The sequence below is a fragment of the Citrus sinensis genome, chromosome 1 (genome assembly GCF_022201045.2).
Source record: "Citrus sinensis cultivar Valencia sweet orange chromosome 1, DVS_A1.0, whole genome shotgun sequence".
NCBI lineage: Eukaryota > Viridiplantae > Streptophyta > Magnoliopsida > Sapindales > Rutaceae > Citrus > Citrus sinensis.
In genome coordinates, this window is record NC_068556.1 from 22,502,754 (window position 1) to 22,565,588 (window position 62,835).

The 62,835-nt window shown below is 34.9% G+C and overlaps 9 protein-coding genes across 20 annotated transcripts; 4 read left to right on the forward strand and 5 right to left on the reverse strand.

Moving 5' to 3' along the window:
• Nucleotides 1–4,639: 4,639 nt before the first annotated feature.
• On the reverse strand, nucleotides 4,640–9,691 carry LOC102624256 (LEC14B homolog). 3 transcript variants are annotated; one of them, XM_025092128.2, is made up of 10 exons: nucleotides 9,452–9,691; nucleotides 8,861–9,294; nucleotides 8,659–8,778; nucleotides 8,471–8,548; nucleotides 7,617–7,787; nucleotides 7,154–7,231; nucleotides 6,778–6,953; nucleotides 5,908–6,066; nucleotides 5,325–5,385; nucleotides 4,640–5,069 (listed from the first exon to the last, which is right to left on the reverse strand). In XM_025092128.2, the coding sequence occupies exons 2-10, from the start codon at nucleotides 9,239–9,241 to the stop codon at nucleotides 4,866–4,868; spliced, it is 1,428 nt and encodes a 475-aa protein (XP_024947896.1). In that variant the 5' UTR covers nucleotides 9,242–9,294; nucleotides 9,452–9,691; the 3' UTR covers nucleotides 4,640–4,865. The 3 variants fall into 3 exon arrangements, with proteins under 3 accessions (XP_024947896.1, XP_006489200.1, XP_006489199.1); XM_006489137.4 differs by having other exon boundaries at nucleotides 7,617–7,790; nucleotides 9,468–9,690; XM_006489136.4 differs by having other exon boundaries at nucleotides 7,617–7,790; nucleotides 9,452–9,690.
• Nucleotides 9,692–10,697: 1,006 nt separating this feature from the next.
• LOC102623977 (sugar transporter ERD6-like 16) lies at nucleotides 10,698–14,303 on the reverse strand. Its single transcript, XM_006489135.4, has 16 exons — nucleotides 13,981–14,303; nucleotides 13,587–13,649; nucleotides 13,404–13,493; nucleotides 13,170–13,295; nucleotides 12,949–13,090; nucleotides 12,781–12,845; nucleotides 12,609–12,701; nucleotides 12,447–12,527; nucleotides 12,256–12,340; nucleotides 12,116–12,162; nucleotides 11,967–12,029; nucleotides 11,810–11,869; nucleotides 11,667–11,720; nucleotides 11,487–11,546; nucleotides 11,279–11,393; nucleotides 10,698–11,180 (listed from the first exon to the last, which is right to left on the reverse strand). The coding sequence occupies exons 1-16, from the start codon at nucleotides 14,188–14,190 to the stop codon at nucleotides 11,062–11,064; spliced, it is 1,473 nt and encodes a 490-aa protein (XP_006489198.1). The 5' UTR covers nucleotides 14,191–14,303; the 3' UTR covers nucleotides 10,698–11,061.
• Nucleotides 14,304–15,584: 1,281 nt separating this feature from the next.
• Nucleotides 15,585–17,214, forward strand: LOC102623783 (3-ketoacyl CoA thiolase 1, peroxisomal-like). Of its 2 annotated transcripts, XR_008054734.1 has the most exons (4): nucleotides 15,585–15,914; nucleotides 16,198–16,321; nucleotides 16,422–16,498; nucleotides 16,592–17,214. XR_008054734.1 is itself a non-coding variant. In XM_025102817.2 (3 exons), the coding sequence occupies exons 1-3, from the start codon at nucleotides 16,235–16,237 to the stop codon at nucleotides 16,731–16,733; spliced, it is 306 nt and encodes a 101-aa protein (XP_024958585.2). In that variant the 5' UTR covers nucleotides 15,941–16,234; the 3' UTR covers nucleotides 16,734–17,209. The 2 variants fall into 2 exon arrangements, 1 of the variants encoding a protein (XP_024958585.2); XM_025102817.2 differs by lacking the exon at nucleotides 15,585–15,914 and having other exon boundaries at nucleotides 15,941–16,321; nucleotides 16,592–17,209.
• Nucleotides 17,215–18,474: 1,260 nt separating this feature from the next.
• LOC102623493 (squamosa promoter-binding-like protein 7) lies at nucleotides 18,475–26,055 on the reverse strand. Its single transcript, XM_006489134.3, has 10 exons — nucleotides 25,334–26,055; nucleotides 24,442–24,614; nucleotides 24,069–24,295; nucleotides 23,910–23,984; nucleotides 23,699–23,806; nucleotides 23,195–23,315; nucleotides 22,775–22,910; nucleotides 21,577–21,736; nucleotides 20,283–20,855; nucleotides 18,475–19,266 (listed from the first exon to the last, which is right to left on the reverse strand). Exons 1-10 carry the CDS (start codon nucleotides 25,861–25,863, stop codon nucleotides 18,973–18,975), a joined length of 2,397 nt encoding a protein of 798 aa, XP_006489197.1. The 5' UTR covers nucleotides 25,864–26,055; the 3' UTR covers nucleotides 18,475–18,972.
• A 3,306-nt stretch (nucleotides 26,056–29,361) lies between these two features.
• LOC127903733 (uncharacterized) lies at nucleotides 29,362–29,533 on the reverse strand. Its single transcript, XM_052444400.1, is given in 3 exon segments — nucleotides 29,362–29,394; nucleotides 29,396–29,459; nucleotides 29,514–29,533. Coding segments are annotated over 3 exon segments (117 nt in total).
• Nucleotides 29,534–30,275: 742 nt separating this feature from the next.
• On the forward strand, nucleotides 30,276–34,408 carry LOC102622414 (serine/arginine-rich SC35-like splicing factor SCL28). 2 transcript variants are annotated; one of them, XR_008053100.1, is made up of 8 exons: nucleotides 30,276–30,688; nucleotides 30,957–31,034; nucleotides 31,131–31,295; nucleotides 31,432–31,493; nucleotides 31,665–31,701; nucleotides 33,172–33,399; nucleotides 33,560–33,862; nucleotides 34,199–34,408. XR_008053100.1 is itself a non-coding variant. In XM_015533541.3 (7 exons), exons 1-7 carry the CDS (start codon nucleotides 30,525–30,527, stop codon nucleotides 34,206–34,208), a joined length of 744 nt encoding a protein of 247 aa, XP_015389027.1. In that variant the 5' UTR covers nucleotides 30,282–30,524; the 3' UTR covers nucleotides 34,209–34,408. The 2 variants fall into 2 exon arrangements, 1 of the variants encoding a protein (XP_015389027.1); XM_015533541.3 differs by lacking the exon at nucleotides 33,560–33,862 and having other exon boundaries at nucleotides 30,282–30,688.
• An 871-nt stretch (nucleotides 34,409–35,279) lies between these two features.
• Nucleotides 35,280–37,294, reverse strand: LOC102621912 (NADH dehydrogenase [ubiquinone] 1 alpha subcomplex subunit 8-B). Of its 2 annotated transcripts, none has more exons than XM_006489130.4 (3): nucleotides 37,137–37,294; nucleotides 36,696–36,897; nucleotides 35,280–35,620 (listed from the first exon to the last, which is right to left on the reverse strand). In XM_006489130.4, exons 2-3 carry the CDS (start codon nucleotides 36,881–36,883, stop codon nucleotides 35,488–35,490), a joined length of 321 nt encoding a protein of 106 aa, XP_006489193.1. In that variant the 5' UTR covers nucleotides 36,884–36,897; nucleotides 37,137–37,294; the 3' UTR covers nucleotides 35,280–35,487. The 2 variants fall into 2 exon arrangements, with proteins under 2 accessions (XP_006489193.1, XP_006489192.1); XM_006489129.4 differs by having other exon boundaries at nucleotides 37,125–37,294.
• Nucleotides 37,295–38,507: 1,213 nt separating this feature from the next.
• Nucleotides 38,508–53,897, forward strand: LOC102621239 (uncharacterized). 5 transcript variants are annotated; one of them, XM_025092388.2, is made up of 4 exons: nucleotides 38,508–38,667; nucleotides 39,326–39,423; nucleotides 53,070–53,162; nucleotides 53,552–53,897. In XM_025092388.2, the coding sequence occupies exon 4, from the start codon at nucleotides 53,604–53,606 to the stop codon at nucleotides 53,775–53,777; it is 174 nt and encodes a 57-aa protein (XP_024948156.1). In that variant the 5' UTR covers nucleotides 38,508–38,667; nucleotides 39,326–39,423; nucleotides 53,070–53,162; nucleotides 53,552–53,603; the 3' UTR covers nucleotides 53,778–53,897. The 5 variants fall into 5 exon arrangements, with proteins under 5 accessions (XP_024948156.1, XP_052297991.1, XP_024948157.1 ...); XM_025092389.2 differs by having other exon boundaries at nucleotides 38,509–38,667; nucleotides 53,555–53,897; XM_025092387.2 differs by having other exon boundaries at nucleotides 38,510–38,667; nucleotides 53,603–53,897.
• Nucleotides 53,898–56,307: 2,410 nt separating this feature from the next.
• On the forward strand, nucleotides 56,308–60,621 carry LOC102620503 (probable 1-deoxy-D-xylulose-5-phosphate synthase, chloroplastic). 3 transcript variants are annotated; one of them, XM_025092138.2, is made up of 11 exons: nucleotides 56,308–56,571; nucleotides 56,691–56,836; nucleotides 57,076–57,204; nucleotides 57,309–57,473; nucleotides 57,601–57,751; nucleotides 58,225–58,496; nucleotides 58,594–58,867; nucleotides 58,967–59,274; nucleotides 59,393–59,674; nucleotides 59,776–60,060; nucleotides 60,259–60,621. In XM_025092138.2, exons 2-11 carry the CDS (start codon nucleotides 56,696–56,698, stop codon nucleotides 60,415–60,417), a joined length of 2,166 nt encoding a protein of 721 aa, XP_024947906.1. In that variant the 5' UTR covers nucleotides 56,308–56,571; nucleotides 56,691–56,695; the 3' UTR covers nucleotides 60,418–60,621. The 3 variants fall into 3 exon arrangements, with proteins under 3 accessions (XP_024947906.1, XP_006489186.1, XP_006489187.1); XM_006489124.4 differs by having other exon boundaries at nucleotides 56,310–56,571; nucleotides 57,070–57,204; XM_006489123.4 differs by having other exon boundaries at nucleotides 56,309–56,836; nucleotides 57,070–57,204.
• Nucleotides 60,622–62,835: the final 2,214 nt, after the last annotated feature.

Here is a 62,835-nt window from a genome sequence, read left to right on the forward strand (position 1 = left end):
CACCACCACTTGTCGATGGAGGTGTCCAGCCTCTGCCGGCTTTCCCTCATCCCACTGGTGACCTTTCTCTGGCCAGACAACCATCATCTCAGCCACATGCACATTCGAACCGTAAGCCATGCACGCGATCTAGATGTAAAATCTAGCCCTTGGACCCATCGGCGGCGGTTGGTGGTGATTTACCACCGCGGACACCTCCCTTTCATGAAAGCAATCATTTCCCTATCCGGCAGCCACTAACATAGCCACAACAACCCCATAACAACAATCCTTTTTCATGTTTTTTTGCCATCCAACAATCCCTCCGCCACATTTAGACGCCACAAGTACCTTTTCCCTACCACAACCTCCACACTTGACTAACCCCGACACAGACCAGCTATCAATGACGTCCCTACTACTGCAAAACACATACCACTCCCTCGTTGCCCAATTTTTAGCCACTGCTAGTGGCGTCATGACCATCATAACCATTTCCCATCAACCACCTTTGCACCATTACAATACCTCCTAGCTGCCTTCATTGCCTACTCTGCCTCCCCCTCAGCCTCCATCGTCTATAACGGTTCAAACCACAGCTGCTACTGTACAACTTCAAATCCATTCACTAAAGCACCCTAGTCACAACGCCCGAAACCCTAGTCCAAATCCACCATCTTGTAAACCTATAACCTTAACACCACTCTTCAAGCCCAAAGCCAAATCCCACAAGAAAATCAAATACAAGCATAAAATCGATCCCTCCATGGAACCCAAATACAACATTAGGCTCAGCCTCGTGATTTTAACCCACCTCTTCAATTCCAAAGTAATCAAATACAAGCCCAAACCGGTGACTCTCTCCAAAACCAAGGCCATGCCCACCAATTTGCTAAAGCCTCCTATGCCTGTGTTATTAATCATGCAGTTATCCTCAATCCCAATGCTGCCTTACGGCCTCCTAAGTCATTTGTTGATGCTTTTTCTAGCCCTCAAACCTCTTTAATTTCGGTGAAGCCAGTTTCATTGTTTCGAGGTGAACTTGTTGTTTATTTTTCCGCTGCAGAAATCCAGACCATGGCTGAGCCTTTCGAATTATCGCTTATCAGTAAGTTTTCATTTGGCCGTCCATCTATGGATGTGATTCTAAAAATTTTCATTTCTTTGGGTTTGAAAGGTTGTGCGCAGATTTCTTTACTAGATAATTGACATGTGTTGATCAAGCTTCAGCTTAAAGAAGATTACTCACGTATTTGGATTAGCCAGAGTTGATATGTTAGTGGCAAGTCTATGCGCATTTTCAAGCGGTCTACTTTTTTTCAGTACTCTGAAAATCTCCTGTTGTTCCTGTCTGGGTTTTTTTGCCTTATTTACCAGTGTATTTTATTCATTGCAAAGATGCCTTATTTTATATTGTTAATGCCATTAGTAAACCTTTACAGGTTGACCATGCTACTACTGCTGTTAATAGGCCCTTAGTCGCTAGAGTTTTGATTGAGTATGATGTTTTGCAACCAGTATTGCGCAGACTGTGGATTGGTGAGGGTGATGATGGTTTTTGGCAGGATGTCGTTTTTCAGCGTGTTTGTTTATATTGTGCTTCTTGTTAGCATCTTGTGCACTCTGTTGAAGCTTGTTTTGTTACCAATCTTGGGCTCCAAAAGCCCCAACAGCAGGCTGTCCAAGTGCATGGTACAATTGCTCGTGATAAAGGCAAAACGCCTATATCTGCTGTTGCTATGCACCCAAGGGTGCATTGTGAGAAGGTTTGACCTTTGAGGCACGGTGGTAGTGAGGGTGCAGATGCTCGGCCACCTGTTTCTCAGGAATCTGTGGAAGATGGCTCTGAATGTCTGATCTAGTTCCTGAGTAGCGAGCCAATGCTACTGCTTTGAGAGATAATATGAGATGCACTGAAGTAGCTAACCCTCCTTCTATTCGGGATGATCTGGGTGTTCAGAGGGCTTCCACCGATACTACTTTTTTTCAAACTACAGTGGTGGATATTCGATCTATGACTGTGAGATTTAATTCCCATTCTACAGATCTCCCTTTTCAGTCGGATGAAGAGTTTAGCTCTGATGGGAATTCTATAGCTAATGATTATTTTGGGACTGACCTTGAGGGTTCTAGAGGGTGTGATCTTGATCCTGATTTCAGTGTTGTTGGTCCACATTCCTTTAGTTTGAGGAAAAATTTCATATTAGTTACTGGTCACAAGTATCGTAGGCAGTTCTTTAAGCGTTTGCATTAATTAATTATCTTTATTTTCTTATTTATTCTCATAATGTTTTGCTATTTTTTTTCATTTATTGATTATGTTTGTTCCTTTACTTAGAGGTTTTGGTCTGTCTCCCTCCACATGTATTTTCCTTTTCTTCAATAATCTTTAGGTAAGGCGGTCCCACCTTACCCCCCACCATAAGGTGGTTTTAATAAAAAAAATTAATAATAATAAAAAAAACATTGTTTCTATTGTTATAACTTACAATTAATTATTTTAACATTACATATAGTTCTCTCTACTTTTTTATTTTTCCTTTTTTATGGGATACAATTGATACTATATTTATAATTAGAACTTAATTCAATATCATTAATGTTCATACATTTCTTAGAAATTTGAAAGAATGGTACGTAGCTTCACCCACAAACTAGTGGGACAGAAGACAACTCCCAGTCTCCCATCCAAATATATAAGGAATTGGGAATATATATTTAGAAGGAGAAAAGAATCCACTAGGGAATAAATTAATTTTTACTTTACTCTCACTAATAGGTGTTGATTAATAAATTATTTTTTTAATGATCCATTAAGAAGTTAATTATTGTGCAAGTAAACCAAGAGAATATTTTAGGGTAAATCGAGAAAGGAAATCTTAGTCACACATAATAGTTAGTAAAATTTGACATAATTTGTCTACGACACGAATAAATAATTTTGAATTATCAAATGGATCGTATTATTATCAAATTTGATGTAAGTATTAAATGGATTGTGTTGTTATCAACACATTTTTGTTAATTAGTTGTCACATAATTCACATAATTCAAAGTCTCAATGTACTGCCTAATGCATGTGAAAGAACTATCACTGGAGGCATTTCCGAGTTCAAAGGTCGTCCTTAGGAATTGCCTATTCTTCTTTATCATATGCATACAATATACATACATTCATAATATATGATGAACACAACGTGACAAAATGCTTTTGCAAGCAATGGCGTTCTTTAATTACAGTTAACAATTTCCCTACCCAATTTGGTTTTATCTTCTAACTAATTGTCTTTTAATTTGTTTTGCTCTTCAATTATCTTTCTCAGGATCATTTTTAATTGAATCTTTCGAGAAGTTTCCTCTCCCTCACATCTTGTGACCTTTTTTTTCCCCCAAATATTTAAACCATCATTTGTGACAGTTGGAAAAAAAAATACTCATGGGATTGTCCTACGAACTCAACATGTTGGACTAATAGTTCAGACTTCAGCGTAATAATGTTCTGTCACATCACAAAGTAATGAATCTCATTGTAAGATTTATTAATTTTTTAACATTAAATTTAATAGACCTCATTGTGAGACCAGTTGTTAATCCCACAATAGAACTCATTATTCTATCGGGTAAAAATTTATTTAGTTCCTATATTTTAAAATTATTATTTTTTTAGTTTTTATATTTCTAAAAATACCTCGAACCATCCATACTATTAAATTATTGACACTCTTACCATTATCTTTTGTTCATTTTAACTTATTTTTACAATATTTTCCTATTATAATAATTTTTTTAGACATTATTGAAAAGAAAAAAAATACCAGTTTAACACCAAAAAATAAAATTAAAATAAAAAAATATATTAATTTTTGTGGAACACTCTCTTGAGTTAAAATATTAATTTTTCTAAAAAAATTGATAATGTAATTTTTTAGACATACGTGAGCTTCCACAAAAATTAATATATACATTTTTTATTTTTATTTTATTTTTGAGTTTAATTTGATAATCTAATTTTTTATTAATATCCAAAAAAGAAACATTATTGTAAGAGTGTAATATTGTAAAAGCAAGTTAAAAAGAAGAAAAAATAATGGCATTAATGTCAATATTTAGCAGCAGGGATGTTTTGAGGTGTTTTTAAAAATATAGGGACTAAATGGACATTAACCTCATAATATAAGGACTAAACAAGCTTTTACCCTTACTCTGCCACATGACAGAACATTATTAAAATTGGTGGGACAACTCCACACAAGTCATTACCAATTCTAGGTTTTTGCAACATCGTAAAATCTCAAATTTAAATGGTCTAAGTCCGAAAAAATTATTAAACTATGTAGTTTAATAATATAATGCAATTATATTATTAAATCATACAGTTTAATTGATTTTACAGTTATTACGTTATTAAACTACACAGTTTAATAACTTTTGGCATGGACTTTAACAAAGTCCGTCTAATGGGCGAGTTATATAGCACAATTATATGAGTTAAAATCTGAAATAAGGAGCTGTGGTGTGAGGCCCGCAACTTAGAAACTGAACTATAGTTGTAAGGTGAGCATCAAGCTAACACAAATTTAACAATAATGTTAGGAATTCTAACATTTGAATCTCAAATTGAGTCTCAATATCACGTGTCACTTATTTATTGAATGATAGATTTCATAACTTATAAAATTGCTTAACCACTTTCTAATAGATGAATGTCGCATATGTTAAGATTCAAATTAAAATTTAGATGTTGGGATGCATAGTATTGCTCCAAAATTAATGGACTATAAAATAGCAATCTGAAACATTTTTGAGTTTTTTTTTTTAAAAAGCTTGATCATACACAGCACTACCCGTCCAAATTATCAAAACCTATGCGTGCATGAAAGCATTATTCACCTCAATGCTCTTCCGAAAAAACGTCTTGCTCTTACTGTTCTCCGCTTTGGTAGTGGAGCCTCACCGATGCCAGGAATTTCCCATCTAACAATGTTGCAATCCCAAGAGGAGCTAATAAGCATAGGATAGATAGGGTGCCAACAACAATCTCTTACGGGAGCATTATGGAAATCAAGTTTTGCAACTTGGGCTCCACTCACCTACAAATTGGAACACGAATTAATTCATTGTACCATAGGGGCATAAAACAAACTAACTGGAGCATAAATTAGTCAGTTTCAATTACTAGAGGACAACGTATAGTGCAAAAACATGTAAAAGTGATTTTTTTTTTTTTTTCCTTTCTCCAAATCAACCAAAAAAAAATCTCCATCTCCATCTTCTGTAATGCATTCCACAAAAAAGAGTGAAATTATGTTAAATCTGGAAAATGAATAACAAATTCGCACACTTACTAGATCATAAATGTAAACAGAGTTATCACTAGATCCGGTGTAGATGTACTTTTGAGCAGTGCTGTGAATTGATCAACAAAGAAAAGTTAAAAATTGATTAGCAATCATCAACATTGAATACTCAATACTCAATAGCCAAAATAATTTGGTCAGAACAGCATTCCTATCCAGAATTTTAATAGACTATAACACAATTAGAGAATTTTAAAAGTGATTGATTCTAAATACCCAAATTAGCTGGAAAACCCTCAAGTTATGTAAATTGTTGCCCAACTATATCCATGGGAAATCTAGCAACTCAAATGCATTCCCCTAAATATACTCATGTCAAGGTTGCAAAACACTGAGCTATTACTTCAGATTTGAAGTCTGAAAGTAGACATTTACAAGTAGTCATGCAATATGGCAAGTTATATTTGAGGTTATAGCTCAGTTAAGCCATCATCATCAGTAGAAAGAATAAACAGATTGTGTTCATAACAGAAATCAAAATCTAAAGATTATGCAAACTTCCCAAAATCTCTGAAAACTCACACAAGAAACACATTACAATACATTATTACTTCAAAAGTTAATGAAATACCTATATTCTGGGGAGAAGTAACAGCGAATGAGAGTACGCAAGACCGAATGTCCTTTATATGTAGCCAATGATTGATCATGGGGATGTTTCAACCTTCTTGCATAAGATGGGTATTCCATCCATCTATAATCCCAGTCATAATCTCTAAGCCTTGAATTACTGCTTGGACAAAGAAATAAACTCTCATTATTTTGGATTTTGACATAATAAAGACTGCATTTTATAACAACCATTAAGTTATCTCCAGTGACTTCGTGCAAATTTTCCCATGATATAACACCTCCAAATTTGAAGAGCACATATACAAGACTCATGGTTCTTGTACGTTTCCTACATGTTTTAGTGAATGATTCAATTGTTCAATTCGTATAAGCATTAAATCCTACATCAATTTTCATGTTCAAGGGACAAGGGAAAAGGATTCCAAGTTCACATGGAAGCAAGAATTCAGAGCAGTGGAGCAAGTTGTATAAGATGATAGGATTCACCGTGGGTGTCTGCCAACCTCATTAACCTGTGCTGCAATAAACTCATATTATATACCAAGTCTGATAGCCAGATACTCATACAGGTTAGGCAACAGTATAAAATTTCAACATACAAGCTACAAGTCCATAGGCTAGTTAAAGCACTTTCAAATGCCACAAATTGAAGTAGGAATGCCGTAATTAAAATACATCGCGCACAATCATCATCAGCAGAAGAGAACATATATTAATTCTAGATAAACAAATGATTACCAAAAATTTAATACTCCAAGCAATTCTTCTTCTTCAGTATTTTTCTAGTGCACATAGAGAGCACAAAATAGGGATAAATTAAGTAAGCAAGCTAACATCAAGAATGACAATAGGGATAGAATAGACATACTCTGTGGTGTTTGAGGACATCTTTCGTATATCCCAAAGTTTAGTAGTTTGATCTTTTCCATTTGAAATAAAGTAACGGCCATCTCTACGACTATCAATGAATGTAATCCCTTCCAGATGTCCCATCAAGACACCATTTGCTCGTCCTTTTGAAATAAAGCAGCGCCTATCCCACACCTAAATGAGCTGATAGATAAGAAACATAATTCCTAAACTGAACAAGCAATTTGAAGATGGAGAAAATACTTCCTTAGCTACTTAACAATCACCAAGGCATTCAAATTACCTGAATAATGGGAAAGGTTTGGTAACCTTTTGAATGGTAATTAATTCTTCTCTTCTAAAAGTACAAAACCTGAATGAATAGATGAAGTTACCTTACAGAGGCTGTCATCACTTCCAGAGAATATGAGATGGCCAGTTTCATCCGCAAAACACACTGTGTTAACATCAGACTGCAAGAGACATAGCAAATCAGATTTCTGTAACTCCAGATATTTCCAATCACATCCAAGCAATTGCCGCAAAATCAGAAAAATAATACACTTCCAACATTTAGAAGATGACTGAAATTCAAAACCAACAACTATTTCATATAATAGTAGTCTCAAATACTGCAAATAGCCATGTCTTCTGCAAAGTACACTGTTCTGCCATGAGGAACGGAAAAAATGTACATGTGAAAAAGATCTAAAATGGTTATGTACCGCACAACTATTCAAGAATTGAAGAATCAACAAAAAGTTTGATACACAACACCAACATTATTCATAATAACATCTCTGGATATTATAGGAAACAAGAATTTTAATTCTTTTTTTTTTCAAAAACTTATGATACCTTATGAGCAGGAATTCGAAGGCTACACTTATTCGCTTGGAGATCATAAACATATATGAAATTATCACTTCCTGCTGCAACAAGCTCCTGCCCATCAGTTGAAAATTTTACAGAAAAGATCCCAAATTCATCCTCATCTCCATCAGCAGAAAAATCTAACCCCTTGTGGATCTCCTACACCAGAAACAGACAAAAAGTAAAAAAGAGAGAATCAAATGTAAAGAAATATTTCACAAATGGGCAAATATCTTTATAGATTCTTCAATAGTTCTTTGGTTTATTAATGAAGACGGTGTCCTGAGCTTTCAGTTTTGTAGGCTACTCTCATGCTCACACAAGCATCAACCATAAAAGTAGCTTAAATAGGATTTCTCTTCATAAGAAACAAGAAAGGAAGTAAGTTAGATTAATAAACATTTCACGCCACAAGAACAAATACGAAATGCACCAAAATCTGAATATAATACACTAATCACTCAAACTGATGACTATTGAATCTGTTAAGGTACCGCTGCTCAAATTGTAGAGATGGTTAGGCAGAGCACCCAATTAATCTTCACTAGGAGACTCTATTCCTCAAATCACAAGTTCAATGGCCCTATTTATTGCAATAATAACTTATTCTTAGTTAGGTTTCTAATCTAGAAGAAAGAGTGTTCAACATCATCCAATCAGTTTAAGGCAGATGTGAGATATAGTGCAATGCCAGACACAAAACTTGTAGACAATCCATCTACGATGAAACTAATGAAATAATTTGGGTACCCGATTCGGCTAATTTATCTGCATAGTTCTATAAAACATCCTATGACTGAATAAACTAAAGATGATCAAGTACAATTAGTAGCACATACCGTAACATTTGCAAGTGACTCTCTAGCACTGGATCCAACATCTACAATATTAACAATGGCACATATACTGGCATAAACCTGCAATATTTACAGTCAAGTTGATTAAAACTGACCGAGAAAAAAAAAAATTACAGTCAAAACACTTAATATGTTTGATTAACGGGTTCCCCGCCACACAACAAACTTACAAGAAAACGTTGATCTGGTGATAGAGATGTATCAGTAATTGTCCATCTCAAGGCTTTGGTTTCAATATCCTTCTGAATTTTCCAATTTTTATCAACATTATATACCTTAATGTTGCTTTCCTGTTTCAAGCAAAATGTAAAACGCTTAGAGATTATGATCATGAAGGCTTCTGATACTAATAACAAGTTGTAAAATCAGCACCTGAGATGCAGCAACAAAAAAGGAACCGTCATTAGAGAATTGCGAAGTGTAGACGCGAGAATTCATCCCATCTACCTTCCAAGGACCATTAACGGGCAAATACCGGCTTAAAACATGACAACTATCCGCTGCCGAGAATCTACCCCTACCCGAATAATTGACTTCCCTACCAACCAACATTTTCACAGTTGAAACTGGCAATCTCAACTTTCCAGGGGCAGTCCTACTTAAGAATTCATGGGGCTGCGACCTAAGCTTTGTGAGTTGAGCAATTTCATGATCAAGATAATCAGGTCGCCCGTTGCCTCCTTGACTCAAAGAACCACTACTAGAGGCATATCCATCGTCACAAGAACTAGCACCCTTGCCAAACCTCCCCATATTGGATATCAGTTATGACGATTCTATGAACATCAACTATAACTTAGCTAACCCTGCAAATAAAAATTCACTAACTTTAACCCATAATCCATAAAAACTATTAATTTTTAAAATCAAAGCTAACAAAACCACTCATACAATTCAGTGACGTAAGAAGTGATCAAACAAAGAGCCAGAAATTAAAGCAATTTAGCAATCGAAATCTCTTACTTGAATCAGAGTTTACCGGAACCTGTGCAGTCAATTGTTTTGTTTAATGCTCGCGCTCATCGAAGAGACAAATTGCTGAATTGCAGTTAACGAGCAGTTTTGTTGGAAGAGCGAGCGACACGTATTGAGGGGGGGGTGAATCAAGTGTAATCACGCGCGGACAGAAGATGTTTCATCCGTCGTGGTGACGCCACGAGTGACTTCTGAGTGACATCCCCCATTTTTAGTAAAAACCAGGATCCGCAGCCCTTAACGGTTAAATAACGTCCCTTTATCATATTTCTTAAAATTTCGCATTAAGGATTTAATATTTGAATTTGTATCACATAGACCCCTAGCCACTAACCAATAACTCTTCGAAGGGTGGTGGATCAATACCACGTCACATAAATGAATGATGGTTAAAGACAATAAACCTGTTAAATTAGAAAATTTTATCATATCTATATCTAATTATTACAAAATTTTGATAAATTCTTTTCATTACTTTTGTTTTTAAACTTATATCAATCAACTACTTTGATATTAAAAATTTATATAAAATAACTATTCAAAATTAAAAAAAATTATTATTACAAAAAAACCTATAAATCTAAATTTAATAAAATAAATAAATCTCAAAACTTAAGATGTTAATTTTAATAATTATAATTTTTAAATGATATTTTTTTTATTATTCAAAATTGGTTTAGACTATTATTATTTTAGTGATTAATTTAAACAATGAAAATTATTTGATAATCGTTATTGTATAATTGATTAAAAGAATATATTTGGGATGAGTATCATAGGTTTTTTTAGGTCAAAAGGATTAAAAAAATCAATAATATTTTTTATCAATTAATTAAATATTAGTTGTAATTAATTTTTAAAAAATTTCATAAGATAAAATATTTTTTAATTCATTTTAAGGATAAAATGATCAGTTTATTTAAGTTTTTAATATAAAAATAATTAGTTGATACAAATTTAAAAATAAAGATAGTACAAAAAATATATCAAAATTTTGGGGTGGTTAATGTATATATAACAAAATAAAAGTGATACCGTTATAATTTTTCAGTAAAAATATCCAATTAGTGATTTTCATTTTATGAGTTAACCCCAATACTTTTGTTATTTACAACTCTCTCAGAAAGCATAGGAAAAATTTTGTCTAGGACTCGGATATTTTATATTTGCCATTCTGATTATTTGTATGAGTGTATTTGCTTCATCAATGAAAGTATTTAATGCAATTTTTAGCTTCTTGACAAAGAAACCCGTGCTTCAACAAGCTTTATTATTTAATGCCTCAGCAGCAACTAAGCTACAATATGAATTGGGTAGAAGACGTTTCCCCTGCTTCCTTTCAACAAGTATTACAAGCTCAATAGCTCATGTATTGATGATGTTGGCACAAGTCAAAGATACTGCTGAATTGCTCCGTCTCTGAGTCTCCAGATAAGTCGGCTGATAATTCAAGTTGTGTGCATCTTCTTGTAGCTGTGTTCTAACTGGAATTGATGTTTAACCGAATTGAGAAAGAAACTTGTGCCAATATCATATCGATTTGCCGAGGATGGTCTACAAATGCTATCTATTCATTCAGCTTTTTAAGGTTTCATTCACTATGATTTGTTGATGCTAGCCTGAATTTGCTCTAGTGTCTTTCCTTTGGTTTCAGGGACAAATTTTGCCACGAATAAGACCGTAATCACAGAGAAGGCAGAGTAGATAAAGAAGGTGCCTGAAACAAAATTGAACATATATGCAGTGATCAGTTTAGAAAAAAGGCGTGCTTCCAATTGACTCTTTGGTGCTAAGTTAAAAAAATTTCGTATTCACCCGAGGAACTCCAGCTCATAAGGAAGTTGAAAGTATACGAAACTGCCCAAGCACCTGACCAGTTCACTAACACCACCAAGCTTCCAGCCACTCCTTTAATGTTTATGGGAAAGATCTGCCGTGAAAAATGGTTTTAAGATTATTATAGGAGAAAAATGGATAGTCCTGGTGTTTCTTTCCCCTGACAGAAATGACTAATGAAGCTTACCTCAGACATTATCACCCAAGGAACAGCTCCAAATCCAATTGAGAAAAATGCTATATAAATCTGATCTCAAGGGGAGATGAAGAAACAAAAGTAAGAAAAAAAGTTCTCCTCCAACTTAAGAGTAGAATAGAATGTATTATATCAAAACCATATCATCAGCTACAATGGCTCATCACGTACCAATATACCACCAACAGCTAATACCGGCACCCAGTCAAGGAACATGTTTTGGCCCTGGTTAAAACAACCATGAAGTAAGTTTAGCGCAAGTGGCAAGAACTAGAGAAAATCGTTTCAGTGATTGTGGATATTTGGTGAATTACCTTGAGAAAAAAAGAAGTTCCAGCTAGGAAGCAACCTAAAAACGTTCCAGCTGCAGAAATCTGAGTATGCAATAGCATGTTTTGTTGTCATTAAAATGCTTTCTTTCTCACTGATTAATTCTTATACTTTGTGAATACTATTAGCGGTAGTAATTACCATAATAAGTGGTCTTCTTCCTGATTTATCCATAAGAAATGCACCTACTACAGTAATCGGAACCTGCAAATTCAATTTCAGATTTATTAAGTTTTAAATTGAGAATCTTATATGATTGGGTTCTTGAGCCAGTGGCAGAGACTAGATACCTGGACACAAGCATAAAGTATAGTTCCGAGTTTGCCAGAAGAAAGACCTGTAATTTACAGAACCAGATTTAAGTTTCAACAAGAAAGATTAGAAATAAATAGCAATCAAAAGTAAGTTAAAAATAAGGGATAGCACTTACCAGCTTGCACAAAGGTTTCACTTGTATAGAATCCAATTCCATTAATTCCAACAAACTGTTGTAATACCATCAATGACACCCCAATCTAAATCACAGAGTATGAAGCATGTCAGGACAAAATGAAAAATTTTGATGGACAAACCATCTTAACCTAACATTAATTTGATCAGTAAGATAATGAATTTACTTACAATCACAGAGCGGATATATTTGCTTTTGAACAGATCCCGGATACTAGCTTTTGGAAGGCTTCGAAGAGTAAGGATATAAACCTGCAGAGAAACATAATCTTGGTTTCTCAAACAAATAAAATTACAGGCTTTTAAGGAAGTTCTGTAGTTTAAGATAAGTACTTGGATTTCAGCTGCTTCGCGAGTAATATCGGCATCTTTGCCACGAAGTTTGCGCAGAGCAACCTGAAATTCTTTGTCAAGTCCAACCTTTGCCTGCATCAACAGTTTTCATTTAGTTTTTCTCATCGAGAACAAAGGGAATAAATCTTCAAAACTATAATCAAAAGCTCACCAGCCATCTAGGGGACTCCGGAACAAAGCACAGACCCACAAGCAGCAAAACGCATGGAACAAGTCCTTCAATTGATCAAAACCAACAGTTACTCCTTTGTACGTTATTATATAGATTACTTTTTAATATAATTCCTTCTTCAACAATTAAATTCAAACATTAGCTTACCAGTCAGAGCCAGAATTCTCCATGGAATGATTGATCCTATTATGTACGCAACTGAAGATCCAGTAACAATAAGGAGCTGATTCAATGTTGTAAGTAGTCCACGGAGATTCCTCGGTGCTATTTCAGCTATAAATATTGGAACCTATATGTCCATTTTTCAAAATTTTCAGAATCCAAAAACAGTATAAAACCAATCTAGGAATAAGTTATCAAACACTTACCACATAAGAGAAAACTCCAATCCCATATCCTGTGAAAAATCTTCCAATGTCAAGTAACAAAGATCCATTTGAGAAGTATACAGCTAGCCACCCAGTGATGCAGAAACAAGCTGAAATTCTCATTGCCTGTAGTCAAGAAGATACCCAAAAAATTTTAAGCATGAATCTAGGAGATAGCTAAGCGTGCAGTTGAAAACTTTTAATCAATGTTCCAAAATGAACAATTGAACATACCCCTTTGCGACCAACAATGTCCGCAATTCTTCCACTTGTTATAGCACCGAGCATTGCACCAATTGTTAAAATTGAACCAAATGTTGAGAACTGTCATTTGATAAAAATTATATTAGTGGCAATTCTAATGAAAGAAATTATGATAAACTATTGGAAAAGGAAGAAGAGAAACAGAAAGCTAACCTCTGCTAAAGACAGATGAAGATCATCCCTGACAGCTGACTGAGTGGGAGCTGAATAGCCCACCTGCCAAAAGAGTTAACTTAAGCTAAAACAAACCTTTTTTTTGGGGGGGGGGGGGGGGAATTTTGGTTCCTAATCAAAGGACAAAACAAAAAAAACAAAGAAAAAACAACCAAAAAAAAAAAGGATTTAGTAACGAGAACCAAGAAATTTGCTCAAACAAGCCAGGAAGGACACTCTGACACTGAACATAAAATAGAAATGAAAACATTAAAAACAGAAAGATTCAAGAGTACTGTTTCTGCTTCTGGAAGCATTTCCTGAGCTGATCAAGCCCTGACACTGATTAAGACTTAACAGACAGAAGCTAAATATAAAAAAGTAAAGTACTTACACAAGAGCCAAATTCAAAAGAGGCACAAACAGCAACAAATGTGCTTAACAAAACCATCCCTACTGATCCCCCATTGTTTTCCTGATCATCATCTTCGTCTTGATAGCTGACAACTTTCCCTTCTTTCTGTATGAATGGCTCCTCCAAATCCTCAAGCCCGTTTATCACAATCTCACCATTTTCAACATCTTTGCAATGCCCGATTGCCATTTTTTTAATTTTATTTTTTATCTAGCTCCAAAAGAATTATCAGTATATGCAGAGAAATAAAAAGAAAGCAAATAAAATGGCCTCAACTCGCTCTGCATGCAGAAGGGTTTTGTGCCGGGGGGTTTATATACTACTCGTAGTCGTAGCAATGAAATTATCTAGCCAAGTGGGAAGATATTTTTGGATTAAACAATTTTTGTCTTTTATAATAATAATAATACAGGATGGGTATAAAACAAAAGATGCACAGTTTGAGAAAGTCTGCGAAGTTTGGAATCCATGTGGGAGGAAAGCTGTCACTGACGTGGTGATTGGAACGCCACAGCAGGGTTCATGAAGGTGCCAGGTCCAGAAGCAAACACTGAATTGTGAATGGCCAGCAGCAAAATTGCTCAATAATTTATTTGCATATTATATCTGCAATTACGTGGATTCGACTCGGACTGATGGGCAAGACGTATTGGAAAGTGCAAAAAAAATCTCATTGCGTGACAGCAATGACTGCAGAATTTTGCCATTTCTGCTGTCGGGAGACGTTTTCGTAAAACTGTTGGAACTGATTTTTAATTTTAATTAAATTTGTTTCTAATTATGGAGGCGGCTTTGCGGTGGTCGTAGACGTGCAGTTTTAGCATTAAGAAGATCAATTACTAGTTTTTACTTCTTCAAAATGATAAGTATACCCGAATCAACAAGACTTTTGCAATACAGATCAGGCCTTAAAATTACATAGTAGTTGAGATTAATATTTTATCAATACCATAAAATATCCGAAATTACGAGAATGTAATGTTTACGTTTTTTTTAAAACATGCGAATGTTTACACTGAAAAAAAAAAAATTTCACACACTTCATATAATATATTATTTGGTGGCAATTAAGATTCAATATTTAAATAATGGAGTGGTTTTTAAGAATGTTTATTTAGTTGGTCACCCGAGTTCAAAAATATTGAGAGAGATAATGAGCTAAAAAATTAATTTAGACTTAGCTCGTTTATTTTTAAAAAACAAAAATAAACCAAATAAATTAAATCGTTGAAGTTCTAAGTTTGTTTGAAAGAAAAAGGTAATTGAACTATATAACACTACATTAAAAAAAATTAGGGTCATCGTGAATCATGTGTACGGTTTATATATTATGTTCAACCGGTTAATTTTATAACAGTGACATTTTTTTTTTAATTTTATTGTTAGACAACGAGATTGAGATAAATAATAATCCTACGATGTGGGTATAATTTTTTTATTTTAAATTGATAGAATTAACCTCTGGAGCTTCCTTTTTCTCCTGTGAAAGTAATCTTTTTGTGTATTCTCAAAAAGAAATAATCTCTAATCACGCTTAAAGGAGATCATTTTGTTTGTTGTTAGTGAAAGATGTGGTGATGTGAGAGCCAGTTGCTTTTAATCGGTGAAACACCAAATCAACCCCACCAAACGAATTTCACCAAAAATGGTGCTCGATTTAGTTAATTACAAAAGATTTTCATCTGAATAAACAAAGTGATCAAAAATTCAAAACCAGCAAATCTCTCCCCTTCATAACGAATTTCATTTCAATCATTTAATTGCTAGTATTGGAATTACGCCTCGCCAGCTTTCTTTTGAAAATTTTCAAGATCTGACAGGTTCAATCATTAATCCTAGCTTTAGCAGATAACGATGTCACCCACTAGTTGATTCGACACCGACGTACATGCATAAAAGGAAATGAAAATGAGGTACGTGAAAATTAAAATTAAACCACTTTATTACTATTGCTGTTATGGAGTTATTATACATCACCGTAAGCCGAAATATTGGAACCCCACCTAAGAATGATTGGAACCGAATAAGGCATATCTACTTTTAAATGATTTGATGAAGTTTTCTCTTAACAATAATACAAAAGACTTGAATTCAAATAGCTCATACTACTGAAATCTCAACTAATGTTAGTTTTTATTTGGGATTAAAATTAAACAGTTGTAGTGTAAAAGTTAAAGTAGTAACATGTTTCATCAGAACTCAAAAGCTTTCCATTGAAACCTGAGAGTGAGAGATGGAGAAAGCTCTTCACAGACAGAGAATTCTGCTTCAACATCTTAAACCTTCTTCTTCCCAAACCAGTGACTCGCCGGCTATTTCTGTAAGTTCACGTCGATCTTATTTTTTTAAATTTTTATTACTCTTTGTATTTATTTATTTATTTGATTTCATTTATTTTTGGTTTTTTATTATCATCAAAGGCTTCGATTTGTTCGGCTGGTGAAGCTGCAGGATACCATAGGAAGCCTGCTTTCGATGATGATGTCGTAATTGTGGCGTAAGTTAAATTGTTGAATTTTTAAGGAAAAATCTTGTAGCTTAATTCAACTTGTTATTTACATATTACTAATAAATGGGGTATTCGAAACAGTGCATACCGTACTGCAATTTGCAAGGCGAAACGTGGAGGCTTCAAGGATAATTTAAAGTTGGGCAGTTGTATCTTAAAAGTTACAGTACTAACGTATTTAGTAAACACTAACTGCTGTAACTTAAAAGTTACGTTACTATAAATTTTCATTTGTATAATAAAAAAATTATTATATCTTTAATAATTTTATAAAAATTATTATTTAAAATTTATATTTACTATATAGTATTAATTTTTATTTTATAACTACAGTTTACTGTACTTTATTAAAATGTATTATATCTTAATCTCAAACAAGACCTTAATTAATTAGGATTATTTAATATTATTATTTTTTCTATCTCTTTAGCTTCCTGTAATACTCGCAGCCATACATGTAAAGTGCGATTAGGTCATGTTTGTTTGCCTTACATTAATTTAGGACCTTACTATTAGGAACTAAAAAAAAACATTATGTTGTCGTGACGCTTTGTTGTTATAAGTAAATGAACAAAGGATGAACAATTAGCTGTAAATGACTCATCACAATATGATCTCCTTACATTGACGATATCATAATGCAAAGTGGCCTAATTATGGCATTAGGAGTTTGTTGGGATCTGTTTTAATGAAATCCAATGCTAAAATTTACTCCAATGGAAAAAAGATGCGTCTATTCCCCAATATGAAAAGTTTTATTCTTACAATACGATGGCTTCCAATCATGAGCGGGCCAGCAAAACAACACAAGTCGGACTGAATTGTCAAGTCTGACTCGGATCCTACGCAAATAAATCCAAATATGGTGAGCCTACTTTTGATATTTAATAATAATATTTATGCATCTCGTGAAACCAATTAGAACATTTTGCAATCATTTTGAATCCAAATATGGTGACCATTGCTTGTCTCCTAGCTTTTGTACTGCACAAGACAACTACCTTCATTTAATAATGTTAATGGACGATATTTTTTTTCAAAAAAAAAAAAAAAAAAGACTATGTAAATAATATACAGATCCTAATGTACCCCTTGAAAGAGAATTTTTCAGAGTGATTTTTAAGTGATTTTCAATTACTTGGCCGCCCTACTACAACAGTTTCAATTGTCCAATTCATCGGACAAAATTCATATCTTACTTTAATTTTTCAATTTTAATAAATAAATAAAAAAGTGGTAACAAAACGAGATATAGAATTTTCCCAAGCATTCATAATACTCACAATTTAATTTTACTGATAATTTTTATGATATTGTGAAAATATATCTTATCTCATGATATTTGCACACACACACACACATATAATTGAGGTAATGATTGTCAAAAGATTTAAGGAAATTAATTATATTAAAGAAGGATTAGATTTTCGAAAGGAAGCAAGTTGCCAGCTTGCCATCCATCAGTGCCAGTTACGATAGTGTTTTTAACGCTGTCAAAACTTATGAATTGATTTATAATATCAAGATAAAGAGCTATTAATAATTTAATATACTCCCAAGAGCCAAATATTTTTTAGCACTTAGATGTGTCCCAGAAAGTAGAAACAAGGGAAGCAGCCAGCCAATTGGAGAAGCCGAAAGCCACCAAAGAGCCGGACACTGACGGAAACGCGAACTTCTTTTCAGACAACAACTAGTTATTTGCTTTTCACAGCAATCCACTAGTTTAATAAGACATGTAACAGGCAAAACAAAAAAATCGTGAATTAAGTATTCTTAAAGCAAATGCGAGAAAACATATCCTTTCGAAGATCAAGGGCAGAAAAGAGTTTTAACCAAACGAATAGTTTGGTTGCTTAGAATTTCGAGGTTTCGTGACTTTTAATCTATAGAGGTTCAATTAGTCAATTACAAGATACTTTAGCTCGAAGATTAAGATAAAGCACAACAATTTCGCGCAGGCATTGAAGAGCGAGAACAAGATAACCTTGAAGCATAGAGTACATAAATATCGTAGAATTAAATGAAATCACCATCAACTACGAGTTAATTTAGCTTGAAGTTAAGCTAAAGCACAACAGCTATGAGCAGGCATTGGAGGAGAGCAAGAACGAGATCAGAACCTGCCAAAATCCTCTCTGATTACCCCACCAATAGAGCCAAACTTACATGCATAAAAGCTCAAATACACCAACAAAATAGCTTTCCACTAAAATCAAGAAACCAATCTTGATCTTCACGTCTCTCAAAAGCACAGTCAGCTATGTCTTGTTATATCCTATATGCAGCAAGCAAGCAGAAGCACTTGCATCGAGTCAATATGGACAAACTACACGAGAAGTACAAGGAGTTACTTGTGCTTCAGGCAACTTGATTTGATATGAGATACAGCGTACAACAGAAGTACATGCAGATATACAGATGACAGCGATTGTTTGGTCCTAAAAACCTCTTTTCAACATCTACAAATTGCCAAACAAGGATCGACGTATGGATGTTGCAAAATGACCAACCTTTTGAGGGTGGAGGACCACCAAGCATACCCCAAAACAAACAGCAGCCATTGCTATTACAGTTACCGTTGGCAGAGAACTCAAGACTCTGCCAGAGAAAATGGGACTACATGATTTTCTTGGCAATTCCTTGATAAGGTTCACATTCATAACAACCTCTCTGTTCAAAAGTGGCACTACTTCGCACCTATCAACAGTTGCTGAACCCATCACTGCACCTATCTTATCGTTTGATCTTAAATCCTGTAAATGACATGACAATAAAATCACTGAAGGGTAGAAATCGATGTCAGTTTATGAAGCTGTACGAGAAGATAAAACTAGTTGATTTCCAAACATGAAAGAAACTAGATTATTAAAGATTTTAACTGCTGAAATGCTACCCCCCCCCCCCCCCCCCCCCCAAAAAAAGGAGAGAGAGAGAAACTTGAAACAACCCAATGTAGTATTTTCACATCACTCATTTCACAAGCAAATGGCATCATTTTATCATCTAGTCCAAAAGTGGGTGTAAAAGTAGCATTTTCGTAAATTGCCTATCCCTAAACAAAACTAAAACAGGGAATCAGGATATTATGAGTAAATAGACAGTGTGTGTAATAATCTCGATGATCTACTATAGTTTTGTGAATGTCCATGTAGCAGGAAGAAAGAAAACCTTCAACAAAATTATACAAGCTTGAATTTTTAAAAAAATTTCCCCTGTTTATGATGGTACATAAACATGAACCAAACCCCCCTAGTCCCCTACTCAACTAAAATGAGCCGGATCTGAATTCCAAACTTCTTGTACAACCCCAAGAGGTCTTAACAATAGAGCCAACTACTATTCCACAAAATTTTACTATTTAATAAGTATAGAAATGAAAAATAAAGAATGAAAATCTGGACAGTAATAACAGCAAGCTTCTTAAAGTGGCACTCCTTTGTTAATCAATGCAAGAATAATTCAATTCCAAAAAGATGAAGAATGACTGCCTACAAAACAGTATTAACACCATCACTAGAATTTACTTTCACACCAGAAGGCAGAAGCTGTTTTAGCAAAACTTCAAGACGCCAACATTAGGAAACATGTTATACAACAATGTACCATTTCCATTGTGTCAGACTAGCAATATCATCACTAGATGGGTTAAGAATGTTCCTGTGTAATATTTATAAGCAAGAAAAAAGAATCCATGGCAGATAAGCAAAAGGTTGCGAATACTTCAAAGTCCATGTCAAGAAAACTGAATTAGGAAAATTTAAGTCCTCACCTGCTTGGTGCTAGGAACAAGTGAGTTGGCTTGCAAGCAGCTTTGAGAGCTGCTTATCATTTTCGGCACAATGTTCCCAGAGTGCTGCATTGGGCCTTCGTCTTTCTTAACTTTTTGACAAAGAATCCCTCTCGCATAATCCATATACTTAAGTAACAGCCCCATGTCAGAGTCACTGATGCCATTAACTGCAGTGTTTGACTCAATGTTATTCATCATAATCTTCATATTTTGCAACATTTTCTCCAAAATGGTGGTTGACTCATTGTATATCAGAAAACGCAATAGTTGATTAAATCTCTGAACTTCAGAAGACGATATAGTTTGTCGAAAACTTTCTGATGCTGGTGCCTTTAGTAGCCATGCTATGTCTACAAGAAGTTCAGTTAATGCTTTTTGTCTCCATGCAGAAACCTCACACAGGTCAGACAGCAAACCACTAGCCATAAACTGAGATCTCTTAGAAAAGAAAGATGCTTCAAATCTTTGCTGTATTATCTTTATTTCAGAACAAGTCCCTTTGTCCCCAATCAGTACAGGTATAAAGTTTGATAAACCAGACTCATTCTCAACCTGTTCAGCGGATTGTTAAGATTAATGAATCAAAAACAACCATTATCACGTTACACTATCATATATCAGTACCAATCCACTGCTTATCATAATATGTTTACATTTCATAGCAGATCATAAAATTCACATGAAGCAATTGTTCAATTAAACTTCTGGCTGCATAATAACAGAACAACTCTAATCAATAGATCAACTAGGTGGACAGGCAACCAAATAACATTAATGCAGAGAGGTATCATGAATTATTTGTATGTGCCTCTTTTTCATACCAGTTTCTCTTTCTTCTATCATATTTATTCAATAAAAAAATAAATAGTACTAGACTGCCATGCATTCAAGAGATTCTGTTACCAAGAGATACTAATTCATGGGTATGTTAAATGGTTTGGCTAGCCATATCATACAGACAAAGCAACAAAAGAATGCAAGATTTATCAAACAGCTCATCAAATTAATCTGGCACCTAAAAAATTATGCAAGGAAAACATAAAAGTTGAAAATTAAAAACGTACAGAAGCAGTATAGATACATATACTGGTATTAGAAAATCATATACAATCTTACGTGCAGTTATATATCTCAGAGTAAATTTCCTAATCAGAAGCTGCAGAACATCACAATTATTACAAACTGAGCCCATCACAGGACCATGCCAACAAGGCAATCACCTCCACAAAAGAATATAAACAGACTTTTGATTACAAATTTTCAAAATACTTACTTCAATAAATGCAGGACCAAAGAGATTTGCTTCAATGTGAGGAACATTTATCTTGTAAAACTGATGTTCAAGAGCAAGTGATTCCCCTTCACTTCCACCAAGTGGAGATACAATACAATAATCATGAGGCAGATACTTTCCAGCAAATGATATAAGAAACCTGTAATCATGGCCATCTTTATAGATCCTCACATTATATAGTTCAAAAATTAGAGCTGGCAAAATTTGACACGACCCGATTACCCGACACGAACACGACATAAAAAAATGGGTATGGGTCGTCAAATTTAACACGATTATTAAATGGGTCGGGTCCGGGTCAACACGATTTTTTTCCGTGTCGGGTTAGGGTTAAAATTCTTGACCCATTTACCCGATCAATGACCCAATTATATTTTCTATTTTAAAATAATTTACATATTCTTATAATTACAACTCAAATATTAGAGATGATTTTCTTTTTTTATTCTTTAAAAGGGTGAATATAAACACTGTGTTTTATTTATAAAATTTTACATACATTTAGAGTTTCACTAGTGTAAATGTGTAAAAATTGATAGACATGTATATTTTATAATATTGATATATAATATTATATATATATATTATTAAAACCTCAATAGTGTAAATGTGTAATATATTGGTAGATATGTATATTTTATAATATCGATAAATTATGTGTAACTATTTTATGTAACTTTTGTTCAATATATAGATATTAAACGGGTTATTGGGTAACCCGATTATTTTCCGTGTCGGGTTTGGGTCTCAATATTTTGACACGATTATTAAATGGGTCGGGTTTGGATCGACCTAAATTTGACACGACACGAAGCTGACACGACACGAACACGACCCGATGACCCGTTTTGCCAGCTCTATAAAAAATACAGCAAGAACACAAATGAAATATAAAACAACATAATTAAGAATCACTAAAAATAAACATAGCGACAAAGATCCCACATATAGTCCCCAATGAAACAACATATGAGCCATACATTAATCACAATTTCAAATATATAAATCATTACAAAGAACTATTAAAATATGAGGGCTAAATAAACTAAAAATGATTACTATAGCCATTATATAATTGCCAACTAAATACTTGACAGAGCATCAGTGAATCAACTAGGATCCAACATAAAATGTAACAGAAAACACTCGTAGTTTCTTAAGGCTAACTGTGACATACCGCAATTTGGGTTGTATTAAATTGCTTCCACAAGCAACAAACTCCAAGGGCTTGCCAGCCTCAAAACATGAAGGCTGAACATAGTGAAGCTTTGGGGCCTGCACCTTTACATCAACTTTCACCACAGAAGTTCCACCTACATTAATTAAAAAGGCCTGATCATGTTTAAAAGTTAAACACTGTTTTGTTCTGAAGCAGGAACTATCAGAAACTAAGAGTGCAGGAAATAGAATTCCTGAGAAGCAGTGACAAAAAGCTGCTTTATGCAAAGTACTTGCAAACACACTATTTTGTAGAAACAAGTACAGGAATGGCAAAACCTTAAAGAAAGGGAAAAATAAAAAAGTAACAAGACTACATATCATATGATAAATCAATTGTGAACCTTAAGCATCATTAATTTAATCATCATTAAATTACCTTTAACATGGAAAATCATGTTGTTTAGATGAACAAACATGGAACCTCTTCCAGATAACATGCTTGCAGTTCCAGGTTCAACAACAAAATTGTGCACATATCTTATAGGATCTTCATATAACTGCTCGATGAAACCATGACAAAATGTTATTAAACGGTGTAACAAATGACAACATAAAGATGCAAAAAATTATGTATAAGGCTTGCAATCATCCTTAAAATTGAACAGTGGTGGATATTCAGACATCATAATATCATTATAGAATGACCAAATAACAGGAGTTTTAGATGACTAAATCATGCCTCCTACAGACAAGCAGCTGATGAAGGAGGAAAAAAAAGGAAGTAACATCTATAGATAAAAATCAACTCTGCATAAACTGCTACAATCCGTCATAAGACCATCGTGTGTATACACAACAACAATAATTAAATTACAATCCAAAGACTAATAAAATTACAATCCCAGAAGGAAGGCATATAAAGCATCAGTTAAACCATTACCTTTGCCCACATAATCTTAGGCATTGCAATGAATACAGTCAAGATTGTACATCCAGGGCGGATATACCCCTCCAACTCAACTGGCATACTGGCCAACCAGTGGAATATCTGCAAATACATTCAGCAATGTGTTAGAAATTCCTAATACTCAATGCTACAAAACCCCTTTATTCCTTGCAATACTAAACTGTAGTAATGATTCTTTAAGTACTTGGTGCCGAAGTCTTCTTGGAAATTCCGCTGGATTCCAATCATATAGCTTGAACGAGATTCGACCTGTTGGACACTATAACAATAGACACAATTAATAATAAATCACAAGCATGGGAGCTCACATCAACATCATCGAAAAACAGTTGTCAGGACCCACCAAAGACGAATAAGAACTCTTATTGTCACAATTGGAAGGTGAAAGTGAAGCTTTAGAGTCATCTTTTCCTCTTTCCGTCCGGATTTCACCAGAAGCAACAGCGGAAATTCCACTATCACTGTTGACATTCTGTGTATTGGGAGCTGAGTTAAGGGCGGAAACAAGGCCATCTTCGGACTCCAAAAATGCTTCTTGATCAGTTATCTGACTACTCAAGCATAAACTATCTGCAATTAATTCATTATATCAGTCAATAGAACAATTTTCAAAGAAAGGAAAGATAACTGTGCTGCTCCCACCTTAAAAACCAAAAGTATATTTAAAAAAAAAAGTGATTATTGCACAATCTGCATTAGGTCAAAAGTTAAGATACCTTTTCCTGAATCATCATCGCAAATAATATCCTCACAGCGTGAGGCCCCTGGAGGTTCGCTGTCTACAGCACCTTTAGAATCTACAGATTTTCTACGCCGTCTATTGTTGTGGCGCTCCAATTTTCTTCGGCAACTTCTTTTACCTTCATCAAAATCAGATAATAAATGAAACCTGCAAAACAATTGCCAAACAAACCATCAGTTAAGAAAGATAACAACAAACCATCTGTCAACTTCCAACCAACCAAAATGACACACAGTACTGCCACTCGAGAATCAACGATGCAATAACACTTCAGTGGTAACTCCCAGTAATTTGATTTCAAATCATTACATACATTACAGTCTACATAAATTGAAACAACCACATTGTCATATTCACACAATTGCAAAGCAAAAGACTATAATCAAAATCCTTAACCTACTTCATAAAGAGGAACCAAATGCAAATGAATGGCATTTGATATGCATAAGTTTAATTAACAGGTTATAACCCCAACCTTTGGCCTGAATACAGGAAGACAAATAGTTTCAAAATTCATCAAAAGCCTCCCACAGGAAGGCAACCAAAAACTAAGAAAGTATCTAAAATTTCAGAAGAGGTTTTCAACAAATTTAAGGAAGTTCATGAAAGGCCTATGATAAAAAATGCAAAATCACTCAAGTCACTAACTTCCAGCCAGCACGACCTAAAATTTACTCCCTAGAAGTCCAAAACCAAATGACAAGATTTCAAACCTTCAACGTCGAATTGATATACACATAAAAAATTGCATACTTTCAGTTCAATTAAATTTCCAATGCCTCGCATTAACAACATGTTGACAATAATCAAGTACAATACATATATATGAAGTTCACAATTACATGAAAAAAAAGTTTGAACTTTACTTGCCACACTGTTGACAATATCTCTTGCTCTCTCCATCGAGCAAAACGGTAGAAGCGTTTGCGCATCGAAGACAGACCCTATGCCTTTTATGATATCCTTTAAGCTCACTAATATCTGCCTCACACCCCGGCACCTGACACCTTGCCTTCCCTTGCCCGTGGCCCGCCCGCACCGTTCTGGCCCGCTTCTTCCCCGGCAGCCCCGCCTCCTGCTCCTCGAGCATCTCGTCAAGCTCTGGACACGCGCAAGGGATCCGACCAGCCAAAAAGTTGGAACACGTCAGCCTCGGATCGCGCTTCCTCACCCGCTCCAAATTGTTGACAACCGGAGGCTCCGGCTGCGGCTCGAGCAAGGGGTTTAATTCCAATTGAGCGGGATCTAGAGGGAGATTGAAATGATCGTCTGTGGTGAAGTCCAGGAGATCGCTCCAGTCCCAGAGTGCTGACGCGGACGGGTCCGCCTCCGTCACCATCGCCGGATGCACCTCCATCTCCGGGATTCTCGGCCGCTCAACGCCGTCTCGTTCCATTTCTTTTGGAGTCTTAATATTAAAAATAATAACAAAAATAATATTCTTAAAGTAGCTTCAAAGTTCAAACTTCAAAGAGTTGGTTTGGCCAACCAACGACGGAGGTTAGCATCGTTAGGTGATGACTCCATTCATTTTATTTTTCACTGTTTTTTAATCTCCAAGTCATTTTATTTTATTTTATTTTCTCCCTTTTATTCTAACCATTACCTTTTTCTTTTCTTTCTTTTCATTCTTAAAACAATTTTTCAAAGTAAAGGAACATCCAAACCATCAAATTTTATTCTAATTGACGGATAGCCCCTTAATGTTTCTTGAATGTACAACTGGACTCCTACAACCCTCACCAATATTATTGTACTATGTACATAATAAAGGCTAACAATTTTTGATACAACCCATTTAGGTTAGCCAAAATTGATATTATTATTATTAGTGAGTCGTTTCTATTACTTATTTAATAAGATTTGATTTTAGAGTTTTTGAGACAATAATTCATTTATGCCATGACCAACAATTCTTTGTCTAACAAAAATATGTTTTAGTTTATATATTTTAAATAAAATTTATTAGAGTTTATGAAAGTAGCACTACAAAAATTATAGAAAATACATGAAAAACATGTTGAGCATGTGAATTTGAAAAAAAATTATTATTAAAGTCATGCTAAATAAACGACACAATAATAGACAAGTCGAGTTACTTTAATAAGTTGATATGTCGTCCAAATAAATTGAATTTGTTAACAAAAATTAATTTGGATGTCTAATTTTTAAATATAGGATTTAATTAGCTGTTCAAAATAGTGACAGGCTTGTCTTTTCTTTTTTCTTGTTTCAAAATTGAACATTATTTCAGTTCAAATAGGTCTTAATCATGTCAAAATGACTGAATACTCGTAGAGTGTTAACCCACGTGCTATGTCAAACTTCAATACATAGTAAGGGTACTTTAGACACTTTAATAGGGTAGGGGACCTGAATTGAGAATACTAAGAAAAATATAGACATTAATGATAAACTCCTATCCTTTTTTTATTTAAATTCGTTTACTTGTTACATCAAAAGCCCAAAAAATGGCGTGTTAGAAAACTGAGGCGAGTGCAAGGTGGCGACATGGAGAAAGGGGGGGGCCACGCGCAGATGGGGACACGCGTTGGATGCGGTGGGGTTAAGTGGGGCCGCGTGTGGAGGAGGCGAGTGGGGATTGGTCGATGGCGAATCGTTGGTAAAGGAAATGATAAATTGTGGTGACGACATGTCATCCGCGATAATAATGATTGATACTTTGGCTAAAATTAGACATCGTTTTAGTGGCCTTTCGAGTCGCCAAAAAGCCCTGATTCGGATCCCCAGACGAGAGTCTACGCTGCATTGCTGATTTGCTGCGACAGTGCGACGTCTCGGATCTGCGAAGCTTTTCCAGTATAAAGTAACTTTTTATATTTATGCAATACTAAAAAGTGCCCCTAAAAAAGTTTGTTTTTTTTCTCTGTTGAGAGAAAAAAAGAGTAAAACGAAACACTTTCTAAGATTTTAAACGAAATATTTTCGACATGTGTAGGGATCGATATTTAAAATCATTTGTAGTTTATGTAGATTACCCCAAACGGATAATTGGGGTGTGTAATTCGCTGCTATAATAGAAGTTTTGTTAATTAGTTTGTAATAAATGTTGATTTATCAAAATACTATTATCCTACATCGGTTGGGAAAGAAAATAAAAATTAGTATATTGTGACAGAATTAATTTTAAAGTTGTAACAAATGTTTAAATTTGTATTAAAGTGATTAGTTTTAGAGTAATGCTAAGCATCTTAATATGAACCCCCCTAAGTTACATGCACGCCCACTCACTATTCATGTGAGAGATTTATAAGTTACATGCATGTAATTTAGTATTAACCTCTTAATATTTAAGCACCAAGTTAACCACTCGGCAGTCACTCTCTCACAAGTGTGAGGAATTCGAATCCCCATAGATGCATTGTGGGGTTTGATTTAAAATTTATTCCTCAAACCTTGAGTAAATGTTAAAATCTAGACATTGCTATTTGATATAAACCTATCTCAATAATTGTATAATTGTAAACATCATAAGCAATAATCTCATTAAAAAAAATACCAACTTAAGTCCCAACACGATATGACATTCATTTATTGGAAGATTATTCATTCCCTCCTCATGAGGGGTTGGCTCATTGCTTGATCTTTATTTTATTTTATTAAGAACATCATCCCCCTCCCTTGGATTAGTACTGGAACGTATCCCTCAAAAGTTCGGTGTGAAATTTGAATGAGATATTTTTTTTTTAAATTCAAACTAGTAATTTAAGTTAGTCAAACTATAAAGTAGAGAAGAATATACTTTGAATCTTAATCTTAAAAGTATTTTATCAAAATAATGATATTAAATTTAGTTGTGTATACGCTTCCGGGGAACAATATGGTACTCAATTCCATTCCATACACAAATGGGGTGGGGGGGGGGGGGGGGAGGGGGAGTAAAAAAAACATTAGTTGTGTATACGCTTCCGGGGAACAATATGGTACACAAATGGGGGGGGGGGGGGGGGTAAAAAAAACAGACCCCCTACGGTAGCTCTTGGAATCTTGAATATGATGCTACCAAAACCAATAATTGTAGCAATTCACACATGTCTCTTCCTCATCAATCGGTACTAGTTGATGAGAAATCGAAATGAAAAAGAAAAAAGAGAAAAGGAGAGCAGTAGGCATGAAATTCTACCATTTTATTTTGCCCCAGTTTAACAGAAACGGCGAGATATATTGATATTTTTTTTATTGGATTTGGATCCGTCGGGATTGACGGGGCTCGAACCCACAGCTTCCGCCTTGACAGGGCGGTGCTCTGACCAATTGAACTACAATTCGGGGGTGGTAAAATGTACTGAATACCTATTTTTATGATTTCATTCAAACAATTTCATTTATATTTAGATAAAAATCGACGTTGGAACAGAGACGTAAGTGATATATTAATATACACAAGGATATACACTTTTGTTAGAGCGGCACGGATTCCTTTCGTTATTGCCAAATCGATTGATAATTCATTTTTCAATGTCCCCAATGAAAAAAAAAAGTCTTTTTTTGCATTACTTTATTCTTTTCATTATATTTTATGCTTTTCGATTTCATGACCCGGATATGAATCTAGATCATTATTAGCAAGATCAGAATTTATGGGAACAAATAAATGGAGCAAACAAAACAATTAAATAACAGTAAGGATTTATCGGAGAATTTGACTCTTTTTATTCTTGAGTCTTTTGTATTTTGCATTTCTGGAAAACAAAGGGGGTTATATCATTTCCTGGTGGATCAGTGAATTATTGGGCCGAGCTGGATTTAAACCAGCGTAGACATATTGCCAACGAATTTACAGTACGTCCCCATTAACCGCTCGGGCATCGACCCAGGAAGAATAAAGTCTAGGCTTATTTATAATCCACGATCAACTTCCTTTCGTAGTACCCTATCCCCAGGGGAAGTCGAATCCCCGCTGCCTTCCTTGAAAGAGAGATGTCCTAAACCGCTAGATGATGGGGGCATACTTGCCCGACTGCCATTATACTTAGTATGAACAGTTTTTTGAAATTGTCAATATAATGGAATGAGATGACTAACTATGAATGATCTTTGCACATTTTCTGATCCTATACCAATAGTATTTTTTTATTCATCCATCAATCACTCATTCTAATCGTCATTATATTCTAAAAATCAAAATCTATTATAAAAATTGCTATAAAGAAAATAATAAAAATAGGACAAAAGACGAAAGCAGGGGTCTCTTTTGATAATAGTATTTTTGCTAATGATATTTTTTAAAATTTGGGCAGCGCTATATGAGATTTGATGTAAACTTATCATAATAATTGTATAATTATAAATACCATGAGCAGTAGTCTCATAAAAAAAAAACAACTTGAGTCATAAATCCTAATGGATATGACATTCATTTATTGGATGATGGTTAAATAATTTTATAAATTATAAAATTTATCATTCAATAAATAAGTGACACATGACATCAGGACTCAATGTACATAATGACTTACATTTTTTTTTCAATCCCTAATAACATCTTGATCTTCAAACACTTTAAATCAAGTTAGCTAATCATAAATGCAATATAACATTCATTGATTAAAATAATAACCAAATAATTGGCAATCGAGATGTATTTTTCTCACATGAAATATTTTAAATGTAATTTAGCCGAAGCCATAATACTAACACTTTGAAAATAAAAATTATTGTAAATAAGAATCAAGTGAGATTTCTTTCAATAATACACGTATACACACACACGCACACATATTTATATATACACATACATACATATTTTGGAGCCACCATGAAATTATGGTGGCACGAGGCAAGGAAAAGCACTTTATCCAACTGTGTAAAAAAAAAAAAGAAGAATGAAGTTTAAACTTTAAACCAACCCAAGTTCCCAACAGCCAAACACGCCTTTAACCAAGTACTCAGGGAGAGTGCGCTGCGCTGGTGCATATAAACTAAAACTAGATCTCTAATTTCATCTCTCCCTCCAAAACTTTCGAAATCTCTCTGCAATTAGGGTTAGGGTTTTAAAATCTTCTTCCTCTAGTCTATACTAACAAATCAAAGGCTATGGCGAGATACAGGAGCCGGAGCTACAGTCCTCGCCGACGGAGCAGGAGTCCTCGGATACGTGGCAGAAAGCGATACGACGATGAGCCTCGCAGGTCTTACGGAGACCGACGGTCTCCTGCTCCCTCGGGCTTGCTCGTTCGCAATCTCCCTCTTGACGCTAGGTGACGTGACTCTCTCAACTCAAAGCTTGAATTTTATTTATTAATTAATTTATTTATAATTTTTCTCCTCCGGCTAATATCCTTTATCTTATTTATATATTGTTTTTTAGGTAATATTTTCTATTAAAAACAAAAAAACAATAAAATTATGTGAGGTTTGATAAGTATAATATAATGTAGAAATAAGAAAATTAAGATATAATATTACTCTCAATTTTATATTATGATTGATAAAATAACTAAGGATTATTTACATTATGTTGTGCAGGACGGAGGAACTTAGGGTTGCATTTGAGCGATATGGTCCGGTAAAGGATGTGTATCTTCCTAAAAATTACTACACTGGGTATGCTTTCTTTAACAAAAGTTGAAATTAGTTTAGTCTCTTACATATATTGTATATGAATTCTTGATTTTGCATTGGTATTATTTGGGTTTGCAGGGAGCCACGGGGCTTTGGATTCGTGAAGTTCCGTTATGCTGAAGATGCGGCTGAAGCTAAGCAACGACTCAACCATTCACTTATTGGTGGACGAGAGATAAAAATTGTCTTCGCTGAGGAGAATAGGAAAACTCCTCAAGAGATGCGTACGAGTGCCCGCGTAAGGTATTATGAATAATAGATGTTTTTTTTTTCCCTTTTTTGTATGCCATTTGGTTATTTTGGACCTCTTAAAAATTAGATTTTGATTTCATCATGTACTCAGATAGTTATTAACTTTTTTTTTTTAATTCTTGTAAAGTGGTCGATATGGAGGAAGCTCTAGGAGGACTCCACCAAGATCTCCAAGACGCCGTTATCATTGTCAGTTTAATTTATTCTTCTGTTTATTAGAACTTTCTGGCATGATCATGTTCAAGTTGTGGGGTTGCACTCATCTGAAGCTGTTTATTATAACGAAACTACTTCTGCAAATCAACTAGGCTTACCACTGTAGAATTATGCTAAATTATTTTTTCTCTTTTTGAATTCCAGCTTACTCCCGCTCACCTTCACCAGTGCGTGTCTCAAGGTACATTTCATCTGTCTGAATATGAAGAATTTCAGTTTGTTTCTTCATTAATGTGGGGGTGGAGATTTTTTTTAAATTTTTTAATATAAAGCAAGATACCCCCCCCCCCCCCCCCAAAAAAAAGGATAATACAGGTAGCCTTTTAATTGCTGATTTGTGGGATTCTTTTTGTTTGTTTATTTTTATTTGTATAATATTGCTTTAGCTTGGTGCAAAGAAAGCATAAATTGTATAATTAGTTAATGTGAAACGCTTGTTCAACCTCTGAAATTGGCAATGAAAAATTTTGTTTGGTTCAAAACATGCAAATTCTAATTTTTTTTATTGGAAGTTCGAGGAATCTGACAGGTTTTGTGATGCTAATTTGGTTGTATTAACTTATTTCAAGCCTTTCACATGAAGACCTTACTTTGTTCAGACTGTTTGAATGCTAATGCATAGAGGCTTTTTGTTTTCCTTAGAGATCATGTAATGTGTTGCGATGAATATGAATGATATCTGCTGGTGGCCTTGTTGATGCAGATAGTAAAGTGAAAAGGGGGACTTTTAAAGACTTCAGATTTATAGAGATTAAAGAGAGAGATCATAAAGTCAAACAACATGCTTATCTTTCTATCAAAGCTTCTCAATATGTATTATCCATAGTCTCACCTTCACCAGCTATTCAGTGGAATTGGATCTCTTATTGTGTGACATCTGGTTTGTGAGGGTTACTACACTGAATGAATTGGATAGCTAAACTTCGTGTGAGAGATAACTAGTATCGTGAGGATACCTTTTTTTTTTCTTTCTTCACCAAGTAATTTTTCAATAAAAACTTGTTAAGTTTGATATCTTGTTTTGCATATACTATCCAGTTAAGAAAGAAAATAAAGCTTATAGTTGGCCAAAGAAAGAAATCATCTTCAAAGTGGAAAGCTATTCAAAGTTTTACCGGTAGAGATATGATGGCTTTGTCCAAGAAAAAGATAAATTGAGGTTTTAGAAAGTTGGGGCAAAGAGAGCCATGAAGTTGTCCGATGGTGATCAATCAGTACAACATTTTAGAGCCTAACTTTCAATGTCTGGATCCACGTATCATATTTTTGTTCAGAAACATTGGAAAAGGTAAAGGTCGTGTTTTGATCAATAAGATTTGAATGAGGGTGTAAGTAGATTTTTTTCTCCCTCAAGTCAATTAAAAGATAATATTTTTTCAATTTTGATGATCTGGTTTGTTTTGAATTTGCTTTATTTTGGAAGTTTTACAATGCTTACCGAGGATGGCGAGACTTTATTTTGTGAGAACTAGAAATGCATATAGTTTGTATACCGTATTCGTTGGATAGATATCTTCTTGTCCTATGTGCTAATTTGTTAGTTTGCTTTTTATATTATTTTTGTCTTTATTTTAAGAATCACTTATTTATTTATTTATTTATTTTTGAGTGAAGATTTCTTATTGGATTAACTGTCTTGCTGCTGAGATAGGGATCGTAGGGCAAGGGATGATAATCGTTCTCCTAGGCAATCTAGATCTATCTCACGATCCCTTTCCCCACGCGATGAGAGGGACTACAGGTCAAACGAGAGGTATCCTAGTCCAATGGAGAATGGTCGTCGGAGTCCACATGATGAGAGGGGTTATGAACCCAGCATGTCAAGGAGTCCTAGGGGTAACAGCCGCAGTCCTTCCAGGTCTCGTTCGCGATCTTACAGGTAGTTACTTCTCTTGGTTTCTATTTTTGATTTAATGGATATGTTAATCTTCTTTACAGTTTAAACAATATCTACTTCCCACTTTGGGGTTACTAATCACTTTTACTTCATTGGGTCATAATGGGGGTTTTGGCTCATAAAATGGTTTTGAGATCCACAGAGTTTGGAGAATTTCCATGGAGATAATGGTTCCTTGGGTGGCTAAGTCAAAGTTGAATGAAGCCTTTAGGTTTTAGTTTTTGTTGCTGAATGGCAGGGTGGAGTTAGGTCTCAGGTTCTTATTTTACAAAGACGAGAGATATAGTGCATTTATTTACAGTGTGAGCAAAAAGTTACTGGAGCATTGCAAACAGATAATGCAGAAATGAAACTTCTTATCCTACGTTGATATCTGAATAGGCTTGAAACACACAATATGCACTGGTTAAATCATGTGGAATTACTCATGTCTGTCCCAGTTAAGGTAATCTGGTCCCAGAACACAAGTGTTGTTGATTTATAGCTCCAAATAGATGAAAGTTAAATTGCTAATTGTTGTCAATTGCGGATTGGTTGATTTTGGTTCTCGCCATTGTGATACTCTGTAAGAAAATTTATTAACTTGTGTTCTTGACTTAATTTTCTAGTTTGTAGTACAATCAGCAACTTATTTGAAAACAGGAATTGAACTTGGCAGCTGAAGTTTTTGGATTGGTTATAGTGTAATATCCAACTGATGAATTTCTTTTGCATGCATCTTTTTGTTGTGTTGGCTATATGTGGCAGCAAAATGATTTTTATTTTGTATCTTTTCATGCAGTACTCGCTGATGGATGTTGAAGCTTTTGTTCCTGTGGGAAGCTGCTACGCCTATAATGCTGTCATAAGAGTATAAGAATTAGTTTAGCGAGATGGGTATGTTAAGAATGTTGGTAAATGACTTAATGACTTGTATTACTGATGTTGGTACACCTTTTGCATGTTTATACTTTTATATTCTAATATAGCTAGTCAAATGGTGTTTGTAATAGCTTATTGGAGATATTTCCTCAGTGTAGTCTGTTTCGTGGTGAAATTTTCTTTCATCAAATTTCTTTTGATAGAATCCTGTTTTTCTGGATTTATTAAACTTGTAGATTAACAAGGAAATTGGCCAAGACCAAATGGAGGCCAAATAAAATGTTTTGGAGGCAACCACATACTTCAAATCTGATGATTGAAAAATATAACTATCTGGTGAGTGCGATTTTGGTCCACTTTATTTGAAAACTGGTCTAAAGATAGGCTTCTGTGAAAATTTGGATGCATCTTTCATAGTATTTGGAACACGCTAACCAAGCCGTCCGTGCGGAAAGAGGTGCGATATTTGATTGCATAATTACTACCATTACAAGCCTTTATCAGGCCTGATGCTGCCTGAGCGTTGCGAAAACTAATATTCACATAATTGGCAGAATGTTGGTATTTACAAATTAAAACAACTGCTAGTAATAAATCCACTCAACGCTCATTTCTGTATTCCAACTTCAGGGTGTGATTGTTTATCACAGAGTGTTAACTAATATTTTCATTTAAATGTTTTTACCCAAGAACGAGAGCACTAGTGAATGAGGTTGCTTGGCCTAGCATTATTTGCGTGTTTTCTGCCCAATAGAACAAAGAACCAAGGTATCACACTTAAGTATCAAGCTAACATTTACGGGAAAATAAAAAAAGGAGAAAGAAAGATGCATTTAGCATTACCCTTTGAAAATGAAGGATGTTCAAACTCACATTGCCTGACAAGAACAGGACCCGACACAGCATAGTGCTGCTGCCGCCTTAACCAACTTTCCTTTGTGGGCATGAAAAACAGATCTTCCGTTCAATACATAATTAATATTCAGTGGGTGATCTTAACAGACATTCCAATGGTGAAGGATGCATTCATCAAGTAGAATTGTCTTTTCAATCAAAAACATTTCCAGTGGGTGATCTTAACCGTACAAAAGGGGAATAACTCAAAGTGAAAGGGAAATTCCATAAACAAATGTTTGCAAGAATAGTATTTGCTCACTGCAAAGTGTCCTAACTTATTCTGGGCATCAAGTTACAGGTATCATTTGCCAATCAGTTCAGAGGGCATGTTTTCTCAAATGCTTGCTGCTCTTTGCGACAAAAATCAAACTCATTTGTATGGTAATACAAGCAACCAACATATTCATCCATCTCCTTCGTGCACTTTTGATGAAGATCTTTTAGCCTGCAGTGCCAAATATTTCTCAATTTAGAAAATAGAAATCAACCAACCATAAAAGCTCTGGTTATTGTAGACCTTCCTATACATTTTGTGTAAGCTTCTATTAAAAATTTTCCTCTCAAGAATTACATAAAAAATCATTTCTTAGTGTCACCCACAAATTATGAAGTTCCAACAGTGTCAGGAAACAAGCTGGTCATTAAATTATTATTGTAAATCATTCACGGATTGGAGAATCATGATACTTAGAATATTTGTTAGAATAGAGAGAAGCCATGATGGATGATTAAAGAACAGAGAGGAATAATACATCAATATACAAGACATGAGGGAAACTCAAAGTAGGGATTAAATGTAAGAAAACTCCCGACCGGGAAGACATTAAATTATCATCATATGCAACATGTAACCTACCATTAGCAAAAAAGGGGAAAAGCAAGTGCGGCAACTTGGGGGACAATGTATGACTTATGAAGAAAGAGTAAGGTGCAAATGACAAGATCCCAGTTCTATCTTGAAGGGAGTGAGTTCCCTAATTTTCTAATGACACAAATCCTATACCTGTTGCTTCAAGTCAGCAAGTTGTTCTCATTATTTGTAAGATTCCTAATTCAACCAAATAACGAGATAATGTCAGGGAGTGAGTAGGAATGATGGTAGGTAATCCCAACGAGATAATGTCCAAAACATATCGACAGTTTCAGCTCAAACTTATTTAGAACTTTGAAGCGCTAGAAGTGGCAAGAAGTAACAGCAAAGTTCAACCAAATAACGAACCTTAAGCAAATTGAATTGGAAAGCTTAACATACTAATCTCTTGGTGGTTTCATCACAAAATACTCTAATGCAAATCCATCAGGTCATAAAATATACAAAAGATCCCTAATCAGATTACATGCCGTCAAAAACAGCCTTACAAAAACACATTTCCAATGTTTATGCTTCCCAAAATCCACATTTTTCCCTTTAAAAAAATGAGACACATAATAATTCAATTCCTTTTCAGCTTGGTCAATTCATCAGCCGTTAAGCACAATTTCAGTGACATGAAAAAAAACCAAAAAAAAAAAAAACTTACAAGCCAAGGACGCAGCGAGTGACTTGGCGACCTTTATCGAGGCATTTTTCGGGATTGGGATCCTTCTGCTTGCATTTCAAAAACTCGACATTTTCATGTTGGCATCTCAATCCGATGTGCTTAGACGACGCCGTTAGCACTGCCGATGACGGGATCGGATCACCGCTAGGGTCCACAGCGGTTGCCATCTCCAATCGATTATCTTCAAAAAAATAAGAAAAAAATTCAAACTTCGATTGATTCACATGATGTTTGGTTCCTCATGAAACGACAAAAAAAGAAAATAATTCGATGAATTATCTTTAAAAAAAAGTCATTTTAACCTAAATTTAATCCTACGATTTCACAAAATTCTACATTTTCTAAGAAATTAAGGAGATAATGATTACTAGTTTTGAGCAAATAAAAATGGATCGAATAATTATTTACTTTCAGATGAACCTTTTGTCGATTTCTTTGATAAGAGCTTTCTCTCCACCGAGAACGAGCTGTGAAACTCAAAGAAGAAGGAGATGAAAAATTTACTTTAGGGTACTGTCAGCTCCGCTAGTTGCTAAAGTGAGCCGGTTACACTAACGTACGCCAATTCAAAAATTTTAAAAAAAATAATTTTAAGGTTTTTTTGTTCATTTAGGAACAATGTAATAACTACTGGATCCCTACGGTTATGTAGATTTAAATAAAGTAGATATTTGATCCCTTTAAGCAAACAAGTCCCTCATAGTCAGGAATGGTAATGGGGCAGATATGGGTTGGATCTATTATGTTCCATATCCAAATCCATAATAAAAATCAAAATCTGTATCTGCTCCAGATCCGTCATAAATTCATATTTTTCGCTTCATATCCAGATCCAAAAAAGAAATAAATATCTATATCTGCTCCAAATTCGAAAAAAATAAAAATCCAAATATATTCTAGATCTGTCATGAATTCTAAAACTCAGCAATTAAAAAGTAATAATTTTTTAGAATGAAAATTGAAGACTGAAATGTATTGATAACAAATAAATTATATAATTTTTCTCAAAAATATAATAAATATTGTAACTTATACTTTTACAATAACAAATAAGAAAGATAATAAAATATCATTTAAAAGTAATTGTAAGAGTAAAATCAATATAATATTCTATTGTCTTCTTTATCATTCTAATATCCACGACACATCGATCCTTATTCCTATAACATTAGATAATGACATATAAATTAAATATGATTTATATTCAGTCCTTTATTATTTTTGTTATGACCATATTTGAATAAATATATGAATAATTATATTCCTTAAAAATTATTTGGCCAATATAATAAAATAAATTACTAGGTTGTATTACTTGGCTTACAATTTGAATATTGCATGTACATACTTTGGGCCTGACTGAAATTTAAATTTACAAAACTAACATTTAAGTTTTAAGAGTTTAAATACATGGTAAATACCACTAATATGCTATGAATAAAATTTATTATCATTATAATTCCACAATTATTAAGAAATTTTTAAAATTAAATTAAATTAAAAGATAGGTGGATATGGATATGGATTTAGATATTAAGATAGATGCAAACCTGCTCCAGATCAGTCTTAGATCCGCATATCAATATCCAAATCCGATCCAAATTCATTTTAAACCGACCCAAATTCGATCCGATTAGATTTGAATCACGTGGATCTTAGGTAAGATCCAATCCATTGCCATCCCTACTCATAGTCATCGCCATCATCCGGTTAACAAACAACAACTTAAGTCTTAAGATGACTGAAATGCTCTTATCAAAGAAATTGCTGCCGTCGTTTATAACCCTATGACATTTTTAAATTTTCCATTTTACTCTTACTTAAAATTTAAAAGCTGCCTGAAACCCTCAAATATTTTCTCTCTCACGATTTCTCTCTATCCAGCAGCGCCGCGCCCTCTTCGATATTCATCCCCTTTTCCCAGCCTCTGCCGTAGATTCACCTCCCTCGGGTATGCTTCTCGTATTTCTTTTCATTCAATTTTTATTTGGATTATTAAAAATTGCATGTAAGATTAGACGAATAATGTAAAGAAAAAAAAAAAATACTGGATCGTATGTTGTTTCAGCACAAATTAGGTGTAATTATTGATCAATTATCTTCAGGTAGCTCGTGTTTGCATGGAGTTTCTAGATAGTATGAATAAGAGTAAGGAGCAAGGGTTCTTATTATGTTTCCTCTGAATGTTTCATGCGAGGGAGAAACAATAATGAGAGTTTAGAGCGAATTGGATTAGCACTTTCAGTTAGTTGGAGGAATTTGTATATTATCTATTTGTAATTGTACTGAATAATTTTTGCATTGCATATATGATTTTTTGTTAGATCTTTTACGATGATTGAATCTTCTGTGTTAGTTCCAGATACCAAAGTTCGTAACCAGCATGTCAGCATGTAAGCTGAGTCATGTCACTAAAACAGATTTTCATGCATAGATGTCCAGACTTGGATCTTTCTCACAGCAGCAAAATTACATATATTTAACTGCTTTTCTCTCTTGATTTCTTTTTGTCCCTTGTTTTGGCCTTTAATCTGGGTTAACTATTAATTCCGGTATTTATTATTTTTTCTTAGTTTTAATTTTCTGGTTTTACCATTCATTGTCTACAGTTTTACAAAGTTCAAGTTGATATACAATCACTAGAAGGGATCACCACTACCCGGGGATATTACGAAGATTTAGTAACTTCTTAGATTTACTTTCAGAAGTAAGTGGGCATTTCATTTGTGGCGCCTAACTATGGCCAATAGGCCGTGCTGGCAACTGTCGGTCCACAAGGGCTCGTGGGCCGACACGGCACGAGCGGGCTCGTGCCCAGAAAAAGCCCACCAACTTTGTTTTTTTTTTAGCATGCTTAAAAAAACCACGTGCCTAGCGTGCTTTATTCAAGCCCACGTGTCTGACGTGCTTTTTTAAACCTACCAACATAATAATAATAATAGTAATAATAATAATAATAATATTCACAATCATAATCATATTAATTTTTATTAAGAGAGCAATTAACATTTTATTATTAGTTTATCACAATTTCACAACTATATATTTTATTTCACAATAATCAATCATAATTCATAACACAACAATACATAAATTTAATTACATTTAATTCCATAGATCATAATAATAATTAATTAAAATTACAAATACAATCCTCGAATAATCATTACAATAAGTCATAACTACGAAATATTAATATAACAAATCATAGGTCACAACTTACAAGTTACAACTACAAAACACGAACTACGATCAATTGACGAATAACAAGTACGAAAAAAACATTTATTAATCACAACTATGGATACGGGAAACGAGCAAGGTTAATTCTATCTCAGCTGGTGGCGAGCTAAACAATTTAACACGTGCCGACGTAAACCCAAGGTGCCATGGCTGTTTGAATAAATAACTTCTCGATGACAATAGTTGCACCTTAAGATCATCCGCTTGTAAGGACGATGCAAACTATTATCTATTATTTCCTCCCTTATTGTAGTAAAATTTTGAAAAAGCTCATTTAAAAAACGACTTTTGGGCTGATTTAGCCTAGCGTTTTGTTGAGGTCCAACTACATCAACACCGTATTCTTGAGGGTGTTAAGGTTCTTCTGCATTCATATTATGTTGCTGCGGATTCATAATGATTTTGGCTTTTAGAATATTGGAAAGTTTGAGGAAAAAGAAGAAGAATTGTGAAGCATCATAGCATAATGGCGTGTATATATAATATTAGATAGTAATAAAAAGACAAAAATTAATTTTATTTACTTTGTTGGTGGGAGTAAAAAGAGTAAGTAAAAAAATATTTAGTGAAATATAAATATAGCCGTGAGGCAAGTGCTTGGTTGGCAACTTGGCATGTGGGAAAAAAAATCTTAAATTATTTAAAAATCTGCAATTTGCATGTCTGCATGTGTACTATATGACAAGTTGACAACTACCGTTTTGAAAATTTGAGTTGAGAATTTAAATTCAAAGAAATAAAGTACTCTACATAATGAATGCAAGCTCCTCCCGTACTACTAGTTTACTATTATAATATTATCTCATCAACACACTTGTGATATGATTTATTAACATTGTGATAGTTGTGTGATTCTCTTGTAACAATGAACCATAATTTTTTTTTAATTTAATATGTTGTTTTGAAAAAAAATTAATTACAAAAATTATTTTAAAAAATAAATAACGGTGCACTTAGAAAATAATTTTTTCTAATTATTAAATAATTAAAAAATTCTAAATTAATTTTATTACTCACCCAGCGGATAAAAATTTTTTTGAATTAATTGAATTAAAAAAAATTTCTGAATTAATTGAAATACTCACCCAACGGACAAATGTTTTTTTGAATTAACAGTAAAATTGATATGACTACTCAATTTTACAATATAAACAGTCGGGCTCTAATTATCAATTAATGTTTTCTGATTTTTAATGACAAAATTTTTAAATCAATTTCATATTTTCATTATTCACCCAACGGACAAAAAAAAAACTGAATTAATTGAATAAAAAAATTTCTGCATTAATTGAATTAACAATAAAGTTGATATGCCTTTCCAAAAAAAAAAAACAATAAAGTTGATAGACTTGACTAGTCAATTTCACTTTCACAGCATGGGCATTCATGACTCAACAATTAGACTTGACTAGCTTACAGAATTTGTAAGCTACAGATTGCAGCATCAGCCGTTGGATGTGGAGTGAGAAACTAAACAATAGACAATCGAATGGTGGGAATGGGATGACGGGAGATGTTTGTTACAGTCTTGCAAAATCGATACCATAGAGTCATAGACAGATCCCTCAACAATTAATTTTTAATAATAAAAAATTCTAAATTAAATCAATTACTCACCTTACAATTCCAAGTTTCCAATGGACAAATGAATGATAAAATATAACTGTTTAATTTGCTGTAGCCTTGCAGAGTTGCAGGAAGTTTTGTAGTTGTAAACTTGTAGGTTTGCAGCATGTTTGCCCGTTTTTTACTGTTAAAATATTTATTTTTTTATTTGCCCGTTTCTAACCGTTAATATGTTTACTTTTTTATTCTATTTAAACGATTAAATTATTTTCGAATTCATCTCACATTCTCACTTCTCAATTTCTAATTCTTTATCTCCTCGTTATCTCTCTTATCTCATCAGTCATCTCTAGTTTCTGCTTGCCCAATCTTTTTTGCTACAATTCCAGTGCCTTTATTTACCAAAACACTAATTATATAAAATGTCTCACTCTCATTTCGAGTTAGATGAGAATTTTAATTTTGTTGAAGAGGGAGAGGAAGTTGCAAATGAAGAAATTGCTGCACCAGAATTTGATCCAAGTAATATATTTATTGTCCCACCTGAACGATCGTCTCCTACTTCTCAAGCAAGTCACGAAATGCAAGCAATTTTTTTTCCAACCTCCATTTACCATTAATCTCATGTATAGAGTGCGAAGTCACATAAAAATAACCAACCATATTAATACCAGTCCAACAATCAGAAGAAATTGAAATAACACCATTAAAATTGATAAAAGTATTAATTAAAAGTTTTTTCATGTCATGGAAAATTTTAGTTAAATCACATTTTAATGTATTTCTAGGCACTTTCTTAAGTTGAGGTTCAACTGCCGGTCCTACTTCTTCAACTGCCGGTCCTACTACTACCTCCAAATGACAAAGAACATCGATTGTTTGGTTATGTTTTACTTTGAAAAAACGTCAAAACAAAAAAGGTGAAATGGTGGATCAAGCAATGTGCAAATATTGTTAATCTGCTTTAAGTGCCAAAAGCAATGGTGGAACTGGACATCTTAGACGACATATGGAAACTTGTCAGACAAAACACGTGCCACAAGACCCAACACAAACCCAACTCTCACAATATGGTTCTGGATCTTCTGGTATAACATCATTCAGATATTCACAACAGAACATGCAAGAAGGATTGACTCGGTATATTGCTGCAGCAGAACAACCTTTAACATTATCAGAAGATGAACGTCTAATAAATTTTTTGCAAAGGTATGTTCAACCTCAACTTAAGAAAGTGCCTAGAAATACATTAAAACGTGATTTAACTAAAATTTTCCATGACATGAAAAAACTTTTAATTAATACTTTTATCAATTTTAATGGTGTTATTTCAATTTCTTCTGATTGTTGGACTGGTATTAATATGGTTGGTTATTTTTATGTGACTTCGCACTCTATACATGAGATTAATGGTAAATGGAGGTTGGAAAAAAAATTGCTTGCATTTCGTGAATTAGAATATCCTCACATTGGTTCAGTAATTTATGCAGCTATAATGTCTGTTTTAAGAGAATATGAAATTACTGATAAATTATTTAGCATATCATTTGATAATGCATCTGCCAATACAGCGGTAATTGATATGTTTTTGCGGAATATTTCTACTCTCATGCCTGCACGTGGTTCAAAATTTTTTCATGTGAGATATGTGTGTTATATTATTAATTTAATTGTTCAAGCTGGTATGACTCATATAAATCATTATTTAGAAAAAAATTAGAGCATCCATTTTATATATTAGAGCACCTTCAAGACGTCAACAATTTTTGGAGACATTGAAAATTTTTTGATTGAAAAGAAGAAAATTCAACCTTGACATGAAAGTTCGTTGGAATTCTACGTATTTAATGTTGCTTTCTTGTCAAAACTATTCTGAAGCAATTTTTAGTTTTTACAATGAGAGAATGAATGATCAAGATTATCATATCACTGATTATGATTGGAATGTTGCATTTAAATTTATGGATTTTTTAAAAGTATTTTATGATGCTACTCTTGCATGTTCTACTGTTTATGAGCCTACTTCATGTAGAGTGTTAATGCACTTGTACAATATAAGTTATACTTTTAAGACTTTTAGAGAGAATATTATGTTTAAAAATATTTGTGATACCATGGAGGAAAAATTCCAAAAATATTGGAAAGATATTCCCCACCTATTTATTTTGGCAGCAGTGTTGGATCCTACAATCAAGGAAGTTGGTGCAAAACTTTTAGTTGAGGGTATTAGTGAAAATTTACAAACCGGACTTGATACAAATTTTGATACAATTATGTCCTCTATGCATGAACTTTTTAATTTTTATCGAAATAAATTCGGATCAAGCAATACATATTCTAATGTTCAACAACCATCGACTTCTTATAAAAATCCAGCTCACCTTTTGTTACTCAAAGGTAAGGGTGTTGCCTCTAGTATTGATACTAATCGTAATGAATTGCAAAGATATTGTTCTGCCAATCTTGAAGATTTAGCAACTCCTTCACAATTGCAAAACTTTGATATTTTAGATTTTTGGACGGGTAAGACATCTTTTTTCCCTATATTATCCATTATGGCCCGTGATCTACTAACCCCTCTAGCTTCAACTGTAGCATCAGAATCAGCTTTTAGTACAGGTGACAGAGTTCTAGATGAACATTGGTCAAGATTGTCATCAGAGACATTAGACTCTTTGTTGTGTTTGAAAGATTGGGAAGATGCTGAACGCCGAGTGCAACAAGACTGGCAAAATGCTTTAATTAAACAAATTGAGAGTTTGAATGTTGATCAAGATGAAGTGGATCTAGATTATGCAGAGTACTGAACATTGAAGCCACTTCCAAAGACTAGAGATTTTTTTTTCTTGTAACTTTTTGAAACAATTTTTATTAGTGACTAGTGAGAATGTTGTAAATTTGCAAATGATAGATGGTTCAGTAGGTGCCAACCTAGTTGGGATGTACTGTTAACTGTAGTGATGCAAATTACACCTAATTTTATTTGAATTTCTAATATTATAATTGTACTTTAACTTCATTTAATGAAAATGTAATTTTTAATTTATCATAATTTTTCTTGTGTATAAAATGGAAAATATTTCATTCACAAATGAAACGTATCTCTATTAAATATTAACTAAGTTATGATTTAATATTAATATGAAAAATATTTCATATGAAAAATATTTCATATGAAAAATATTTTATTATTAATTTTGTAAAAAAAATTATTTTTTATTTATAATTTATAAATTTATGATATTTATAATCTTATTTATTAAAATCATGATATTTAGTTATTTACTTATTCATTTAATAAATTATAAACATAAATAAATAATTAAATAAATATAATAAATAAAATTAAATATCATAAATAACATTATTCATTTAATAAATATCATAAATAAAATTATGATATTTATAATTTTATTTATTAAAATCATGATATTTACTTATTCATTTAATAAATTATAAACATAAAATATTAGAATATTTATTTAAACTAAGATTTAATGATTTAAATTAATTTTTAAAAGTCTATGCTAAAAAATATATTAAAACATTTAATTTCATGATATTGTACTTTAATTTCATAACATTTTATATTTACTTTTTGTTAAAAAAATTTACTTAGATATATTTTGGCCCACGTGCTATTAATGGCTCACGGGCCGCGTGCTAGCCCACTAATGAACTGTGCTTATTACGTGCTTTTTCGCGTGCCGTGCTTTGACCCATCTCTAATCGTGCCGTGCTTTAAGGTCCGCGTGCCTAAAATTCTAGGCCCGGCACGGCCCACGTGCCTCACCAAAACGTGCTCGTGCCGTGCCGTACGGACACGTGCCATGCCTGTGTTGTGCCACGTGCCGTGATACCAGTTAAGAGTGTACGTGGCGTTGTTATACCAGAACTACAACAGTTAAAACTGTACTTTGGACCAGTAGTCCGCAAGCTCGGGTTTCCAGCCGATATACCTCTGTAATCAAAAACCTTTAAAACATTTTTTTCTCAGGTTATACAACCCAAAACAGACTTCTCTTTAGTCTAAAACAGGGTACCAAACCAGATAAGAAATGATCAAAAGTTTTCTGATGCACAGGATCCTTACTAGAAGGCAAGTGCAGAGCATACTTCCTTAGGTTTTCAAAATGAACAAATTTAATCCTTTATTCTTTTTCTTTCTTAGAACTTCATTTGCAGAGAGAGAGAAGAGGTTTAGGGATTCATGGAAGAAAACACACGATTTTTTGTCTTGGAAATTTTTTTCTTATTATTCTTCTTCTTTTTCTCCTATCTTACAAGCAAGGGGAGAGTCCTTTATATAGAGGAGGACTCTTGAGAAGATAGGACATGACCCCTATCTTTTACATAATGGCACAACTTTAATTATTACAAAAGACAAAAGTGCTTTAATAATTAAAGCATGACTTTGACAAAAGCAAAAGCAAAAGCTTAAAGTAAAAGCAAACTTTAATAATTATGCAAGCATAAAGCGAAACATCATTATGACAACAAGACAAACCACTTTATGGAAAGCAACAAGACAAATAACTTTATGGAGAGCGGAGGTTCATGTACTCGTCTTCGGATGAGCTTTCTGTCTCATATGGGTTGTCAGGGTTGCTTTTTGGGAAAAAGGTCTTGGAGAGCTTTGGATGCTTACAGTGGGGACCACGGCAAGGTGGATAAGGGCAATTATAGTCTCTAGGAGTACACTTTGGAGTATACTTAGGGGAAGTTTGGGTAGCTTTGTCAAGTTTGGATGGTTGAGCTGGTCGTTTGGAAGATTGGGTTGAGGGTCCTGGTTCAGAGGGGCCAGGTTCATCCATTGTTGGTTGGGGAAACTGGTGAAGGTGTTGGCTCAGAGGGAGAAATGCATCCCATGGGTCTTGGGAATCCTGGAACAAGAAATCAGTGTAGTCTGGTTTTTCTTCTTTGATGATGATACCTGCAGACGTTGGTTTGGATATGGCGGATGGAGTGGGGATCATGAGGAGGTCATGTTGTGGACCTAAGGAGGTGTGGGAGATATCTTTAAGTGGCGGAGGTTGGTGGTTCAGTTGGCAAAGGTAGTTGTGCAGGACATCTTGTATGTCATTTTCAATTACAGCTATATGTGGGGCAGTGAACCATTCATATACCTGGTCTTGAGTCCAAAAGAGTTTGGTGTCTGAGTGTTGGAAGTATGGCCTGTGAATAATAAAGACTGATGTGAACAGTGGTGCTTCAGGGGCAGGCATACGATCAAGGTTGTAAATTTCTGACAGTTGTTGCAGCTTCTTTCTCCACCATGGTATGGGGGAGAACCATTCAAGTAATGTCCAGGTAAGAGAGGTGGCATTGTCTGGATTAAGGAGATGCTCCAAAGTAGGAGAAATAAGAAGGATTAGTTTGGTGGCATAAAGGACTGTTAGGCACCAGATGTACCATAACACATCTTCAGTGGTTTCTCTGGTTGGATCAAGGGTTAAACCTGTAAGGAACAGATTTTCTGGGTGGAAAGTGGAAAAAGGAAAAGGGTCTGTGACAAGGTAGGCTTTCATGAAAAAGCGAAAGAGAGTTTTTCTAGCAAATTCTTGGATGGCAAAAACAGAGGAGAAGGTTTTGTTGAAGGGAAAAGTTTTCTTGGTGAGAGCTTCTGGAGGTAGTGAGGTAGCCATGGAGATAATTGGAAAATGGTAGGTGGTAGAAAACATAGTGAGAGGGTTTTCTGGTTTGGAGAGTCTGGAGAGCATATCAGGGATGGGGTTCTGGGATCCCTTTATATGCTTGACTGAAAAGTCATATTTGGAAAACCAATCTTTTAACCTGAGTAACATTTTGTCGGGAACAGTTTTACCTTTGAAATGAAAGATATTGGGGAAGGCTGAGCTGTCCATTCGGATGAGAAAATGGTGTCCAATCAAATGATACTCAAACTTTTTGATGTCATTCTTTACCGCTAAGATTTCTTTGAACACGCTATGGTAGTGCTTCTGTGTGTCAGAAAAATGTCCACTAGCGTAAGCGATAAAGTTTTCTTTTCCATTGATTTCTTCAAGGAGTATGGCACCCCATGATTCATCACTTGCGTCTGTCTGTAGGATGCGCTTGCCATCTGCAATCAACTTTAAAGGAGGCGGATTTTGCGCAATCTGCTTTAGGGTAGTGACAGCAAATGTGTGGTCAGCATTCCATTCTGGGGGCTTCTTTTTCAATAAAGCCGAGAGATGGTGAGTGTAATGATCCACGTGGGGGATGAAATCACGAATGTAGTTGATGATGCCGAGAAACTGTTGAATTTGCCTTTTGGAAAGTTGCTGATCTGGAAAGTGAAGCAATTCTTGGGCAATGTGCTTTCCTGGCTGGTAGTGTCCATCTTTTATGATCATATCAAGGAATTCAACATTATCTGTAGCAATGATGCTTTTCTTGGCCGATAACATAATTCCATGACTTTGGAGAATATTATAGAATTGAGTTAACAGCTGGCGATGTTCATCATGTGAGCCTGAAAAAAGTAAGATATCATCAATATAAATCAATGCATGATGCAAAATGGGTTGGAAGATTTGGACCATGGATTTTTGGAAAATGGATGGGGCAGTTTTGAGACCAAAGGGTAGGACGGTCCATTGAAAATGGGCATTGGGAATACAAAAAGCGGTTTTGTAGCGTTCGGAGGGTTCAATGCCTAGTTGCCAAAAACCTGATTTTAAATCAAATTTTGAAAAGATCTGGGCAGTTTTGAGAAAAGTGAACATGCTTTGTCGACGAGGTAGTGGGAATTTGTCATCTTGTAAAAACATGTTTAATGGCTGGTAGTCAATGACTAGGTGTTTCTTTCCTCGGACAATTTCGGAATGTTTTTCAACATAAAAGGCTTGGCAAGCCCATTGAGAACTTGTGGGCTCAATTAAACCTTGGGCTAACAACTGTGACCATTCTTGTTGGGCTAGGAGTAAGTCAGAAGGACTCATTCCTGGATGAGTAGCTTTGGTTGGGTTAATATCTTCATTGAGTTTGAAGGGTAACTTAATGAAGAAAGACTTATTTTTCCACAAAGGATTTGAATGGGTGAACTCAGAATAGGACTTTGGACAGAAACTCAAAAGTTTGGTTGAAATATCCTGGTAAGACTGGGGAGTTTCAGACAAATTGTAGAGTTTCAGAATGTCTGTGAATGGTTTGAACATGGACTTGACTCGGATTCCAGTGGGAATGATTTGGAGGTGTTTGATTTGGTGAAGGATGTCAAATCCTAACAAGATATCCTTATTAGGAAGAGTTGAACCAATAACTTTGGTCCAAATGACACAATTTGGGAAGATTTGAATACCAATAGGTTTTTTGGTAATCAAAGAGGTGGTAAAGAGTTTGCCATTGACAGCTTTGAAATGTTCTTAAGACTGGGTCCAATATTCTGATGGAAGAATATGGGGGTTTAACATGCTGCGTTGGGCGCCAGTATCTATAAGACCAATTGCTGGAATGGGCCTTTGAAATTTTGAGGGCAAGATCTGGAGTTTGATGGATGGGATAGGAATTGTAGTATCAAGGGAGAGTAACTATTGGTGGAAAATCACTTGACATCGGTCACTGTCTGAATCAGAGGAATTCTGTAGTGCGAACACTGTTTCATCATTGGGCTCATCTTGTTCAGAGAAATAGAATTCCAGTTCATCTTTGGCAGGGGAGTAGGCTGTAGTTGCTTGAAGATGCTCAACTAACCGGATGGATTTTTCTCTTTTGTTGGGGCAATCTTTGGCATAGTGGCATTTTCTCTTGCAGATGAAACATCTGCTTGATTGCTTTCGTTTGAATTCTCTAGAGGAGGAAGATTTCTTTCTGAAGAATCGGTAGGGCTTTCGGGATCTGCGAGGCTTGGAGGAAAATTCTGGAGATTTGAATTTCTGAAAATGCCGTTTTTTCTTTGAACTGCAATCGCAATCCTTTTTCTTGTGGCATTTGATCTGCAAATAAGGCTTTTTGCAAGCACTTCGGAAAGGTTCTTTGTCTTTCAACAGTTTTTTGAAAAACTGTTTTTGCTCGCAAAGTTTGTCAAGACAAGTTTTGGCAAGCTGAAAGATTTTGCCAAGAGAGATGTTGTCTAGGGAAAGATTGGATGCTGTGAGTTGTCTCTGAATGTTGGGTTGGAGTTCTTCGGGAAGGGAAGCCAGAAAGACATGCTTTAATGTCGGCTCATTGAATCCATTAAGCTTATAGAACAGCAGGGACATCCGCTTATAATGGAAGTCAAGATCCTTAGCATTGAGGGAGCAGCATTTCATGTTGAGATAATCTCGTCTGGCAGCTTCAAAGACTGCAGAAGGGTCTCCAAGGAATTGATCATGAAGTACAGCAAGAACACTTGAGACTTCTGGGAGATCAACAAACTGTAGTTGGCGGTATTGTCCTAACGAATCAAACCAATCTCTTAGAGCACCCGTGAAATGAGTAGCAAATTCTCTAAGGACTGATTGAGTTGTTGCTCCTAGTCTTAGCATCTGGAGGTCAATCCAGGCAGACATTTCATTGAGTCGGTCACGCCATTTATGAGATGGAAGATCATCAAATGTGAACCATGGGCCATTTGACGATTTTTGGCTCGATGGATTGGTCTGGGTTGGAGGAGGTTGGTTTGTGGCAGAAGGTTCAGGCATTTCTTCTTCAACTTCGGAGGGAATATCAACATATGGTTCTGTATGAGAGGTTTGGCCTTGGGTAGGTTGATCAGGTTGAGCCATCATGATTTTGGTGATATCAGCATAGGACTTTTCAGAGTCACTGGTGGATACTGAAGATTCTGTATCAGTTTCAGTAGGGCTATCTGAAACAGCTGGATTTGAATCAGAAGTTTGATCGACTGTAGTAGATGAATGGGTGACTGTGTGAGCAGTAAATTGGTGCATGGGTTCTTTATCCTTGGATTGGGTAGGGACTGATAATGGAGCTAGTGGTGATGCCGGTGTAGAACTAGGAGATGGTTGGCCAGGGATGGTCAATGAGGAAGGATGAAGAGGTGCAGGGCGAGGCTGCGGTCTAGGTTTGGGTTTAGGTTTAGGTGGTGGAGGCAAAGGATTGTCTCTGAAAAGAGTATGAGTCATACCAAATAACTTGGAAGGGTCATACTGTTTAATAGGAGAAAGCATAGAGGCAAAAGGATGATAAGTTGGACCGATGGAAGGGATAGGAGGTGAAGTGGTGAAAAGGGTAGGTCTCTGTTTTTCAGATTCAATCTGGGCAAGTTCAGCTTTTAAGCGTCTGATTTCCCTTTCTTTTTGGTCAAATTCGGGGCCTGAGTAACGATGGGCAAGCATGGCTCGTAACTCAGAGTCAAGTTGAGAAATTCTGGACTGGAGGTTTTGGTAGATCTGCTGCATCTGTGCAGTGATAGAGTCAACTTTTGTCTCAATCTGTTCAATTCGCAAACTGATGTTCTCAACTTTTGAATTGAGATGCAACAAGGTATCATTTTGGGCCCTGGCATTTTGAGTTTGCCAGTTGAGGACTGATTCAAAAGGTTTAGGGGGCTCCAGGTGGCCAGTGGATGTAATAGGTGAAGGGATAAAGGGTTTTGACACAACATTTCGTTGGGGATCTGTGTGGGGTTCCAAAGAAGGAAAGGAAGAAGAGTAATCGGAAGAGGTAGAGGAAAACATCATACAAGCCAGTGGTTGGACGATAGGTGTTGAGTGTGAGAGGGGTGATGGAATCTCAGATTTGCAATGTTTGGCAATCCATTTGAGTTCTTTTCGGTAGATGGGTAATGGAGCCGGTGGAGGTGGAGGATCTGATGGTGGTTTGGGGTCACAGTGGTGACATGGGGCAGGAGGTTTTTTCTTTTTGGGTTTCTTTTTCCTTGTGGTTGCGTAATCATCGTCTTCTTCCCAATCATCCTAGCAGGGACAGTTTGGGTCACACATGCCGGAACCAGGGGCATCCCATAGGAAATGGCCATTGTGTTTGGCTGGATAAACAGGGTAACCTTCAGAATTAAACCTTGTAATGGGCAGATCTTTTTGGGCTGTCTGAACAGCTGTGATCATTGAGGAATGAGTAAAGGAGAGCCAAGGAGGCTCTTGTGGAGCACTTGGAGGTGGTTTAAAGGTCATTCTGACTGTTCCATCTTGTCTTCTTTCAAACATACTTTCGGATGTCTGAATGGGAGCTGTATTATTGTGGAACTGTTCATAGTTGGAGATCCATTCAAGAGGCATAAGCTTGATGAGCTCATGACGAGGAATTTATCGTGGGATCTGGATGATTGTCGGGATCTGGTCAGATTCTGCTAACACCATGAGGGTGTCAGAGTGGTGTTCTGGAGTGGGTAGATCCAAGGCATGATTTTGAAGCCTGTAGACCAGTTGGTGGTGTAAGGTAGCAATTTTGGCGGAAGAAATTTGGTCAGCACCTTGAATTTGGATTTGGACATTCAAGGTTGTGGGTAAGTTGGGATCTTGGAGAGAAAGGTTGAAGTTGGGATAGAAAGGTTGAAGTTGGGATAGAAAGTGAGTAAAACACTTCCTGCATGAAGGGTTGTAAGGATAGTGCCTATGACAGCATCTTGGTATTGTTTAAACCGGGTATCAAGCATAGCAAGGCGAGCTGTAACCGGTAATCCTTTTCTCCCATGAAGGGTAAGGATTAATCTGATGCCTCCAAGGTGGAGATGAGTGTAACCTTCTCGTTTCCAGTTGGAAATCAACTCTGAGGGTATTTCAAGAGTGACATATTGCTCAGCAGGGGTTGCTTGGAGTGAACACTGATCCAGGCGAGAAGACTGGATATATTCTTTAGGGTGAGGTCGTCGGGTGGATATAAGAGTACGGATACTGCGAGTAAAAGAACTGGGGCGTTTATATAGTTGGTAAGGGCTTATGAGAGGGTATGAAGATTCACTGATTTGGGCGGATTCAGGGATGTAGGAGTATTCTACAAGATTTTCAATTTTGTTGGCAGTATGAGAAGTGCAAGATTTTGGTAAGGAAAGAGTAGAAGAAAGAGTAACAGGAGTTGAAGGATTGGAAGATGAAGTAGAAGCCATGAATGAGAAATTCTCTCTGCGTGTGAAGTCTAATGAGCAAAACAGAATAAAGTCATAAATTATACCATTTTGAGCATGAAAACAAGAATTTAGAAAACAAGTTTCAAGGAACGGTATGGCTCTGATACCAGTCTAATGAGTAAATTAATTTTTTTACTTAGTTCCCGTACTTTTTAAAATTTTTTTCCCAGTTCAAGTAATCTTTTGCAATTATTATGCATATCCTGCAACTTTTAACCTTATTATTCTTATTGACCTAAAATTGAGTGCATCAAAACAATAGTAACCTAAAATGAGTCATCAAAACAATAATAAACTTAAAATTGTTTAAATTTACCGCTAAGGAAAGGTTTAGAATGGATAGGCGTGCTTTTAACTTAACTCTCAAAAGAGTCAAAGTTTAATATCGTAAGGGTATTTTGGTAACTTTAAAATGGTTACTTGACCTATTTGATATGGACGGGAAAACTTTTTATATTTTGTGAAAAAGTCAAATTTTGTTGCCCCTTTCTAATATTGTTTGTTTTACACAGATAAACCTAAAATAGTTCTCCTTTCTCTCAGTCTCAGTCGTTGTTTAGGTTTCTCTTTTCAATCTTTTCTACTCGCCGCTGCCTATTCTAACTGTAAGTTAATCAAACAAGAAATCCATTCAATTTTTTTATTACATTCATTTTATTATTCATGTGTATTTTTTTAATGCTTTGCAGATAACTGAAGCTAGATTTGGTCATGTTTCAGTTTTATTTTTTTATTTTTTAATTTGCACTTGAGATGTTCTTGACTTATTGATTTGATAATTCTAAACTTATGTCTAATCAGTTATCTTTGTTATTGCGGCATGATTTTGTTGCGTATTTAGATTGGTAATTTTTATGATAATATCTTTTGCAAATGAATTTAGACTCTGGTTAGAACTGACTTGTGGGAAATATATTTTTCTGTTTACATGTTAAATATATAATTCCAGTGATCTATGAATATTTTTTGTTTTGATCATTGTTTTATTTCCTAGAAGTATCTGTTAGTTCCAATTTTGATTGGTCTTCTCGGGTGTGAATTGAAGAATGGGGGACAAGAAGAAGACTTTCATGTTTGTGCGGCTTGTCTCAGCTGCTGGGACTGGATTTTTCTATGTCAAGAGGAAGAGTGCTAAGAAAGTCTTGGAGAAGCTCGAGTTCCGAAAATATGACCCGCGAGTGAATCGCCATGTTCTATTTACAGAGGCGAAAATGAAGTGACATACCTTGAGTGATTTTTTCTGTTCATCGACTCTTGACACTTGAATTAGTAGTATACTATTGCTGTTTTTGTGGACAATGCTTAACCTAGTAGAGCTCAATAAATATTTCTTTTGTGGATGCTGTGTCTTTTTCTTGTTTGATTGCTCTCTCTTACACACAGAAATTTGCTGTTATAAATATTTGATGGTCGGTTGGATATTACTTATCGTGTTTTTTAGATGTGGCTATGATGCAGTAATCATGTACTGTATTCTATATCAGCTATACTTTGCTGCTCACTGACAATTTTTTCACATTGGTTCCTACTGACCGTCGCTACCTAGTGAAGGTAGCATTCTTAAAGTGTTTTGTAAATGGAAAATATTGGTTTAAAGAAGAGATTTTAAAGAATGCATGTCCTGGTATTTCCTCTTTGATAGAAATTTTAAGTTTTAACTTCCAACTCTTTTTTTTGGGTAAATTTCTTGAAACTTTAATTTTATTCTGTTTTAAACCTCCTACCATGCTTCTGAAAACATCTTAGAAACTAATATCATTGTGAAATTGAACTCAATTTGAAAGGCAGGGTGAAAGAAACCACATCTGTAGTTTCTATTATTCCCAATTTTGCACTGTGATCCCTTCCTTCTGAATTACCATACAATGTTTTTAGTGACAGCTCGCTAAGCTCACAGAATGCACCTTTTTGCCTGTGAGTTTCATACTAACTGAGGTAGTAACATCCATCATGGCCATTCTTTTGCTTAAATGCTTCGTTTGCTTGTAGTTGGTGACAATTTTGTGCTACTTTGAACTCAATGCAAGAACTTGACTATCTATGCATATAATTTTGCCAGCAAACTGTTCTTGTAACCATTTGTGTCGTATTGTGGTTGTGTTTGATTCTGTCTACATTGCTCCATAGGGAAAAGAGAAGAAGATCAAAATGAAATTTGACAGACATGTGAAAGGCAAGCTTTGATGAGCTTTTCAGAAACGAGCAAAGCCTTAAAAGCCCTTTTAACAGCATTGGGTGTTACTGACTCCACTATATTCATTCAAACCCGACCCATATGATTATGGATTAGCCAGATAAGGAAAGAACCAGGTCATTTGAAACCAAATTGTTTATAAATAGTGTCTTTCTCTTTTATTTTAATTTGTGTATGAAGTTTGAACGCGTCGAACTGGAAAACGAGTAGATTATTCTTTGAATTTTAATCGTGCATGCCTTTCAAAAAATGTTTCACAAAACTGAGCAATTGCATAGAAAACAGAAACCAAATAAGGAAATGGAGGCGAGATAATCATTTTAAACCAATCATTTTGGTCAATAGCACTATTGAATTTGTTAACAATCGTTTTCACTTAGTTCTTTTGAAGTCAGAAATTTATCCCAACCCTAGCCTAGGATTTCATGAAAGGTACTTACAACCACCAAACCAAATGGAATCATACCAAATTCATTAAGTGTCAATGTAATGACTAGTGAAACAATCAAACTGAGTTAAGTATTGACTTGAGATTGCAGTTACTGATAAAATAATGAAATAAGTTACCGATCAAAAGAGTATTTTGATTTTTGATAAATTGTGTTAGTGTAGTTTTTATGAGTTTGAAAAGGAGAGTATGTATACTTGATAAATTTTATTCTAAAAGTGATGTTTTATTTTGTAATGATTAAAATAGATAGAAGTTTAAATAGTTTTTTATTTGTCTATTAGCACCTATGGAAAAGTAATACATTATTGACCTTTTGTTAAAATATTTAAATTATAATAGAAATTTAAATAATATGATGATGTGTATAATAAATTGCTTAAAAAAAAAAATCTTCTGCCTATTTTTAGAAGCTGATGCCAAAATAATAAAACATTGATGAAATAAGTCGTTTAAAAAAAATTTATCTAATACCATTGTTATCAAAACTTACAAAAGTAAGTTTCCTTATAGAATTTCAATCGAAATCTAAAACGGCACTTGGTGGATTTCGTGGCTACTTAAATGAGGACACGTGGCTACTTAAAAACACTGGCCTCAAGTGTAAAATCTCACCAAATTATTACCAACCAATGAGAAAACAGAACTACTCAGTTATAATAAACTCGGCCTTTGTCGAGTGGTCAGGGCTGCTGCTCTCCAAGTGTCGAACTTTCACAAATATATTATAGGGGTATTTCCTTTCTTAATTAAATTTAAGTGAAGATAATTTTTTTTTTTATTCAAATGTAAGGAATAGACATTCTTCGAATATTTATGAGGGTAAAATTTGGACAACGTTATATTAATATTGATATAAATTAATCCTAATAATAATCTAATTTATAAATATCAGTTATAATCTTATATAATATGAATTATAATTTAAACAATATTCTCATATAATTAAAAAAAAAAAAAAAAAAACTCAGCCCTACCAGATCTCACAACCATTTTAGGTTGCGGTACAATAATATCGCATATCTATCTAGCAATCTATCCACACGCGATCTCTATTGAAACGTGGCCCAATGAAAAATGACCTTCCAACTTTCTTTGGTTCCGAAAGAAAACATTTTTCCCGGTAAAAAAAAAGACACAGCTTCTGAATACGTAGGCCGAACAAACAAAAGCATTCAAATTTGTTGTGTCCTCTAAGAACTTCATCCTTTAACAGCCCCACTAAATTTCCCTTCAGCATTATCAACCACAAACGCGCATTCAGATTTCTTCCTTCATTTGTTTATTTTATTTTTTTAATATATTTAATATTTATATTCAACCTCTTCACTTCAGCGGCAGTCAGCACCAGCAAGCACTGAATACATTTACTGTGAGAAGAAGACTCACCAGTCACGAGCGTTTTTAATTATATACTAATTTTTCATCGTTAGCATATTATTCTTCACTGACTGCGTGATGTTTTCTTTTGTGGGTTCTTCTATGCAATAGCTGTTATGGCTCTCTCCGCATTCTCATTCCCGACTTATGTCAGCAAAGCAACCAATTCGGATCCCCACAAATCTTCTCCTGTTACTTCTCATTTCTTTGGAGCAGCTCTTTTTTCCCATTTCTCACAAAAGCTCGACAATCATCAGGTTTGCAAGTACCATTTTTTTTTTTTTAATTGAAGCAGAAGCTTTTGTTACGTGTATGTTGGTGTAGGAATAATCTTTTATTGGTTGTTGATGAAAAAGAGCCCACCAAGATGTTATTTTCATTTTATTGCTTGTTTGTTTGTTTGTTTCTTATTGATTTGGAATTTTGAGTTTCTGTCAAAATAAAATTTTCTGAAAGAAATGGGTGTTTTTTTTTTTTTTAATTTCATTAGATACAGCTCAAGAAAAGGCCAAATGGGGTTTGTGCATCACTTTCAGAAAGAGGAGAGTATCACTCACAAAGACCACCAACACCTCTCTTGGACACCATAAACTATCCAATTCACATGAAAAATCTATCCATCAGGGTACTTAAACTCTAAAGAATACAATTCATATCTCTTTTACGTACCAAAAAACTTATTTCTTTATATTTTATACGTGTGAACCTTTGTACTTGCCATGAATTTAGGAGCTGAAGCAACTGGCAGATGAGTTGCGGGCCGATGTCATATTCAATGTTTCAAAAACCGGGGGTCACTTGGGCTCAAGTCTTGGTGTGATTGAGCTTACCGTGGCCCTTCATTATGTTTTCAATGCTCCCAAAGACCGGATACTGTGGGATGTCGGTCATCAGGTTCAGTTTTCACTTTCCCCGTTTCCTTCTTTTGTTGCCTTGTGTAGAGGGTGGAGAGACTTGTTTACAGTTAGCAAAACCGGAAGACAGTTGTTCTTACTTTGATTGTGTTATCATTCATTTGCAGACTTACCCTCATAAAATCTTGACTGGGAGAAGGGATAAGATGCATACAATGAGGCAAACAGATGGCCTTTCTGGATTCACTAAAAGGTCTGAGAGTGAATATGATTGCTTTGGAACTGGCCACAGTTCTACTAGTATCTCTGCCGGATTGGGTAATAATCTGTCCCCTTCAAACTGGTGAAATAAGCTAATGTTATTAGAACAAGATCGTGTATTGGACTTGAATAAGATCTCAGATTTCCTAGTTTAGTGTATTGTAGGTGCCATAGTCTTAACAGATTCTTTCGTTAACTCCCTCTACTATTCTGTTCAAAAAGTTTGTAATTCTCTTTAAAATAATAATAATAATAATAAAATTTTAGTTTTTAACTAAATGACAGGGATACGGCCCCATTTATTCATTAATTACCTGATAGGGGAGATTTATGTTTTAGTAAAAGAAGATTTAGTATATCCTACCTAACTTCCAAATCGTGGAGAGTGGCAATTGAACATGATTTTATAGCAGATTTTCTTTTATTTCTTGGTTTCAGCTTTTTGTGTCCAGGTCTCATGGTACTATGGTTAATACCAGAGCTGTGGTTCAATTTATATGACATACTCTGAGATTCTTTTGGTTCCACAGGAATGGCTGTGGGTAGGGACCTTAAAGGAAGAAAGAATAATGTGGTTGCTGTTATTGGTGATGGTGCCATGACTGCAGGCCAAGCCTATGAAGCCATGAACAACGCTGGGTACCTAGATTCTGACATGATTGTTATTCTTAATGACAACAAGCAGGTTTCTTTACCCACTGCTACTCTAGATGGGCCCATACCACCTGTAGGTGCTTTGAGCAGTGCTCTCAGCAGATTGCAATCAAACAGGCCTCTCAGAGAACTCAGAGAGGTTGCAAAGGTGAGGAATACTGGACATTCTTTTGACCAATAGTGTAAAAACATCCTCAACACTAATTGAAATTGGAACTAATACACTGTGAATAATATAACTGCAGGGAGTTACCAAGCAAATAGGTGGGCCTATGCATGAACTGGCTGCAAAAGTTGACGAATATGCTCGTGGAATGATCAGTGGTTCTGGATCAACACTGTTTGAAGAGCTTGGACTCTATTATATCGGTCCTGTTGATGGTCACAATGTAGATGACCTTGTTGCCATTCTTGAAGAGGTTAAGAATACTAAAACAACAGGTCCAGTTCTGATTCATGTTGTCACTGAGAAAGGCAGAGGATATCCCTATGCTGAAAAGGCTGCGGACAAGTACCATGGTAAATTGTTTTCACAAATTTGAATACAAGACTATAGCATTGGATATGTTCATTATATAGTAAATAAGAGAATGATTTACACTTGATTTGATTTTGTAGGTGTGGCAAAGTTTGATCCGGCCACTGGAAAGCAATTCAAATCCAGTGCCAGGACCCAGTCTTATACAACATACTTTGCAGAGGCTTTGATTGCAGAAGCTGAGGTGGACAAAGATGTTGTTGCTATCCATGCTGCAATGGGAGGAGGAACAGGGCTGAATCTCTTCCTTCGCCGTTTCCCTACTAGATGCTTTGATGTTGGGATAGCAGAACAGCACGCTGTTACTTTTGCCGCTGGTCTGGCCTGTGAAGGCCTTAAACCTTTTTGTGCAATCTACTCTTCTTTCATGCAGAGGGCATACGACCAGGTAAGCCACTTGTTGCTTTCACTTTTATTCTGTTGATATCATATCACTCTGTAATAGTTGAGTTGAACTTGAGCTTAGAGTCCACTAAGAATGCTTTCTCTGGTTGTGTTTGCCGCAGGTGGTACATGATGTGGATTTGCAGAAGCTGCCTGTAAGATTTGCAATGGACAGAGCTGGACTTGTTGGAGCTGATGGTCCCACACATTGTGGGTCTTTTGATGTCACTTTTATGGCATGCCTTCCGAACATGGTGGTAATGGCTCCTTCTGATGAGGCAGAGCTTTTTCACATGGTTGCCACTGCTGCTGCTATAGATGACCGCCCTAGCTGTTTCCGTTACCCAAGAGGAAATGGGATTGGTGTTGAGCTGCCACCAGGAAACAAAGGCATTCCTCTTGAGGTAACCTTCGACTAAGTCTATAGTTGCTGATCGTGTAGCAAAGGAAAAACTCAAGAATGTAATATAACATAATTTCAATAATGCTTGTTATTTTCATGCAGGTTGGCAAAGGCAGGATACTGATTGAAGGTGAAAGAGTCGCACTCTTGGGCTATGGTACAGCCGTTCAGAGCTGTTTAGCTGCTTCTGCTTTATTGGAATCCAATGGGTTACGGCTGACTGTAGCTGATGCTCGATTCTGTAAACCACTGGATCATGCCCTCATTCGTAGCTTGGCAAAATCACATGAAGTTTTGATTACTGTGGAGGAAGGATCAATTGGGGGTTTTGGATCTCATGTTGTTCAGTTCCTCGCTCAGGATGGTCTTCTTGATGGCACAGTCAAGGTACGTTCAGAATCTTAATGCATTTTTCACTCGGGAAAGTGTGAAGAGTTTGAAATTTGGAAATGCTTGGAAATGACTTGATCAATCAATAAAACACTAAAAGTACTATGCCTTTTCATATATTGTTGGAAGTAAACAAGATTATGGATTGATTTAGCTACCGATTACTAAGTTGTGTGGTTGCATTATTCTTTGCAGTGGAGACCACTTGTACTCCCTGATCGATATATTGACCATGGATCACCTGCTGACCAGTTGGCTCAAGCTGGTCTTACACCATCTCACATTGCGGCAACAGTATTCAACATTCTTGGACAGACAAGGGAGGCTCTTGAGATAATGTCATTCAAAAGCTGAAGAATACACAATTATTGCCAATATTCTCCACAATGTACAAATATAAGAACTATAAGAAGTTGTATACATTTCAGCCTCGGCACTGTAGAAATTGCTTTTGTTAGCATTAGTTTATTTAGTTTACATCAACCACATCATTCAACTTCACCAGACACCAACTTGATTAGAAATCAAAGAGTACTTCATGATTAGAAGTTCAAAGCTCTTGAAATCTTCTCATCATGATTTTGTAGTTATGTTATAACTGCTAGTAAACAGAAAGCATATTACTACTTCACGTCCATGAGAAACACAGCAAGAATTATGAATCCTGTTGGCTAAGTAAGACTATACTGACTATTATTAACAGACTCTGCAATACTTCATTATGGTCTTCTAGATAACATGGTGGAGTATAATTATGTGACCAAGCAAAGTTTACTTAATCCTTTTACTATTAATTTCGGTCATAATTATGCGAAAATTTGTATATTTTTGCTCCAAGCCACCACTAAAAAGAGTCAGTGCAGCACTTTTAGCAAATATGGTTTACTTCATCATGCATGTTTCTCAGTGCGCATTGAACCACTCATAAATGAAAGTGGCCATGATGGGTTTGCAAATATGGAGCGAAATCCTGCAATCACATTCGTGTTTGCTGCTAATTGACACCATTGCAATAAAGAGAGGGCGGTGCAAGAGCAAGAATATTGCCTTGTTGGCAGTCGGTGTCCTTATGATTACGTGCTCCAAAATCAATGGATAAATTTAAAAAGATGTCCAATAAGTCCCACTTTGAAGTTTGTAACGCCAATTAATGGGTTTGTTTGTTCGTGGGAGCCTTCGATTGGTTAAATCCTGAGAGATTTGTTCATGCATTTGCGAAAAAGAAGTCACTAGCAAGCATGTCAGACCTATGGAATTTGGGCACGTAACACTAATAGTAACACAATAAGATGAGAGTGATGTCAATGCCATACTTTTGAAGCTTTAGGTTCCTTAATTTTCACTACATAATAAGTTGTGGCAATATAAAAAAAACTCAAAAAGCGCCCCTTTTTATTTCTTTTTTCTACAAATGCAAAAATATCATTGATTCCAAAGAAAATGGAATCATCGTCACATAAACATCATCTATATCTCAAACTTATAATAAATAAATAAAAAAAGAAAGAAAAAAATTGGAATTATATAATTTAATTTGAACAACATAGGCTCCACCTATCATGCCCCTTAGGCACCATACCCCCTTTATTTGTCTTGTGGTGAAGTCATCGTTAGATGAAAAGGAGCAATATCGTGCAGGTGTGAAGGGGTCACGTAGCAGATGAAGTAAATTGAGAATACAGATCATTAGATAGAAACTGTTAATGTTGCAATTATTTACAATTTGGTTGTTGCAATTGGCATCAAATGTAGGTGATTATAGCAGCATATAAGAAATAATTGAATTACTAAAACTACAGCATAATGAAAGAAAAAAAATGAACTAAGAACGAAAGGATAGGAAGTAGATGTAGGAATTTAGGGGTGTTTAGTATGCAATCCAATCTACTAAAAAGCAATCCGATCACGCAGTGAAAAAAAGCAACATGTATGAGATGGGAATTGTTTTTGTAGAAAGAACATTGTTGTTGGAAAATAAGTCGAAGCAATTACTGGTTGAGAAATGTAAACATGAGAATCAGTAACTATTTATAATAAAATCTCAATAAATTATTTCTTAAAAGAAATTGATTGGATTAAATTATGATTTTTTTTGGTGGACAAAGTGATAAATTAATAATTTCATAAATTTATAAAATAATTTTTTTTAAAAAATTCGCGTTTTTTTTATAGGACCCACTTGTTATATAAATTAATAATTACCTAGTATATAACAAAATCCATATGATATATCTTTATGACTTGGGTAAAATATGCTCTCTGCAGTGTTTGCTTCTTTTTTAAATTAATTTCGACTTAGTTCTCATTTTTTTACTTTTTTTGTAATGCGAACAAAAAATCATAGTTGGTACAAGAAATTATTCAATGTCAATATCGTCTACTTCTTCGTTTGAAATGGTTTGTATAGTATAATTATCATCTTTAGCATGGAAAAATAAGAACCGTACAATGATCTTATTACTATTAATATAAAGCAAATAACTATTAAAAAATCTTCTTAAAAGAAAACTCTTATTCATAAAAAAACATAATAGATAACAACTGAAGGTAAATCAATACTATAAATATGATCATATTTTTTTCCAAAATAATGAACATTTTCATAATTTATCAATCAATTTAAATTTAATAAAAATTTTTCATCATCCCCAAGCTATTAATTTATTGAGATTTTATTGTATTTGTTACAAGAAACAATACAAATCACAACAATATCTCATTGCAATGGGATTTACAAAATTTCTAGCAACTCTCTTTTCACAAATAACAACC

What these genes read in the sequence shown, in the direction of transcription:
- LOC102621912 (XM_006489130.4), bottom strand. Translation starts at nt 36,883, where the DNA reads ATGGCAACCGCTGTGGACCCTAGCGGTGATCCGATCCCGTCATCGGCA. An exon ending in ACTCGCTGCGTCCTTGGCTT is followed by an intron (nt 35,621 to 36,695) that starts GTAAGTTTTTTT and finishes TTGGCACTGCAG; the next exon opens with GCTAAAAGATCTTCATCAAA.
- LOC102623977 (XM_006489135.4), bottom strand. Translation starts at nt 14,190, where the DNA reads ATGGCAATCGGGCATTGCAAAGATGTTGAAAATGGTGAGATTGTGATA. An exon ending in CTTTTGAATTTGGCTCTTGT is followed by an intron (nt 13,650 to 13,980) that starts GTAAGTACTTTA and finishes CTCTTTTGGCAG; the next exon opens with GTGGGCTATTCAGCTCCCAC. An exon ending in TTGGAGTTTTCTCTTATGTG is followed by an intron (nt 13,091 to 13,169) that starts GTAAGTGTTTGA and finishes ATGGACATATAG; the next exon opens with GTTCCAATATTTATAGCTGA.
- LOC102623493 (XM_006489134.3), bottom strand. Translation starts at nt 25,863, where the DNA reads ATGGAACGAGACGGCGTTGAGCGGCCGAGAATCCCGGAGATGGAGGTG. An exon ending in TTAATACAACCCAAATTGCG is followed by an intron (nt 21,737 to 22,774) that starts GTATGTCACAGT and finishes CCATGATTACAG; the next exon opens with GTTTCTTATATCATTTGCTG. An exon ending in TTGTTCCTAGCACCAAGCAG is followed by an intron (nt 19,267 to 20,282) that starts GTGAGGACTTAA and finishes TGTCATTTACAG; the next exon opens with GATTTAAGATCAAACGATAA.
- LOC102624256 (XM_006489137.4), bottom strand. Translation starts at nt 9,241, where the DNA reads ATGGGGAGGTTTGGCAAGGGTGCTAGTTCTTGTGACGATGGATATGCC. An exon ending in AGTCACTTGCAAATGTTACG is followed by an intron (nt 7,791 to 8,470) that starts GTATGTGCTACT and finishes TTTCTGGTGTAG; the next exon opens with GAGATCCACAAGGGGTTAGA. An exon ending in TACTTCTCCCCAGAATATAG is followed by an intron (nt 5,386 to 5,907) that starts GTATTTCATTAA and finishes ATCAATTCACAG; the next exon opens with CACTGCTCAAAAGTACATCT.
- LOC102620503 (XM_006489123.4), top strand. Translation starts at nt 56,696, where the DNA reads ATGGCTCTCTCCGCATTCTCATTCCCGACTTATGTCAGCAAAGCAACC. An exon ending in AAAAGCTCGACAATCATCAG is followed by an intron (nt 56,837 to 57,069) that starts GTTTGCAAGTAC and finishes TAATTTCATTAG; the next exon opens with ATACAGCTCAAGAAAAGGCC. An exon ending in ACAAAGGCATTCCTCTTGAG is followed by an intron (nt 59,675 to 59,775) that starts GTAACCTTCGAC and finishes ATTTTCATGCAG; the next exon opens with GTTGGCAAAGGCAGGATACT.
- LOC102622414 (XM_015533541.3), top strand. Translation starts at nt 30,525, where the DNA reads ATGGCGAGATACAGGAGCCGGAGCTACAGTCCTCGCCGACGGAGCAGG. An exon ending in CGTACGAGTGCCCGCGTAAG is followed by an intron (nt 31,296 to 31,431) that starts GTATTATGAATA and finishes ATTCTTGTAAAG; the next exon opens with TGGTCGATATGGAGGAAGCT. An exon ending in TCACCAGTGCGTGTCTCAAG is followed by an intron (nt 31,702 to 33,171) that starts GTACATTTCATC and finishes CTGCTGAGATAG; the next exon opens with GGATCGTAGGGCAAGGGATG.
- LOC102623783 (XM_025102817.2), top strand. Translation starts at nt 16,235, where the DNA reads ATGGAGAAAGCTCTTCACAGACAGAGAATTCTGCTTCAACATCTTAAA. An exon ending in GTGACTCGCCGGCTATTTCT is followed by an intron (nt 16,322 to 16,421) that starts GTAAGTTCACGT and finishes TTATCATCAAAG; the next exon opens with GCTTCGATTTGTTCGGCTGG. An exon ending in GATGATGTCGTAATTGTGGC is followed by an intron (nt 16,499 to 16,591) that starts GTAAGTTAAATT and finishes TATTCGAAACAG; the next exon opens with TGCATACCGTACTGCAATTT.
- LOC102621239 (XM_025092388.2), top strand. Translation starts at nt 53,604, where the DNA reads ATGGGGGACAAGAAGAAGACTTTCATGTTTGTGCGGCTTGTCTCAGCT.